The 60,948-nt window shown below is 44.6% G+C and overlaps 1 protein-coding gene across 1 annotated transcript; it reads right to left on the bottom strand.

The window, feature by feature from the left end:
* Nucleotides 1-3,742: 3,742 nt before the first annotated feature.
* On the bottom strand, nt 3,743-60,537 carry GP1BA (glycoprotein Ib platelet subunit alpha). The gene is made up of 5 exons (XM_082256791.1): nt 60,505-60,537; nt 46,637-47,145; nt 38,694-39,273; nt 7,584-8,092; nt 3,743-5,090 (listed from the first exon to the last, which is right to left on the bottom strand). Exons 2-5 carry the CDS (start codon nt 47,126-47,128, stop codon nt 3,828-3,830), a joined length of 2,844 nt encoding a protein of 947 aa, XP_082112917.1. The 5' UTR covers nt 47,129-47,145; nt 60,505-60,537; the 3' UTR covers nt 3,743-3,827.
* Nucleotides 60,538-60,948: the final 411 nt, after the last annotated feature.

Genomic DNA, 60,948 nt, shown 5'->3' on the forward strand with positions numbered 1-60,948 from the left:
ACAGGAGTAAGACACTAGGCAGAAAAAAAGTCTGGCTTTGCCTATGGGCAGTCCCAGGGGATATATGTTCCCTCTCTCTGCTATAGGTACTCATTTTTTTTTCTGCTTAGTCAGGAGTAAGGACATAGTTCCTTGCTGGGATCTCTGGTCCTGGCAACATTTTTTCTTTTAGATAGATTTTTTTTTTTTCTCCTGGTTCTTCCTCTGAAATCTAAACCCAACTGCCGGACTTGGTAATGGGCTGGATAATCTAGATCCAGTAGTCACCCCAGTCTGGCCAGCGAGCGCGCGCAGGCCTCAGCGCCACGCTAGGTCGGCCGCGACATAGCCCCACCGGACAGGAGCTGGCCTGCGAGTTAAAATGCCTCGCGAGGTCACATACAACCAGATCTCAGCCTCAGTCGCAGCGTTACCCCTGGCCGACAGACCCCCCCCCCCATTTAGATGGCAAGGGGTTCTGTCTAGAGCGGTGCCGGCCTGGTTCCTGGTATGGTGAGTAGCTGCCCCCCCCCCCTTTCTCCTGGAGGATTTTGGGGTGGACGCGGGCCCCTCCATGGGATTATTGGACCCCCGGGTTCCCCTCCTTCCCGTTAGGCACCCCCTCACCTGTCCCCCCCCCCATCCTACCCCCCCTCCACTAATGCTAGGGCTGTGTGGGTGGTCTGGTACACCTCCGGGGGTGGGGGCAGGGGGGTGCGCCAACAGTGACTGGACGATCGGCTGTGAAGTGAGGGGGGGGTTTGTACCTGGTGGGGGCTCCTGCCAGGGTCCCCCGTCCTGTCTGTGCCTGTCCTGAGGCCTAGGGATCCCTCCTGGGAGCCTCGTGGGGCTACTATTTTCTTGTAGCCTTTGCGCTGCAATGCACGGCAGCCATGTTTGTGTAGTCTGGTGGCCATTTTGCGATGGTTTGCCATAGAAAACAGCGGCGGCCATGACAGTGGAGCCCTATGGGCAGCGATTTCGGCAATGGGAGCCCCGCCTCATCCCCTGGTGCTGACTCCTGGATCCTTTCCTGATCACCGTATGTGCAGATTCTCCTGGTGGCTGCTGTGCCTGGTTTCTGTGGGATGGTGAGTCTGGTGGGGTCTTCTCCCTCTCTGCTGAGGATTGATTGAGACTCGGTGACTGGTAACCGGGTGTGCTGCCAGAGCAGTGGGGGTGTCCCATAGTAGTGTTTACACCTTTTTGTGGGGTCCCTGTGGTGACTCATGGAGTCTTTTAGAGCACATCTCCCCACCTGATCCCCTCTCTAAGGCCGCTGGGCTTGACAGGAAGCTAAGGCTTGACAGGAAACCGATGGCCGTAGATCACCATACGGGCACCTGGAACTGGAACTCCGTGAAGCTGGATCAGTAGGCAGGAGCATAGCCCTAACACAAGCCTAGGGGTCATCAACAGCCAGGCAATGCGGGTACAAGAATGTGAGGCAAGAGCAGGGTCAGGATACAAGCCGGAGTGGGTACACAGTCGGGTAGCGAGGTACAAGAGCAGGAGACAGGAGCAGGGTCAAAGCACAGGCCGAGGTCACAGGTAGGCAGGCTGAAATCCAGAGGAGAGGCAAGGTAAAGCCAGGTCAAACACAGGTAGGCAGGAAGCAGATCAGGGCACAGGTAAACAGGAACAGGCTGAAAGACCACCCACTGTGTTCCTGTTACTTGTGCAGTTTAAATAGACCGTTTGGTGCCAGTGCATGCGCCCACATGTTCGCGAATGCCATATGTACATTTCTTCTTGTGCACACGCTAGCCTGCCTGCGCATGTACGCCAATGCCTGTTTGGTTCGAACTGAACTTCTCTTACAATACCACTCAAGAGTCTGGGTGAGTGAAATGCCTTCATTTGGCTTTCCAATTATGGTGCCAGACTGCCAGTAGGGTGAAATTTGAAAATACAAGTTGTATGTGGAGCTGACCTTTAAAACCCATGTAAAGGATGTCAGGGCAGCTGTTCTGCTTACAATAACTGTAGTTAGCTCAGTAAAGTACTTTAGGCTAATGATATCTATCCTTTAGGCTTAAAGTAGAAGTCCAGTCCAATCCTAAAAATACTTAAACCTTCTCCCACCCACATTCTAAGCCTGTTTTAACTACCTTCTAAAGGAAAGTTGTCTATAATTACCTATGCTGAGCACCTTCCAGTCCGGTCACATGATTGGCTCTTCATTGTAAAAGAGGAGCCGACAACAGATGTCTCATAGTTGATAGGTGACGTCATCTCTCAGGATCTGCAGCCATTGTGGGCATTCTCTCCTCTTCACTGAGGCTGGCTGCTGGAGGGATCATGTGACCGGACTGGAGTGCCCCCAGCATAGGTAAGTTGAGACATTTTTCCAGTTTACAGGTTAGTTATAATAGGCTTAAAATGGGAGTGGGAGCAGGTTTAAGTATAGTTAGGATTTGACTGGACTATTACTTTAAAGTGACACTAAATACTATTTAAAAAAAACAATTCTATTAAATTATGTATTCTTAACTTCCTAAGGCCCCTTTCACACAGGTGGACTGTTCAGATCTGCCTGTCAGTTTTTTTGGCAGATCTGAATGGTCACCCCATTCATCTGTATGGGGCATCGGATGTCAGCGGAGACATGTCCGCTGACATCCGATCCGATCCATCAAATCTTGACGGATGGAAACCCTATTTTCCATCCGTCCAGCGGATCGGATGGGATCGCATGAGAACAGACAGACGGTCCGTTCCCATCCGATTCCCCCATAGAGATGCATTGGGACCTGACAGCTGTGTCTCTGCACACAATGCGGAGACACAGCTGTCATCCTCCCGCTCAGCGGGGGAAAACGGAGTCCGTCTGACAGACTCGGTGTGTGAAAGGGCCCTAAAAGTCCCTTCTATTGCTACTCCAAGTCCAATTTTTTTTTTTGCTGCTGTGATCCGATATTCATGAGAACTCAGCTTGTCCAATCACTAGAGACCAGTGACATCACCGACACTTCATATTCATGAGAACTCAGCTTGTCCAATCACTAGAGACCAGTGACATCACCGGCACTTCATATTCATGAGAACTCGGCCCATCCAATCACTAGAGACCAGTGACATCACTGGCACTTCATATTCATGAGAACTCTGCCCATCCAATCACTAGAGACCAGTGACATCACCGGCACTTCATATTCATGAGAACTCAGCCCATCCAATCACTAGAGACCAGTGACATCACTGGCACTTCATATTCATGAGAACTCAGCCCATCCAATCACTAGAGACCAGTGACATCACTGGCACTTCATAATCATGAGAACTCAGACCATCCAATCACTAGAGACCAGTGACATCACCGACACTTAATATTCATGAGAACTTGGCCCATCCAATCACTAGAGACCAGTGATATCACCGACACTTCATATTCATGAGAACTTGGCCCATCCAATCACTAGAGACCAGTGACATCACGACACTTCATATTCATGAGAACTTGGCCCATCCAATCACTAGAGACCAGTGACATCACGACACTTCATATTCATGAGAACTTGGCCCATCCAATCACTAGAGACCAGTGACATCACTGGCACTTCATATTCATGAGAACTCTGCCCATCCAATCACTAGAGACCAGTGACATCACCGACACTTCATATTCATGAGAACTTGGCCCATCCAATCACTAGAGACCAGTGACATAACTAGGACATTTCATATTCTTAAATAACAATTAACGATGGAAGCCTTTTTTTATTATTGGTTTCACAGCTCAAGCCACAAAATAAATGCGCTCATGTGAATTAACATTTTTAATGAATAGTTGTGTTTTTAGCATATGTAAACCTTTTGCTATAATACAGCATACTATACTCCATTCACTACAAAATGGCTGAGGTGTATAATCTCTCTGTGTCCCTGGTATTGGCCTCCAGCACCAACATTCTTGTCACCCCAGACAATGACTGATCACTGAAGTTGGATTCCATAGCCTTATCGTGAACAAGTAGCATTGTACCCTCACTCCCTGGGGCCCGCAGGCTGTACCGGATCAGTCGTATGTTTGGTAACTTCTCTATAAGGGCTTGATAATGCCTATAGAGATGTGTATGGGTCCAAACCAACAGGCATGCTGATACGATCATCTGGGCAATAAGAAGGAATATACCAAAAATATAGATGATAAGGTGGAGGAAGCAGCAGTTTTTGAGAATCTTGTACTCCAGCCATGACATGCCATGGGCTTCTGCTCGGGAATTTTCTGCTGGTGGCATGGTGTATGATAACTGATCCTCTGTGGACATCAGCAATGCTTCTGTAAAATGCTTTTGTGTTGACACAATGGAGGTGGTCAGCATCGTACTGGGTTCCACCTTCACTGTGGTGGGAAGAGTAGAAGTTGGGTGCAAAGTGGTTGTTGAAGAAATAATAGATGTCGACACTTCAGTGGTTTGTGGAGTTGTTCTCCTTTGTTCAGTAGTTGTCATTATAGTAGTCTTAAATGTCTTTGTCGTCATTTTTCTTGTTGTCCAGGCTGGCATGGCTGTTGTCTCTGTATGTTTTGTTGAAGCCATGATTGGTGTTGTCAATCTTCTGCTTTTTGTAGTTTTAGCAACTGACGTTGGATGCTCCTCAGTGGTCAGCACAGGTGTCGTTTTTGCGAACGATGGCGTTGTAGTCTTCATTGTTGTTATCCATGCTTCTGTGGTCTTGGCAGTGGTTGGCAGCGCTAGTGTGACTTTACTTTCTGGTGTCATTATATATTGATCCACATCACCAAAGTCCTTTCTATTACATGCATCCATATTATAGTCGATAAGTGGGGACCCATCAGAGCAGAGAACACTTTTCTCTTCATTAACTGGAGATCCATTAGACATAGTATAGATATTATGCCCATTTTCCTCCACCCATTCCTTAAAATAGTGGAGGGCACAGTTGCAGTTCCACGGGTTCTTGTCAAGATACACATAACCAAGAGCATTCAGGCCATCAAAGAAATCGTCTGGAATGTTTGTCAGTTTGTTTTCTGTCAAATAAAATTTTGTGAGATGGACAAGGTTGCGAATGAGATGGTCTGGAAGTTCCCATAGCTGATTGTGCGATAAATCCAGATGGTCCAGGCTTTTCAGGTCACGAAAAACCTGTTCAAGGAAATAGAAACATTACGTTAGAGGACTTTCTTTCTTAGGAATATTTTACAACATATTTCTTCATTCAGTCACTACACCAACATAAGCTGAATCTTCCTAAATATACATCAATTTCTTTTGTTTGGCAACTATTTTGCGATATCTGATTGGATGTCAGTTTGAACTAAAGGTGGAAGGAGATGACACACGGGACATTTATTGGCCTTATAATAATTTTAGACCTTCTTTGCAAATAATTGGCCTCTATGTCCTGATTTGTTACAGATTAGCCACTTGACCCCTGGACATTTAATATCTTGGAACCTATGAGATTGAATCTCCCCATCAGAGTTTAGGCTTAGGCTGGGGTTGTGCTTTAGAGGAGCTAGTTTGGTCTAGGGGTAAACACAGAGCCTATACTCACCCGATCCTTCGAAAACAGGGCTCCCCCACGTCCAGGGATGGACTGTTCCTGCCATCCTCATGTCCAGAGCCAGCGTATGGGTGGCAAAAACAGTCCACCTCACAATACTGCTAGACCGTGGGGGATGGCAGAAGCAACAGGGGACCGGTCTTGAGCTGGAGGGATTGGAGGATTAGGTGAGTAAATCTCGGCAATCCTCTACCCTAGACAAAAACGAGCAGTCAACCAATGCGGTGCAGGCACAACAATACTTTATAAAATTAAAGTTTACTTTCTGTTCCCTCCTGGGCACTTCCCTATACTGGCCCCTGCAAAACACATTAAATATTCATTCAGCAGAAAACTATGCACTTCAGAACAGAAGACTTGTAACGTTTCATAATTGACAGGTTCACTTTACTTTGCCATGTACAGTGCATTGCGAAAGTATTCGGCCCCCTTGAACTTTTCGACCTTTTGCCACATTTCAGGCTTCAAACATAAAGATATAAAACTGTACATTTTTTTGAAGAATCAACAACAAGTGGGACACAATCATGAAGTGGAACGAAATGTATTGGATATTTCAAACTTTTTTAACAAATAAAAAAACTGAAAAATTTGGCGTGCAAAATTATTCAGCCCCCTTAAGTTAATACTTTGTAGCGCCACCTTTTGCTACGATTACAGCTGTAAGTCGCTTGGGGTATGTCTCTATCAGTTTTGCACATCGAGAGACTGAAATTTTTGCCCATTCCTCCTTGCAAAACAGCTCGAGCTCAGTGAGGTTGAATGGATAGCATTTGTGAACAGTAGTTTTCAGTTCTTTCCACAGATTCTCGATTGGATTCAGGTCTGGACTTTGACTTGGCCATTCTAACATCTGGATATGTTTATTTGTGAACCATTCCATTGTAGAATTTGCTTTATGTTTTGGATCATTGTCTTGTTGGAAGACAAATCTCCGTCCCAGTCTCAGGTTTTTTGCAGACTCCATCAGGTTTTCTTCCAGAATGGTCCTGTATTTGGCTCCATCTATCTTCCCATCAATTTTAACCATCTTTCCTGTCCCTGCTGAAGAAATGCAGGCCCAAGCCATGATGCTGACACCACCATGTTTGACAGTGGGGATGGTGTGTTCAGGGTGATGAGCTGTGTTGCTTTTATGCCAAACATAACGTTTTGCATTGTTGCCAAAAAGTTTGATTTTGGTTTCATCTGACCAGAGGAGCTTCTTCCACATGTTTGGTGTGTCTCCCAGGTGGCTTGTGGCAAACTTTAAACTACACTTTTTATGGATATCTTTAAGAAATGGCTTTCTTCTTGCCACTCTTCCATAAAGGCCAGATTTGTGCAGTATACGACTGATTGTTGTCCTATGGACAGAGTCTCCCACCTCCGCTGTAGATCTCTGCAGTTCATCCAGAGTGATCATGGGCCTCTTGGCTGAAAGTTTAGAGGGACGGCCAGGTCTTCGTAGATTTGCAGTGGTCTGATACTCCTTCCATTTCAATATTATTGCTTGCACAGAGCTCCTTTGGATGTTTAAAGCTTGGGCAATCTTTTTGTATGCAAATCCGGCTTTAAACTTCTCCACAACAGTATCTCGGACCTACCTGGTGTGTTCCTTGTTCTTCATGATGCTCTGTGCACTTTAAATGGACCTCTGAGACTATCACAGTGCAGGTGCATTTATACGGAGACTTGATTACACACAGGTGGATTCTATTTATCATCATTGGTCATTTAGGTCAATATTGGATCATTCAGAGATCCACACTGAACTTCTGGAGAGAGTTTGCTGCACTGAAAGTAAAGGGGCTGAATAATTTTGCACACCCATTTTTTTCAGTTTTTTATTTGTTAAAAAAGTTTGAAATATCCAATAAATTTTGTTCCACTTCATGATTGTGTCCCACTTGTTGTTGATTCTTCAAAAAAAAAAATTACAGTTTTATATCTTTATGTTTGAAGCCTGAAATGTGGCAAAAGGTCGAAAAGTTCAAGGGGGCCGAATACTTTCGCAATGCACTGTATGTAATCATGAAGCAAACAAAAAAATAAATGGTAAGGGTCAGCAAATTATAAAAATACGTTAGCACCTCTTCTGAAAGTGAGTTGATGGTATTTTTCTGGAGCTCCAACATCTTCAGGCTATTCAGCCCTTTGAACGCTGAGTCAGGAATGGTGGAAATGTGATTGTTGGACAGGACTAGCATGGTTAAGCTGGACAGTTGGGACAGATCTGGAATACTCTTGAATGAGTTATTGGCCAGATTTAATTCTTGTAACATAATCGGAAGGTCCACCTTAAAGCTAGTTAAAGCATTGTCTGATAAGTCCAGCTCCACCAACTGTTTCATCCCTTTGAATGTGGAGGTAGAGATGGCCTTCAGGTTATTAAAACTCAGGATAAGAATGCCGGTATCTTTGGGTATCTCCTTCATGGGGACGCTGGTTAAAGCAAGTCGAACACAAGACGTCTCTTTCATGCCCTTGCTTTGATTATCCTCTGTGACACAGGAAGAGGAGACTTGGTTGGCAAAAAGGAGGCCAAAGATCCCGAAATAAAACACAGGACTCGTGGAAACCATAGTGAGGCTGAAGCGGGCTAAAAAAGGAAGGGAAAAAATAGACCAAGTTAATGATCATAATAAATATCTTTTTAAATCTAACAACTCTAGCACATAATCTCCAAGGGACCATTTACACTTTTGCACTGTGTTAGCGCACGTCAATGTGTGTTGCGATAAGGCAACCCATTCATTTACAGCCCCAATTCCAAAAAGGTTGGGATGCGGTGACGTGGTTGGCAAAAAGGAGGCCAAAGATCCCGAAAAAAAACACAGGCAACCATGGTGAGGCTGATGTGGGCTAAACAATGAAGGGGAAAAAAATGGACCTTGTTAGTGGTGATCATGACAAATATAATTTTTAAAACGAATAACTCTATCACATACTCTTTAAGGGACCATTTACACCTTGGCACTGCGTTTAGTGTATGCATGTTAAAATCTGCTGCGTTAAGAAATCCCATTCATTTATATGGGCTGCCGAATATACAGTATCTCACAAAAGTGAGTACACCCCTCACATTTTTGTAAATATTTTATTCTATCTTTTCATGTGACAGCACTGAAGAAATGACACTTTGCTACAATGTAAAGTAGTGAGTGTACAGCTTGTATAACAGTGTAAATTTTCTGTCCCCTCAAAATAACTCAACAAACAGCCATTAATGTCTAAACCACTGGCAACAAAAGTGAGTACACCTCTAAGTGAAAATGTCCAAATTGGGCCCAATTAGCCATTTTCCTTCCCCGGTGTCATGTGACTCGTTAGTGTTACAAGGTCTCAGGTGCGAATGGGGAGCAGGTGTGTTAAATTTGGTGTTATCCCTCTCACTCTCTCATACTGGTCACTGGAAGTTCAACATGGCACCTCATGGAAGAGAACTCTCTGAGGATCTGAAAACAAGAATTGTTGCTCTACATAAAGATGGCCTAGGCTATAAGACAATTGCCAGGAGCCGGAAACTGAGCTGCAGCACCGTGGCCAACACCATACAGCAATTTAACAGTGCTGCCAGCGTGCGTTCCACCCGATGCGTGTTTCGTCAGAGCGTGTGACGTCAGGTGGAACGCACGCTGCACGTCCTGGGAGCCTGGTGGTAACCGGTAGTTACCGCTCTCCACTCGCAGGCACCATTTTGGCAGACGTAACCCCCGAGTTTTTATACTTTTATGTACTGTGAATCCAGCAATTACTTTATTAAAGGATATTTTAACAGTACTGCACCATTTGGAGCTTTTTTTATTCTTTGCCCTGACCGGACCCTGAGGATCCAAGCTATCCAGGAGAGGGATTCCGGATCGTATGGGACTAAAAAGCCCAGCAGTTACCTTCCTGGCCTAGGAGGCCATAAGGCTCAATAGGTCTTATTACCGTACGGTATTTAAGGCCCACAACTTCTGGTGAGTGCATACTCCCCATTATTCCACAAGGTTGACACCACAAGTACCAGCATTTGGACTATTGGAGGACCCAACACAAAACACCTGCACTTTCCCTTACTTGGCACCCAAGTTTTATTTATTTATTCACTGAAGTCACTTATGAACTTTATACTTGGACTATATACATATTTCATTTTTTGGCACTACTTTGCACTTTATGGCACGTATATGGTATTTACTATGACCTATTTAATATTATCGTGTTATACAATATTCCTTCAGTCACATTCAGTACGCACATATTTATTTATTTATTTATTGGGTTTATTCATTTAATTATTCTGAACCACTTAACCTTTTTTCTACCCAGGATATTGACAAGCAGTTGTCTATTCCTGGATAGTATTAGCAAGCGCTATATCAAATCCCAAATACTTTGGGATTTTTACCTTTCATCTATCTCATATCCTATAGCAGCTGCTATCATCACTCCCTTCCCCTCATTATTTAATTCATATACTCTTGTCCCCCCCCCCCCCCCCCTCCCAATAGGACATCCATAGGCGCGAGGGATATACACCATTTGGAGTATATTTTCACTTTTCTTCTCCCTTTACCCTATACCTTACTCTCTACCTCCAAATGATTCATTATGTTTCCTTTTTGGGTTTACCTCTTATTCTGTGGTCTCCAGAACTTCAGCCTTCAGCCAACCAATCCTGTATTCTATAGGGTATCACTTCTCTTCTTCCTCAATTCATTCTACTATTTCTAGTTCTTCTTCCTCATTTCTCTGTCTTATAGATTGTAGACCCCTGATAACCACTGCTCTTCTTTCCTCACTGGGCTTTTTTTTTATAAAGTACCTTCTATTAGCTCATATACATTTTCTTTTTGAACAAGACAATGACCTTCTTCTCCCTTTACCCTATATCTTACTCTCTACCTCCAAATTATTGATTATTTTTCTTTTTTTGGGTTTACCACTTATCTATGGTCTCCAGAACTTTAGCCTTCAGCCATACCAATACTGTATTCTATAGGGTATTACTTCTCTTCTTCCTCAACTCATTCTACTATCTCTAGTCCCTCTTCCTCATTTCTCTGTCTTATAGATTGTAGACCCCTGGTACCCAACCATGCGATCCTTTGGCACTTCTTGTGTCAACCTTGGGGCCCCTGTAGGCTCTAATCTGTATGTCCCTATTGTCTAGTAAATAGCAGCGATATGTCATATAGTCTATGACTGTCTCTTAAAGCATATCTCCAGCCTCTAACAACTCCTATAGCGTGTTCACAGCCTTGACAGTATCTTGCAGCATGCTGGCAGTCGCTGACCATCTCTTGTATCATGTCCGCAGTCTCTGACCATCTCTTATATCATGTCCGCAGTCTCTGACCATCTCTTGTACTACGTCCAGTTTCTGACTATCTCTTGTATTACATCCAGTTTCCGACCATCTCTTGTACTACGTGCAGTTTCTGGCCATCTTTTGTACCATGTCCGCAGTCTCTGACCATCTCTTGTATTACGTCCAGTTTCTGACTATCTCTTGTATTCCATCCAGTTTCCGACCATCTCTTGTATTACGTACAGTTTCTGGTCATTTTTTGTACCATGTCCACAGTCTCTGGCCATCTTTTGTACCATGTCCACAGTCTCTGGCCATCTCTTGTACCATGTCCACAGTCTTTGGCCATCTCTTGTACCATGTCCACAGTCTTTGGCCATCTCTTGTACCATGTCCACAGTCTTTGGCCATCTCTTGTACCATGTCCACAGTCTCTGGCCATCTCTTGTACCATGTCCACAGTCTTTGGCCATCTCTTGTACCCAGAGATGTATAGTAACGAAGTAGAACTACTTAAGTACTGTACTTAAGTACCAAAATGCGGTATCTGTACTTTCCTAGAGTAGAATTTTTTTCTCCTACTTCTACTTTTACTTCACTACATTTTTTCGATGATTTCGATACTTCTACTCAAGTATTTTTTTTTGTGCTGCATAGTTACTCGTTACTTTTAAAAAAATTACCACTGCCAGAACAGTAGATGGCAGGTTGCATAAAGCTCAAAAAAATGTGTATAATGTCATTTGTATATCAGCGCATACGAAAATAAAGGCTGTGTATAATAAAAGCTGCTATACCAAATCTTTCCAATAAAAAGAAAATATGAAACAAACAAATAAATGGTGCTACAGCGCTTAAAGTGCATCAAGAAACTACTAACAAACACAGGTTAATCATTTGAATAAATCATTTGAAATAATAAAAAACAATATGATGTTCAAACTTTTGACTTCTTTCTTTAATAACTAAATAACACAGTACTTGTACTTCTACTTTCAGTACTTGAGTAGAAATTTTTTTTCAAAACTACTGGTACTTTTTACTTTTAGTACTTAAGTAGCAATTTTTTTGAAAAAACTACTTGCAATACTTAAGTAAAAAAAATGTTGAATACTTTAGTACTTCTACTTAAGTAACTTTTTCTGTGAGCACTTCCACTTCTACTCAAGTCACTTTTTGATCGAGCACTTGTACTTTTACTCAAGTAGAAATTTCGAGTACTTTATACAAGTCTGCTTGTACCATGTCCACTGTCTCTGGCCATCTCTTGTACCATGTCCACAGTCTCTGGCCATCTCTTGTACCATGTCCACAGTCTCTGGCCATCTCTTGTACCATGTCCACAGTCTCTGGCCATCTCTTGTATCATTTCCACATTCTCTGATCATCTTCTGTACCATGTCTACAGTTCCTAACATCTCCTTTACTATGTCCACAGTCTCTGACCATCCCTTGTACCATGTCTACGGTATCTGACCATCTCTTGTACCATGTCCACAGTCTCTGACCATCTCTTGTACCGTGTCCACAGTCTCTGGCCATCTCTTATATTATGTCCGCAGTCTCTACCTTCTCCTTTACTATGTCCACATTCTCTGACCATTTCTTGTATCATGTCTGCAGTCTATGACCATCTCCTTTACTATGTCCACAGTCTGTGACCATCTCTTATATCATGCCCATAGTCATCTGATAATCTGATAATGATTATTTTTTAATTTTATTTGCGGCCCTTTGGTGATGTGTGGGGGGGGGGGGGGGGGATTTCACACTTGAGGCTCCTATATCAAGAAAATGGACCACCGCTGTTGTAGGCCATTGAGCATTTTTTGCATTTCTTTTTATATTCAGTTTATTTTGGGGATAATGACCAAAAATAAACACACTAAGTAAAATGTTCTTTAAATACGTATCCCATAAATCCTACAAGTTTTGTCAGTTACATGACTGCATCCACAGCTCCCAACTTTTTGAGATGAGAATAAGGGACACCTATTAGCAAAACTATGTAGGCATAGAACACACCTAATCTTATCCAAAAAAAAAAAGATTAGTTAAACCCATAAGTACTTTTTCTCCCCCTAGTATTCCTTTATATTGGCTTTTGACATTTACAAATGCAGCAATTTAGAAATGGGATGAAAGGTTTAGCACTGGGAAACACTTTTTAAAAGATAAATAGGGCATTTTATATACAAATATATAGATCAGACAAAATGAGGAGGAAAGAGGGACAGAGGGATCAGAGACAGTTGGGCGCTATGCTGCATCAGAAGCGTATGTACAAATGCCAATGAAATCCATTGTGCCAACACAAATGACAGCACACTCAGTGTTGCCAATCTCTCGGGTGTCTAAAGTAAATTTGCAGTTCCAGCATTCGGCCACCAGATGTCTCCATTGTACCATATAAATAAATAAAAAAAAAAAACAGTTCATCAAATCTGTCCTTTTTTTTAGCCCCCCCTTTTTTTTTAACTTTTTAAATTCTTTAAAAAGTTTTTTCTGTAAAATAAAACTCAATAAGGTTACCATAGAACTTTCCTCCTGTTATTTTGTGGTCATGTCCCTGTATTCTTGGTTGTAGCTTCATATTGATCATACTGTCCTCCTGAACCTTATTCATACCCTTCACAAATTAATAGATTACAATCATGTCCCTCCTTACCCCTCTTTTCTTGAGGCTGTAGAGTTCCTGAAGTCTCTCTTGATATCTCTTATCCCTCAGACCTTTCACAATTTTTGATGCCTGTCTCTGGACATGTTCTATCTAAGAAATATCTTTTGTAAGTGAGGTCTCCAGAATTGGACACAGTGGGGTTAATTTACTAAAACTGGAGAGAGTAAAAATTGCTGCAGCTCTGCATAGAAACCAATCAACTTCAAAACAGCCTAAAGTTGTTTTAATAAGTCAACCACAGTATTCTAAATTAAGTCTAACCAAAGATCTATATAGAGGAATCAGGACCTCCTTCCTCCTGCTGGTGATCCCTCTAGTGATAACTAAAGATCTATATAGAGGAATCAGGACCTCCTTCCTCCTGCTGGTGATCCCTCCAGTGAAAACTAAAGATCTATATTGGGAAATCAGGACCTCCATCCTCCTGCTGGTGATCCCTCTAGTGATATAAAGATCTATATACAGGAATCAGAACCTCCTTCCTCCTGCTGGTGACCCCTCTAGTGATATAAAGATCTATATAGAGGAATCAGGACCTCCTTCCTCCTGCTGGTGACCCCTCTAGTGATAACTAAAGATCTATATTGGGGAATCAGGACCTTCTTCCTCCTGATGGTGACCCCTCTAGTGATAACTAAAGATCTACACAGAGGAATCAGGACCTCCTTCCTCCTGCTGGTGACCCCTCTAGTGATATAAAGATCTATATACAGGAATCAGAACCTCCTTCCTCCTGCTGGTGACCCCTCTAGTGATATAAAGATCTGTATATAGAGGAATCAGGACCTCCTTCCTCCTGCTGGTGACCCCTCTAGTGATAACTAAAGATCTATATTGGGGAATCAGGACCTTCTTCCTCCTGATGGTGACCCCTCTAGTGATAATTAAAGATCTACACAGAGGAATCAGGACCTCCTTCCTCCTACTGGTGACCCCTCTAGTGAAAACTAAAGATCTATATTGGGAAATCAGGACCTCCATCCTCCTGCTGATAACCCCTCTAGTGATATAAAGATCTATATAGAGGAATTAGGACCTCCGTCCTCCTGCTGGTGACCCCTCTAGTGATATAAAGATCTATATAGAGGAATCAGGACCTCCTCCCTCCTGCTGGTGATCCCTCTAGTGATAAGTAAAGATCTATATAGAGGAATCAGGACCTCCATCCTCCTGCTGGTGACCCCTCTAGTGATAAGTAAAGATCTATATAGAGGAATCAGGACCTCCATCCTCCTGCTGGTGACCCCTCTAGTGATATAAAGATCTATATAGAGGAATCAGGACCTCCTTCCTCCTGCTGGTGATCCCTCTAGTGATATAAAGATCTATATAGAGGAATCAGGACCTCCTCCCTCCTGCTGATAACCCCTCTAGTGATATAAAGATCTATATATAGAGGAATCAGGACCTCCTTCCTCCTGCTGGTGACCCCTCTAGTGATATAAAGATCTATATAGAGGAATCAGGACCTCCTTCCTCCTGCTGGTGACCCCTCTAGTGATAACTAAAGATCTATATAGAGGAATCAGGACCTCCTTCCTCCTGCTGGTGACCCCTCTAGTGATATAAAGATCTATATAGAGGAATCAGGACCTCCTTCCTCCTGCTGGTGATCCCTCTAGTGATATAAAGATCTATATAGAGGAATCAGGACCTCCTTCCTCCTGCTGATAACCCCTCTAGTGATAACTAAAGATCTTGTTCCAGTGTCTATCATCTAAATCTGACTCTTTCTCTCATTTATTATCAAGAGGGAAAAGAGAAGGAGAGAAAGAATACTACAAGCCATTTGCAGCAACCCATATAAAAATAGGTAAAGCTGCCAGACTGAAGTTATTGAAGCCATCAAGGGATTCCAGACATTTTTTTTTTTCTTTCTTGGAGAATCAGTTCAGGTGTTCTCTCTGCCTGACCTACCTATGAGCACCCTCCTTTGTCTTCGCTCCCTATCCACTTCTTAGCACCACTCCTTTTAGAGAATACAGAGCCAAATATTATTTTGTGGTGTTAAATAATTTGTATGGAATTGGTTAATGATAATTTATTTATTTCAGGTTGTTATATAGCGCTGTCAATTTACGCAGCGCTTTACATATACATTACACATTTACATCAGTCCCTGCCCTCAAGGAGCTTACAATCTAAGGTCCCTAACTCACATTCATACATGCATAGTAGGGCCAATTTTATACAGGATCCAATTAACCTACCAGCAAGTCTGGAGTGTGGGAGGAAACTGGAGTACCCGGAGGAAACCCACGCAGGCACAGGGAGAACATGCAAACTTCAGGCAGGTAGTGTCGTGGTTGGGATTCGAACCAGTGACCCTCTTGTTGCTAGGTGAAAGTGCTAACCACTACACCACTGTGCCGCCCCACCAGCAATAACAGACCCCCCCGGCAACAATAGATCCTTTCCAGCAACTATAGACCCTCCCCTCAGACACATAATACACTCCCAGCAACAAACGATCCACACCAGCAACAATAGATCCCTCTATCCCTACTGGAAACAAAAGATCTCCCAGTAGCCTGCATTAATAGCCCTTCCCCCTTAACAGTGTTTAACCCCCCCCCCCAGCAACATAAGACACCAAGAGCAAAATATCCCCTACCAGCAACAATAGATCCCTCCAGCAATAATAGACCCCCACCTAGTAACACTACGTCATCCAACTACAATAGATCCAGAGCAGTCAGGCCACAGCACACCCCAGCCCCCTTTGCCAGTACATACATTCTGTGCTGGAGGTGCCGAAACTGCATTCCCCCTGTTCCCATTGGAAAAAAGCCCTCTCAATAGCACTTTCAATGTGTTCCGAGGGCACCTAGAGATATGATCCCTCCAACTCATGGGACGCATTTGAAACATTGTTCGGTTACCAAACACAGTAGAAAGATATAAAGGTATAACAACATACTTAGTATTTGAGAAAAGGGGGAAACTCATTCAAAAGGGTTTAATGGAGGACACCCATGAAAACTGCAGCCAAAATGTTTTATAAATGCAGCTCACCTTCCAGTTCAGACCTCCAAAGGACCTAAAAGCAGCCCGATGGTGAGACCCCCCTCGTCCCCTTATAATGCAGCAGACGTGCAGACCCAGAATCTCAAATACAAGAAAATCACCAAAATAATCATGCATTATATAGACAAAAGTTTGTGACCACCACACCTACAGTATATGAGCTTCTTGGACATCCTATTTCAAAACCACATCCATTAATATGGAGTCCCCCCCCCTTCCCTGTTATGTCTCCAGTCTTCTGGTCAGCATTGCATGAAGCATCACGCCTTGTTGTATCCAGGGCTTTTTTTCTCAGAGAATAGGAGCAGGAACTCCCCCTTTCGGAGTGACCCCTTTTCTCTGCCCCTACCCACCTCCGAGCCCTATTCCTTGGTTCCACGCCTTACTCACCTCCAAGTACTGCCCTTTTAGAGAATACAGAGCCCAGAATCATTTTGCGGTGTTAAGTCATTTGTATGGAATATGGTAATACCAAGAAAAGCAGTAAAATAGATCCCCGGCAGCCAGTAACAATATGGCCCCCCGTGAGCAACAATAGATACCCCTAACAACAATGGACCACCCCCAACAAAATTTCCCCCCTAGCAACAATAGACTCCCAGCAGCAACAACAGATCTCCCACAGCCAGCATCAATAGATCCCTCCCTCAACAGCAGATCTCCCCCAGCAATATAAGAACCCCCCCCTAGCAACAGTAGGTCCCCCAACAGCAACAACAGACCTTCTCATCAACAATAGATCCCCCTGCAAAAAAAGACCCCTCCAGCTGGAATAAACCCCCTAGCAGCCAGCATCAGCAGACCCTGTAGTGCACCCCTTGCTATTACATACAGTCAGTGCTGGAGGTGCCGGAACTGCGTTCCCCCGCAATCCCGCCGGAAAAAAGGTCCTGGTTGAATATCACATCCCAGTGAGCTGACCCCCCCCTCCTTTTGCAGCTATAATTCCTTCTACTGTTCTAGGAAGGCTTTATTTTTGGAGTGTCTCTGTGAAAATTTGTGCCGATTTGGTCAGGGATCTGTGCAGGACACTCAAGTTCTTCCACACCAAACCATGTCTTTATGGAGCTGGCTTTGTACACAGGTACACAGTCATGGTGGAAAATAAATGGACCTTCTCCAAGCTGTTACCACAAGGTTGGAAGAGCACAAATGGATACACCTGGATTCCAGCATTTATAGGGGTACCCATGTACTTCTGACCATATATAGCATGGTGGGTGTAATGGTCCAGTGTCCATGAAAATGTTGCTATGTAGTGTAGTATATAAGTAAATCCAGGGCTTTTTTTTCTCAGAGAATAGGTGCAGGAACTCCCCTTTCTAAGTTACTTAGTGCCTCCACCCCTAACCACCTCCGAGCATTAACCCTTGGTTCCACCCATACCCACCTCCGAGCACCGACCCTTGGTTCCACCCATACCCACCTCCGAGCACCGACCCTTGGTTCCACCCATACTCATCTCCGAGCACCGTCCCTTGGTTCCACCCATACCCACCTCCGAGCACTAACCCTTGGTTCCACCCATACCCACCTCCGAGCACCGACCCTTGGTTCCACCCATACCCACCTCCGAGCACCGACCCTTGGTTCCACCCATACCCACCTCCGAGCACCGACCCTTGGTTCCACCCATACTCACCTCCGAGCACCGACCCTTGGTTCCACCCATACCCACCTCCGAGCACCGACCCTTGGTTCCACCCATACCCACCTCCGAGCACCGACCCTTGGTTCCACCCCCTACCCAGCTTCTAGTACAGCCCCTTTTAGAAAATATAGAGCCAAGTATAATTTTGTAGTGGAATTTATGGAATTTGGTTATGACAACAAGAAAAGCAATAAAATAGAACCCCCGCAGCCAGCAGCAATAGACCCCCCCACCAGCAGCAATAGACCCCAAGCAGCAGCAAACGATCTCCGAGGAGCCAGCATCAATAGACTCTCTAGCAGCCAGAAACTGCAGACCCCTCACTAAACAGTCGATTCCTTCCAGCAACAATTAACCCCCAGTATCAAAAGATCCTCCACCAGCAACAATAGATTGCCATGCAAAAACATATCCCCTCCAGCAACAATAGATCCCCCAGCAGCCAGCATCAGTAGACCCTCCAGCACCCTTTGCCATGGCATACATTCTGTGCTGGAGGTGCCGGAACTGCGTTCCCGCTGAAAAAAAGCCCTGAGTAAATCTCATTTAGTTTAGCATACCACCATTTACCTAAAATAAAATATCTGTTTTGAATAGACCGACCCCCAAAAAAACCAAACAATTAAATCAATAAAGCGTCCCATGAATCAGCAGTGAATTGCTGGGTACTCACCTCCCAGAGAGAATGTTATGAAGGATCTGATGGTCTTTCTTCCTCCTTCTTATGGTTTTCATATAGCATTGTGTCTTATCTTGACTTCCAACTGTTTCCTGGACCTAATTTCACTTCATATGCAGGGGAAATGGCCTAAAAGTTTAGTCCTGTGGAATAGCTTGAAAAACCACATATCTCTTGTCTTTTCACAGAATATTCTTTATGCCACACATACGAAGATCTATACAGTCATGTGAAAAATGAATTATTCAACACAATGAAAAATGTTGACTTTTTCAACATGTAGCACAATTCCCAGCCGTTTTGCTGGATATGGGTCCCCCTGAGTATTGAGACAATGACCAGTCCAGTATCTTTAGATTTTTGTATTTATTTTGTAACTTGGATAGGAGAAGGGATGAGTGGGATACTCCTTGAACTAAACTATGCACTAATTGGTGGAGACACTGGAAAAAATCCTTGGTGAGGCTGGCTGAATGCCGGTCAACGCCGACTTAACGCTGGTTAACCACTTGCCGACGGTCAGCCCCTCACAGGCAAAGTGACGTACCGGTACGTCACTAGCCTGTGAGGCTCTGGGGAGCGAGCGCGCGCTGCCGGAGGCGCGCTCCCGCTCCCGTGCGGTCACGGACCCCCCCATGCGCGTGTGAGCGGCGGACCCGATGTCCGCCGCTCACTTACGATCGTCCGTGACAGCAGGAGAAAGGCAGGCGGCTGATGTAAACAAGCCACCTGTCATTCTCCCCTGTGTAGGAACAGTGATCATACGGTTCTACTATGTAGGACCGTTGATCATTGTTCCTACACCTCAAGCCACAGCCAATCACAGTTAGAAACACGCCCCTAGGGACACACACCACCCCTCCTTCTCAAAAAAAGTTAACCCCTTCACTACCAGTGACATTTTACAGTAACAGTGCATATGTATAGCACTGATTACTGTAGTAATGTCACTGGTAACCCCAAAAGTGTCAAAAATGTCAGTCAAGGGTCCGATCTGTCCGCCGCAATGTCGCAGTCCCGCAAAAAAAAATCGCAGATCGCGGCCATTACACGTTAAAAAAAAAACAGCAAAAATTACAAAAATCTTTCCCTTTGTTAGTAAACGCAATAACTTTTGCGCAAACCAATAAAAATACGCTTTTTGCGATTTTTTTTTTTTTTTACCAAACATATGTAGCATAAAACAAATTGGCCGAAAATGTTAAAAAATTTTGATTTTTACATTTTTTGGGGGGAATTTCATATAAAAATGTGAAAAATATTGTTATTTTTGCAAAATTAACGCTCTTTTTTTGTTTATAGCGCATGATCAAAAAATCGCACAGGTGATCAAATACCACCAAAAGAAAGCTCTGTTTGTGGGAAAAAAAGGACGTCAAATTCGTTTAGGTACAGCACGACCGCGCAATTGTCCGTTAAAGTCACGCAGTGCCAAATCGCAAATTACCCCCTGGTCAAGAAGGGGGTAAAATCTTCCGGGGCTTAAATGGTTAACGCTGGCCGGATGCCGGTTAACGCTGAACAGTCCTGTGACTGCTTTGTAACTAAAGAAGTCCTCCTTAAGCTCCCTAAGCACTCCTGCTGAGGTAGCTACTTGTATGCACTGCTGAACACTTCAGGGCCCACACCGGAGCCCCCTTTCTCTAAATTATCTTCAGGGTTTTGACACAGGCACCCCCTTTCTAAACCGCAACTACTGGTTAGCTGGCTCTCAGATCCTTTTGACCTTCTGGAGTGGCCCCCTTTCCTAGGCAGACCCCTGGGCAGTTTCGAGTACTCACAACACTGTTTTTCCTGGAAACTTCTGCCCAGCAGCTCCACTTGGTCCACAGCATTCTGGATCCCTTCCTGCAGCCCAGCTCAACCTCCGGTCTTCTAGGCCGACTGCCCAGGACACACTTGCTTCCTCTGACAGGAGGAGAGACAGCCTTTACCCTCCTCCTGGGACTCCTGCCAAAGACCCTCTGACCCGTGCTTCCCTCAGGCTTATACCCCATCCCAGCATGCATTGCGGCAACTCTGCCCACTGAGACAGATATAAGCCCTTGTGTGCTATTGGCCAGGTTTCCTCCACTGTCCAACAAGACCCCTCATTGGATACAGTGGGGAGACTCCCCAGACTCAACAGAACACACCTGGAAACACATGACAGCCTAGCTGAATGATCAGCCCCCCCTGATAAGCAGACAGGGCCACATACCTGTATATAATTTTCCTAGCACCTACTGTACCTAGGACGGTGCTACAAACACATTAACAGGTAAACATTCAAATAGTGTCTACAGATAAAGATGATATACTTAAATAGGAATACAAGATAAATTTGGCTTTTAAATCATTTATTTCAAAAGTTTTTAAAATATCTAATGGTGTACTGAGGATAAAATAAATCCACCCATAGCATCAGAAGCTAGGAAGGCCCCCTACAGCAGGCATTGCTTCTTATAGACATTTTGTATATAACTGCCCACCACTCTCTGACCTTGACATTTTGGCCACTTCTCCATGCAAAATTGCTTCAGTTGCAAGATGTTTGTGGATTTCCTTGCATGAACTTCCTAATTCCAAATCCTCCTGCAATGGGAACAAAATTATGGATGTGACTAGGACAGTCCAGAACCCTCTATTTGTTCAATTTGAGCCATTCCTTGGTGAAACTGCTAATGTGCTTTGGAAACCTATTGTGTTTTAAGATTGTTTCTGGTTCAACCTCAACTTTTGGACAGATGGCCTCACATTCTCATCAAGCATACTTTGATATGATGTAGAATGTATAGTTGACCTGATGACTGCAAGCTGCTCAAACTCTGAGACGCAAAGTCATCAGAAACTATAACATCTCAGTCACCATGTTTCACAGTTGGTATGGGATTCTTCTGAAATTCTATCTTCGCTAGTTTGCAGTAAACATGAATACTTTTACTCTGACCAAACAAACCTATCTTTGTATGATCGGTATTCAGCATATTGTTCTATAACAGGGGTAAGTAATCTTTGGGAGGTTGAAACATGGAACCTTGACAATATGGAACAGATCAAAGATCCCTGGGGTACGGCACCCTGTTTAAAAAAAATAAATTTACTATAAAGCCCCCAATAAAAAGACAACATAAAGAACACATAGTGTATCACAGTAGTTTTCTCCGCTCCCCCTTCACATCACCCTCAACAGCAGTGTCCTCCGCCCACCTTCATAACACTCCCCCCCCCCCCCCCCCAGTATTGTCCTCTGTCTCCTTCACATCACCCTACACAGTAGTGTCCTCTGCTACCGTTAACATGACACCCTACAGCAGGGGTCTTCAAACTACGGCCCTCCAGCTGTTCAGGAACTACAATTCCCATCATGCCTAGTCATGTCTGTGAATGTCAGAGTTTTACAATGCCTCATGGGATGTGTAGTTCTGCAAAAGCTGGAGGGCCGTAGTTTAAGGATCCCTGCCCTACAGTATTTTCTTCTGCCCTCCTTCACATCATCCCCCACAATATTGTCCTCTGCCCCCTTCACATTCCCCCCCCCCCCCACAGTATTGTCCTCTCCCTTCACATCAGCCCCCCGCCCCCAGTTGTGTCCTCTGCCCTCGCAGTCGTGTAATTTGCTGCCCTTCACATCACCCCTCAGAGTGGTGCCCTCTGCCCCCCTTCAAATCATTCCTCCCACAGTAGTGTCTTCTTCCCCTTCACATCAACCCCCCACCCACAGTAGTGTCCTCTGCCTCTCCCCTGCAATAGTGTCCTCTGCCTCACACACAGTGGTGTCCTCTGCCCCCCTTCACATCACCTTCCCACAGTAGTGTCCTTTGCCCCTCTGCCCCCCTCACATCACCCCCCACAATTGTGTCCCCTGCCCCCCACAGTAGAGTAGTCTGCCGCCCTTCACATCACTCCCCAGAGTGCTGTACTCTGCCCCCCTTCAAATCATCCCCCCCACATTAGTGTCTTCCTCCCCCCCTCACAGCAGTGCCCTCTACCTCTCCCCTGCAATAGTGTCATCTGCCCCCCCCCCCCCCACATAGTAGTGTCCTCTGCCCCCCTTCACATCACTCCCCACAGTATTATCCTCTGCCCCCCTTCACATCACTCCCCACAGTATTGTCCTCTGCCTCTTCACATCACCCCAAAGTAGTATCCTCTGCTTCCCTCACATCACCCCCCACAATAGTGTCTTCACATTAGTATAATCTGCCGCCCTTCACATCACCCTCAGAGTGGTGTCCTCTGCCCCCCTTCCAAATCATTCCCCCTACAGTATTGGCTTCTTCCCCCCGCCATAGCAGTGTCCTCAGCCCCGTCAAATCAACCCCCCCACAGTAGTGTTCTCTGCCCCCCTTTACATCACCTTCCCACAAAAGTGTCCTATGCCCCCCCTCCATAGCAGTGTCATGCGCCCCCTTCACGTCACCCCCCCCCCGATGGTATTCTGCATACCTTGGTTGTAATAAATGATTACTTGAGTTAGGCATCCCCGTTACTCTCAATGGCACCCGAATCACGGCACGATTTTGCTGCAATTGTTGCCCTACGAATTGCTGTAAAATCACGCAAACAAAATCATGGGACACCTGTCGCCCAAGGAAAGTTCTGGCAATTCGGAATTGCAGAAAGAATTGCAGCCATTCCGCCCGCGATCTGGCATGCCATGGTGTAAACGGAGCCTTACTGCTTGTCCATTCTCCTCTGACCTCTGACTTCAAAAATGCGTTTTCCTCCACACAACTGCCGCTCACTGGATATTTTCTCTTTTTCGGACCATTCTCTTTAAACCTGAGAGATGGTTGTGTGTGCAAACCCCAGTAGATCAGCAGTTTTTGAAATACCCAGACCAGCCTGTCTGGTACTAACAACCATGCCACGTTTAAAGTCACTCAAATCCCCTTTCTTCCCTATTCTAATGCTTGGTTTGAACTTCAGCAAATCGTCTTCACCACGTCTAGATGCCTAAACGCATTAAGTTGCTGCCATGTGATTGGCTGATTAGCAATTTGTGTTACAATTGAACAGGTGTACCTAATAAAGTGGCCGGTGAGTTTATGTGTTAGTAAGAGAAGTGGGCACATGAAACAGAAGCCACGCTGCTCCCAGGCATTAAAGGTGAACACATCTCTCATTCAGGTTCTCTTTCTGAGTGTACATACGTGTAGATACATGCTCCTTAACCCCAACTGTTGCAAGAGATTCCTGAATGCTCCACAATTACATTTTAAGGTTCTTAGAGACTTCTTTTAGCATCAGTCAGCTCTGGGGGTTGAATTTGCTGGTCAGCCAATCCTGGAGAAATTAGCATTTTTTTTTAAATTGACGCCACTGGCAGATTATTTTCTATACAGTGGAATGATTGATGTCAAATAATCCCTTGCCAGGCTCATAGTGTTCACCAACTTTTCTCAATTGTGTGCGTGATTTGTTCATGTTTATATGTAGACACTATTGGACTCAAGATATAATGTCTGACTGTACAAAAAGTCAACAATTTTCATGGGCTGAACTTACATTTTAACATAACTGTCCATTTACAAGCCCCAGAAATGGGCACAGCAGAGATACAGACTCAGGAACTCAGCACAGGGATGGTTAAAGTCACTCATAATGGGCACAGCAGATGTACAGAACCAGAAACTCAGCACAGGGATGGTGGGAACCCCTCATAATGGGAACAGCAGGTACAGACCCAGGACTTTAGTGCAGGGATCCTGGGAACCCCTCATAATGGGAACAGCAGGTACAGACCAAGGACTTAAGTGCAGGGATCCTGGGAACCCCTCATAATGGGCACAGCAGGTACAGACCCAGGACTTTAGTGCAGGGATCCTGGGAACCCCTCTTAATGGGCACAGCAGGTACAGACCCAGGACTTCAGTGCGGGGATCCTGGGAACCCCTCATAATGGGCATTGCAAGTACAAACCTGTGAACTCAGCACAGGGATGGTGGGAACAGGTGTACAAGAGGGTAGGGAGGGCTCTGAGTGTACTCTTCCTCCCCCATATGAGTTATGCAGAGTGGGTGTATGGGACATTCCAGACTCGCCGGGATTATGATTTGGAAACACTTTTTTAGCCAGTCCAGTAGTCCGTTATGTCACGTGGAGTGCACGGTGCCAGGTATCCTTACGGAGTAAAATCCTCCCTGTCGAGGTGGTGGTGCAGGACATTCTGGGTGAGGTTGGGAAGATTCGGGGTCTTGAGAAAGACAGGTGGCAGCAGGAGGCCTGGATAAAGGCGTGGAGGAATATCAGAACTCTGTAGCTGCTGCCTGTTGATCTCGGGGTGTGCGGCTTTTCTTTCTGTCCTTGCTTCACTCCCCTAGATTTTCAGATAAAATATATTTTTGACAAAAGGCTACATGCATGGTGACGGTGATGTTCCTTAATCTGGCTCTCTCGTAGGGTTTATGCTGTGCACAATTCAGATTATTTATTATGTTCTTGTTTGTTTTTTTTTTTGGTTTTGTATAGTTATATTCAATTATTTTGTAAATTTGTTATTTATTTATTTATTATGGTTTTATTGTATATAAGTTGTTGTTGGTTAGATTTTTCAATAAACAAAACAAACCCCTCATAATGGGCACAGCAGCTGTGTGGATCTAGAAACTGAGAGCAAATATGGTGGTAGTCACTCATAATGGACACAGCAGGTGTACAGACCAGGGGACTTGATGCAGAGATGGTGGAAACCCCCCATAATGGGCACAGCAGGTACAGACCCAGGAACCCAGTACTGGGATGGTGGGAACCCCTCATAATGGCCAAAGCAGGTACAGGCCCAGGAACCCAGTCCTGAGATGGTGAGAACCCCTTATAATGGTCTCAGCAGGTGTAAAGACCTGGGAACTCAGTGGAGGGATGGTGGAAACCCCTCATAATGGGCACAGCAGGAGTACAGACTGGAGCAGTAGGTGCAGGGATGGTGGGAACCCCTCATAATGGGCACAGCAGGTACAGACCCAGCAATTCAGTAGAGGGATGGTGGGAACCCCACATAATGGGCACAGCAGGTACAGACCCAGGAACCCAGTCCTGAGATGGTGAGAACCCCTCATAATGGCCAAAGCAGGTACAGGCCCAGGAACCCAGTCCTGAGATGGTGAGAACCCCTCATAATGGTCCCAGCAGGTGTAAAGACCTGGGAACTCAGTGGAGGGATGGTGGAAACCCCTCATAATGGGCACAGCAGGAGTACAGACTGGAGCAGTAGGTGCAGGGATGGTGGGAACCCCTCATAATGGGCACAGCAGGTACAGACCCAGCAATTCAGTAGAGGGATGGTGGGAACCCCACATAATGGGCACAGCAGGTACAGACGCAGGAACCCAGTACCTGGATGGTGGGAACCCCTTATAATGGGCACAGCACATGTACAGACCAGGGAACTCAATGTAGGGATGGTGGGAACCCCTTGAAATGGGCACAGCAAGTACAGATACTCAAATTCAGTACAGTGATGGTGGGAGCCCCTCATAATAGGCACAGCAGGTGTACAGATCTGGGAACTCGGCACAGAGATGGTGGGAGCCCCTCATTATGGGCACAGCGGGTGTACAGACCCGGGAACTCAGCACAGAGATGGTGGGAGCCCCTCATTATGGGCACAGCGGGTGTACAGACCTCGGAACTCAGCACAGGGATGATGGGAGCCCCTCATAATGGGCACAGCAAGTACAGACACTCAAACTCAGCACAGGGATGGTGGGAGCCCCTTATAATGGACACGGAAGGCATACAGACCTGAGAACTCCGTACACGGAGGGTGGGAACCCCTCACAATGGGCACAGCGGAGGTACAGACCTGGGAATTCAGTGTAGGAATCTAACCAAAAGAATCCCTAAGAAACAGAAGAGATTGTCAGGGAGCCGTTAGATAGTGGACAATTACATGTAAAAGAGTTGAAAAAGAACGAGGCAGGGGCACTTAGAACTTTGAAGGAGTCACAGTTGAGACATGATAAGACTCTCATTTCCCCCCCCCCCCGTCACATTTTATCTTAGACGGCATCCCGCTCGCTGTGCCCGCTGGCAGCTGCCCACATGGTGCTGTCAATCAATGAGTGAAAATAAATTCCACTGGTCACGTTCTGTGTTCTTTGTAAAAGTGAATTGGGAGGAACAGGAATAGTTTGTTCTCTTGAGGATCAAGAGAACAGAGAGCAGTTAAATTAGTCTTCTAACCCAAGCCAAGGCTATTAGTGTCCTTGATACCAGGAGAACACTATATTGCAGAGCATGGTGAGACTGCAGTCAAAGCAATAAAATGTATGTATAACTAAAACTGGTTGAACTCCAGCCGGAAAAAAGGCTAAAATCAAATAGCCCAATAAAACAAGCAATAACAAATCCAGCTTTTGATGTAATATTCACTTTCAATCCAGAGATTTTCACCACAGTACTTTTAGCTGCCATTTGATGTCCTTAGTATGATGGCCAGCATCATTCAACCCACTTCATCTGAGCCCAGGTTGTCCCAGACCTGCCCCCAAATGTGACTAGACGATGAGAAGAAAAGCAGCACAACGATGGGCTCACTCTGCTCTCTCTTCCTATCAACATGCTTCCTGTAAGCACAGAAACTGTTTGACAACTTGTGCTGCTTCTTCCTCAAATAGCGCTTCTGTACAAGGACTGCAAGAGGCTGATACCAGGTCACATTCAGGTACACTTTTTTACACTGCTTGCATTTATTAAATTTAACCACTTAAGCCCCGGAAGATTTTACCCCCTTCCTGACCAGGGCCTATTTTGCGATTCGGCACTGCGTGAATTTAACGGACAATTGCACGGTTGTGCGACGCTGTACCTAAACAAATTTGACGCCTTTTTTTCCCCACAAACAGAGCTTTCTTTTGGTGGTATTTGATCACCTGTGCAATTTTTTGATCATGCGCTATAAACAAAAAAAGAGCGCCAATTTTGCAAAAATAACAATATTTTTCACATTTTTTATATGAAATTCCCCCCAAAAAAATGTAAAAATCAAATTTTTTTAACATTTTAGGACAATTCGTTTTATGCTACATATTTTTGGTAAAAAAAATCACAAAAAGCGTATTTTGATTGGTTTGCGCAAGTTATTGCGTTTACTAACTAAGGGAAAGATTTTTGTCATTTTTGTTATTTTTTTTTTCAACGCGTAATGGTGGCAATCTGCGATTTTTTTTTTGCGGGACTGCGACATTGCGGCAGACGGATCAGACCCTTGACTGACATTTTTGACACTTTTGGGGTTACCAGTGACATTACTACAGTAATCAGTGCTATACATATGCACATCGGGTCCGCCGGGCAGTCCGAGCGGGAGCGGGAGCGCGCCTCCAGCGGCGCGCGCTCGCTCCCCAGAGCCTCACAGGCTAGTGACGTACCCATACGTCACTTTGCCTGTGAGCGGCTGACCGCCGCAGTATATGTACTTGCGGCGGTCGGCAAGTGGTTAACCACTCTCTACTGGCGCATTTTTTTATTATTTTTTGCACACATTAAAATCTGCATTTTTTGCTGGGAATTACCTTTACCGCTGAAACAGATATATATTTTCTGATAGAGGAGACCTTGTAGAATAAAATGGTGGAAGTTGCATTTTTTTTAAGTTGCACAATATTTACAAAACTGTTTATCAAACACATATTTTCAGGTTAGGGTCATGGTCAGGTGAAAAGGTTAGGGTTGAAACGGAACCGCAATCCACACTGTGTTTCCGTCAGAATACCGCTTCCTCCAGGCTAAACATAGATATCAGATGTTCTAATTGCTCCCATACAAAACTAGCCGACAACTTAGCTTGTTTAAATTCTGGAACCTTTATTGAACAAACTCACACCTAATATATACCGCATCAGGTCAGGTAAGTCTGATCACATTATCCTATGCAGATGAAATTGTATACAGAACCATAATTAACCTGAACCAATTACCTAGCCATATGGACAAAAACAATAGGTGAATGGGAATGCAGACCCAGACAATGTTATCATTAGCATGTTAATTAACTCAGCACTGCAACAAGGCTAAAACAAAATACATTACACATTATCCTAAGTATAAACACAGAATCCACAGTAGACAATAGATGAGTAAATCAGCATAATCAACAATGTGTTGAAGACAGGTGGTTGAGCTGATGATATTAGGATCTGCTATGAGTCTGACTATGTGAAGCAGTCTCTTATTGGCAATAGGCAGCTAGGCCTAGAGTCCCAGAGTCTTCATATATTCCTTGAGATATATTGTTAACAAATATTACTGTCCCATTTGAGTAATCCAAACCATATTCTCAGTGTCCATTAAGTAGTTGTCCATAATTGTCTTGGTCACCCTGTGCCCCTAATAGACACAGGATGACTTAGACATAAGAGGGGCCTAGGGAGCTGAGAGACGGATTTCTCAACCTCTCTAAGGTAAGCTGAGTTCCATGGGCCCCCTGCAACCTGTCCAGGGGGTCCAGGCAGAGAAGGGAGAAGGGAGACATTACTCACTGTGTAGGAAGGGTCCATGGCCTGGGCGCCAGGTTCTGAGCAGCTGCTATAGCTGCAGTAGAAGGGCTGGAGTCTGGCTTAGTGTTAGGTGGTTATAGGGAAGCTGCATGATGAGAGCCCTCTCCCTCCCTGTCTGTGCTCCGGAGCTGGGCAAACTGCTCCAGCTTGGCTTCCACTGTCTCCCTCACTGTCTCTCTAGTTGAATGGCCTCTATGAGGAGCCTGCAGTGCACCGACGCCAACCTGTGTTCCTTGCTCAGTGGTGTTTGGAGCAGTCTTTCCCCTGGTCATGGCGGCAGATCTGGAGGCTGCTGAAGGGTAAAGGGAGGAATGCAGGGTAAAGAGAGCCAGGTAGTGGGGCAGAGGAGAGGATTTGTGGTAGAGGCAGGAGAATTTACAGGATGGGTCACCTGAGGTTTGAGGTGCAGTGCTGGCCACATCCTGCCCCACCTATCCAGGTATACAGGGGAGCTGCATGGGCACCCTGGAGCATGGGGCTGGTCAGGGGAGGACTGGGCTAGGGGGCAGGGGGGCAACTGCCCCCGGGCCACTAAAAGGCTGCACTGCTTCTGCCACAGACATGCCTAAAGGATTCCTGGTGAAGAGAAGTAAAAAGCCCCCACCGCTGACCTACTGAGTGCAGGATAAAGACAAGGACAGAGCACAGGCCTTCCCCCCAGCATGGATGGTGTAAGTTGTGTCTGAGCAGAGGCCATTGTCATGCCCCACTGGAGACTCTCCTCCTCCGGCCAGCCCTGAACGAGCTGTCCCAGCTTCCCCCAAACGCCCCTGCTGGCCAGGTCGGGAAACCAGATTCAGCCGGTGAGTAGTGAGTACCTGGAGCGGAGCTTCAGCCTGTAATGGGGGTGAGGAGGAGGCCGGAAAGAGAGAGAGTGGGAGGGGGGTCCAGTCGCTGCACCATGGGCCTCTGGTTTGTACTTGCCCCCTGGGCTGAAAGTTGCCAGTCAGCCCCTGGGGCTGGTTTACAATTGTGACCCCTGTGGATACGCCCCTGGTGCTACTAGAAAAGCTACTGACATTATTCTGTCAGTAGCTTTGTCTAGTTCATCAAGCCTTGGAAAGTGTTAAAACCAAACTTCTGTCTATGTCCAGACTGCATGAGTAAAAACTAACTCTGCTAGCCTCCCCCATATCACCATGAAAGGATGTGCTGTGTTTTGCTCAGTGGTTTTCCTTAATAATTATGAAGAAAAAGGGTGAAGTGGATATTTTTTTATCTTCATGATTTTCGGGAAAACATTTTCAGCTGTTATAATATTATGTAAATAGATGTGTAGAATTAACGAAGACTGAATCACTGTTTATTATGCCAGTAAGATATTCTCCATTAGAGGAAAAGGATATATATATATAAATATATATATATATATATATTCTTTTATTGTGTGGATCCCGATATTATACTACTGTGAGGATTCCACATACAGAATTTGTACTAACATTTGAAAAATAAATATTTAACTTACCAGCACGCATGTCAGCATAGGTAGCTGAATTATATGCACGTAAAGCATCATGTATATCTGTGGTCTCCAAACTGCGGCACGGGGCCCAAATGTGGCCCTTTGCTAGCCTTTATGCGGCCCTTGGGGTACTTTTCCTCCCAAGAATATAAGACATTATACCTTTAACTGACACTATTTCTCTCATTGACACCAACAATTGGACACTACTCCTCAAATTGACACCAACAGTGGGGATCTTTTCTGCCAACTGACACCAATGATGGGACACTATTTCTCCCACTGGCGCCAACAATGGGTCACTATTCCTCCCACCACAAATACCAATGGAGGGGCATCTATTCCTCAAAGGGACACCAAGGTTCGGGATCTATTCTGCCCACTGACACCAATGATGGGACACTATTTCTCCCACTGGTGCCAACAATGGGTCACTATTCCTCCCACCACGAATACCAATGGAGGGGCATCTATTCCTCAAACGGACACCAAGGTTCGGGATCTATTCTGCCCACTGACATCAATGATGGGACACTATTTCTCCCACTGACGCCAACAATGATACACTATTCCTCCAACTAATACCAATGGTGAAGCATCTATTCCTCAAACTGACACCAACAATGGGTCACTATTCCTCCCACCACGAATACCAATGGTGAAGCATCTATTCCTCAAACTGACACCAACGATAGGGATCTATTCTACCCACTGACATCAATGATGGGACAATATTTCTCCCACTGACGCCAACAATGCGACACTATTCCTCCCATTGACACCAAAGATGCCACAGTCCAGCCCCACTAAAGTCTAAAGGACAATAAATTGGCCCTTTGTTCAGAAAGTTTGGAGAACCTTTAAGGAAATGTTTGCACAGAGAGCAGATATGCTTTTGGGATTGCACACAATTTTTGGTTCTGTCTGGAGGGCCTTAAAAACTGTGAGACAAGTGTCGGGACCTAGTCAAGCATTCAGGCCAATATAGAGAGGTTGTTTAAAGCTTTCAATAAGACCCTGGCAGTGGCCATTTTGAAGTTGACACCACAGCAGGTACTAAAAGGCAAAAGGGTGGAGAAAAGCTACCTCTTAGTATCTCATCGGCATTGGCAGTGGTACAGTTAGAGTTACAGGTCTCTGATGTTTTGAGATGGACCTAAGTCTGTCTGTGGATCTATCAAATAAAAAAAAAATAAATAACTAAAATGACTAAAGAGATGTGTAAAACTTGAGTTGAGTGTTTTGCCTTTAGTGTTATAGACTTGTAGCACCACCGCTCAAGGAGCTGCTTGGTAATTTTGAGTTCTCTGTTCTGCGCTTGGACTCCAAGAACAAACTCAGCCCCTCTGACACACCTGCTTGAATAAGAATCACTGCAAACATGAATAAAGACACAAATGTAAAATATCTTTAACCTGACTCTGGGTTACTTCCAATAAATAGACACACACCCATGTAGTGATAAATGTATTTAATCAATGAATATGGGTTAGATCAAATTGTAGTTTGAACATAAATTATCACATAGCAGGTCATGTAAATTAATTCAAATTATGATTAGTCTACTAGACAAAGTAATAACTATGCCAAAGTGGCTAAGATAAGGTTCTATACCTCTAACTGAAATCAACATGTGAATTAGCAAATCAGCAATAAACAATGTAGATATAAGTAGATAAATGCAGTACAAATTATTATAATACTACACTGGTTTAGAGTGCACTCTAAGGGAATGACTAGGGGAAAGTTCAGCATCTAAGAGGTACCTCTTTAACTAAGGAAAGGGACAAAGACCCCAGGACAGCAATTGTTAGGGGCAGTCTTTAGTGCTGACTCCTCAGCCGACTATACGTTGGGGCCTAGAAACCGATGGCGCGCTTTAAGGCAGTCCACAAGGGCAGGAAGTATTTGAGTTATAGGGTAGCTAGTTAGGTAGTTCCTAGTGTCTTAGTCTCTAGTGAGGGCAGCAAGTAGTGGTCGCAAGGCCCTCTCACTATCCTTGTTACACAGTGGTAGTGGTCCCTCTGTGTAGGTGTCTCCTCGCTCTGTGTTGTCTGTAGCAACTCCAGTAGGCAGTACGGCAGGGGCTGTATCCGGGAAATGGCTCCAACTCTCCACACTCAGATCACAGCTCTGCATGGTCTGGCTTCCAGTGGCTCAGTCGCAGTCCTTCCCTCTCTCTTTGGGATAGCAACCCGCAGCACCGTCCTCTTGCTCTATCTGTCTCTATTATACTCTAATCTCTCCTCCTCCTCTGTCCCCTAAGCTTGATGGGGGCTGAAGTCCATGCCACATTAACTTAAATGGACAGTGCTTCTCCAAGGACTATATGTCCCATCATCCTCTGCTGCTCCCTCCTAATTGGCTCCTTGTTCTGCTTGCCAGGTAAAGGTACACAAAGGACTTTCTCTCTATTAAATACTTTTTGAGACAAGACTTAGTTCTGTTCTAACCAATAAGCTTTATTTGTATGTTCAAAGCCTCCACAGGAGATTGGAGGACATGCACAAGCTGATCTACTCTTCTATCCCAGATCCTTCCTCTGCCATAGGAACTCACAGCCTGCAGCCTGGAAACTGTTGCAGAAAAAATTGAATGAACAATTTGGAGTACCCAATCAAGTGCTTCCCTGGACCATTGTTAAGCTTAAGGGAAGTCTACCTGGGTCCATACTAGTCACTGTAAAAAGTTTGCAAAATGATTGCTTTGAATCTTAGGGATGGGTCTTAGAACAAAAGGGGAGTCTTTTATTGTTTTTTGTTATATCCAATTTGGTTGTTCTCACTATCACTGTGTGTGTATGAGAGGTATATTGCAGAATTTTCTAGTATAAAATCCGGTGTGGTGCAGGGCAGTGTAAGGACTCTAACCACTTGCCCACTGGGCACTTTCACCCCCTTCCTGCCCAGGCCAATTTTCAGCTTTCAGTGCTGTCGCACTTTGAATTAAAATATGGCGGTCATGTAACACTGTACCCATATTAAGTTTTTATTTATTTTTTTTCACCCAAATAGTGCTTTCTTTTGGTGGTATTTAATCACCACTGGGTTTTTTTACTTTTTGCTAAAAAAAAATTGAATAAAAACCGAAAATTTTAATAATAAAAAAAAAAAATTTTCATTATTTGTTATCAAATTTTGCAAACAGGTAATTTTTTTCCTTCACCGATGGCACTGATAGGCTCCACTGATAAGGCAGAATTAATGGGCACTGGTAGGCGACACTGATGGGCACTGGTAGGCGGCACTGATAGGTAACATTGATGGGGAGACACTGGTGGCCACTGATTGGCAGCAGTAGTGGGCACTGGCAGCAGTGGGCAATAATTGGCAGCAGTGGTGGGGACTGGCAGCAGTGGTGGGCACTGGCATTAGTGGTGGGCACAGATTCGCAGCAGTAGTAGGACCTGGTATTAGTGGTGGACACTGACTGGCAGCAGTGGTTGGCACTGGCAGCAGTGGGAACTAATTGACAGCAGTGATGGGCACTAATTTGCAGCAGCGGTGGACGAAGATTGTCATAAGCCAATTATCAGCTCTTTTCACCTCTCCTTTACACGCTAACAGCGTGAGAAGGAGCGGTAAATAGAGTCAGTAACCAGCTTCTGTTAACATCGTGATTAGCTGTGATTGGACACAGCTGATCACGTGGTAAAGAGACACTGATCGGCTCTTTATCTCAATCTGTGTTCAGCAGTGTCAGGAGGACACTGCGAACACAGAGCACAGACGCGCGGCGGATGCGATCATGGGAAAACATCATATAACGGCCTCCCAGAACTGGATGAATAAACTGTAGCCATTCAGTTTGAAATAGAGATGAAAGGCGAAAGATTTATTTATAGATCTAAAAAAACATTATAATACCTTTTTCTCCCTTTCTTTTTATAAGTGATCATATTCCCACTGTTCTCAGCTGCATAGGAGCTGGGGAAGGAGAAACAGCAGCACACGGATCTTCCCAGTGAATGGCTGTGCAAAGAGGGTGTGTCAGCGCAAGTCTGAACATTAGAGGGTAGCAGGCTGAGTTCCCAGCACACCTAAAGAACTGACCATGGTGTGTTCTCCTGCTTAGTGTGGTCAGTTTTTTTTTTAACTAGGGAAGCAGAGGTACTACCAGGAACATCAGGGATTTCACATAAAGGAAGCAATACAAAGAAAACAGGAGACTTTTTCATACAAGTATGTAGCACTACCCCGTAGAAGCCAATGGTGAATAGGGATCTCCCACCGTGCTCAGCCAGACACACTGAATTTCCACAGCACACTTGAGTCAAGAAACAATCCTTGCAGCTTTGTTTGGGGATGGGGAAAGGGGTATTATGGGATGCCCACTTGACTTTTCAGCAAATTACTCTTCAGGGATACAACTATATACAGTCCATTTATACACTCCTCTTCTGCCTCCTGCACAAATATTGCTTGCAGAAACACTGAGGCCTAGCTGGAACACTGTTTGGATAGAATCTGACAAGACAGTACGCCAGATTCAGAAGTGCCCATTGCAGGCAGGGACTGTGGGCCACTTTAGTGTGTAGAAAAAGTCTCAGTGTCCAGCTACCTTCCTGTGGCTACTGATCCCAGCACCACCTCTTAAGGCATTGCCAGCCCATCTTGCTGTAGCTGCCCCTTTCCCTAGCCCCCCTGGCTAGTCCCCCACAGTCCTACCCGAATTACTTTGCAACCAACCCAGACTGCTGCCTGACAGCCTCCTCAGCACTCCATCTCCAAACTTCCACCCAAACTCTCTTGCCCCTGCTGGGCTGACCCTGAGTGTTTATGAGGTGCCTGCCCCTTTTCAGTCCTCCTGGGGATTGGCTGGGGCCCTCCACACATGGAAGAGAAATATATTTGAAATATATTTAAAAAACTTTTTTCCCCCCAAATATATTGGAAATATTTTTGAAATGCTACAATTTTGGCCATATTTAATATATTTATTAAAAAATTTCCCTAAATATATTGAAAATATATTTTTCTTCCATATGGGTCATTTCTACTCTGAGCAGCTCCTCCTAGACTCCTCCCAGCTGCTTCTGGAAAGTTCTCCAAGTTTCCAGCAAGCAGGGGGAGTCACCAGAAATGCTGCTAATGAGTCATCCAGCCTTCCTGAGTCACTCACCCTGACCCATAATCAAAACAAAACAAAAAAAAAAACAAATTTACCTTCACTACCAAAAAAAAACTATTTGTGACAGCAATAGGCAGTGACAGGTACTCTTTATGGAGGGATCTGGGGTCTAAAAGACCCTAGACCCCTCCACTGCACTTGAATGTATTCAAATGCAGAAAACTGCATTTTTGAATACATTCACTTTTTAAATCCACCGCCTTTAGCAGTCGAGTAACCTGGACATGACGTCATAGACGCCGCCTCCGGGTAACGTCATCACAGACCCGATCGAAGCCACATCCGGCTTTGATCGGGACTCCATCCAGCCAGTGAACGTGCCGGCTGGTTGCTCGGGTCTCCCGGTGGGACGGGAGACACGGGCAGAGCCGCAGAAGCTGGCGGGAGGGGGGGGCGTCCTCTCCCATTCACTGGGGTAACTATCGAGTGACTACCAAGCTGCATCGCTCATTATTGCCGTAAAGCCGACCGCCGGCTCTAAAAACGGCTAGAGGCATCACCCCGGTACAACCACTTAAAGTCAGTCGACGTAGACCTACGTGGGTGGTCGTTAAGTGGTTAATGAGTAGGGATGCTGATTTTATAGCTTTTTTGCTTATACTTTTTTTTTCTCTTCAGTGAAGTTGCTTATGTGTCTAAGGTCAGAATGTGTAAAGCTAGAGTTCCTGCTGAAAAAAAGTCCATTTTGTGGAGGAAACACCCTCCCGTAGAACAAAGAAAGTTTAAAACTGTTTCATAAATCTTTAAGGGAATGGAGCTTCTGATTTCAATACCAGAAAGTTCCCCGGCCATGGGTGGGCTCGATCAACAGTCCACTACACCGGCAAGCACTTTAAAGTGTTACCCAACCTACAACAGTAAAATCAGTGTGTATATGTAGTAAAGCATGCTTGTTATACTCACTGTGGAACCTAAGGGGTTAATCCTCTCCATTGTGTATAAAGTCTTTGTAATCCTATCTTCTCTGATCCTCCTATCTTCTCTGATCCTCCTTCACTGTCCCCAAAAAATAACCTGATATTTACAGAGCCAGGGGACGGACTGCACATGCTCAGTTTGTTGTGTATTGCTAGAGAGTTTTTTTTTCTTGGGAGGGTGCATGTGATCAGCACGGGGCCAATCAGCACTGTCCAGACATGTCCAGACAGAGGATCAGGGGGAGAATGAAAACTCCTCCTACAAGCTTTACTGGGGACTGATAGAAGTCACAAGACTGCTATATACTGCTGAGGAGAAATGGTATTTAGCAGTTTATATTTACTAACATGATTGCATTTCCATGTTCTGTGGGAGACAAGATATAGTGAATGCAGGCTCCTGGGTTTGGTAACACATTAAAAATGGCCCAAAAGCTTCCAGGATTGGACAAAAGGTGGGAGATTAGTATGTGGGCCTCACTCAGAGTTATGCTTTAAGCCCCTTTCATATTTGTGCGACTTGTCCTGCGACTTGGGACTGCCAAGTCGCACTCCATGATTTCCAATGAGTACAGTTCATATCTGTGCGACTTCAAATCGCAACGGCTTCAAAGTAGCCCCTGCACTACTTTGGTCAGACTTTGATGTGTTTTGAGGTCCATTGACTTCAAGATTACACAGGCACTGCTTCAAGTCCAGTCACAATTGCGGCAAAAAAATTGCATGCCTTTTAGGTGGCACAAGTATGAAAGGGGCCTTAGAGACTTTATTTTATATTTGTTATACATGTAGGGTTCTCCCTTAGGCCTCATGCACACTGGACGCTATAAAAACGCCAGTAGCGTTAACTGTAAAAAGGTGTAGCTGAGTTTTGTAGCGTTTTTGCAGTAGCCTTTTTCTAGCTGTAGCATTTTTAGCTTTTTTCAGCAAAACTATACTCCCACAAAAGCTTACGGCTCAAAGATGCCAATAAAGGCCGAAGTTTTTAAGCTTTTATCAGAGTTACAGCTGAAAAAACCCTAGTAAAACCCAATAGTTCTGGGTTTTTTTTCTCCATCCATGCTAAAAAATGCCGATAACAGCCTATGTAAGCATGGACACATGGGATAGCATGCTGGGGAGTTTACTTGCCGCAGAAAAATCCATCTGAAGACAAAAACAACAGCTGTAGAGTCCAGTGTGCATGAGGCCTGAAAGGTTCCTTTCTTCAGCTGCGTTCTCATGAGAAAATAGAAGATAAAATGTTGTATTTATAGATGTATAGCCAGCTATGACCTTGGTGCTAGGCACAGAGATGCATTGTCTTAACTAGCTATAACGTGATCTATCCTTATCTCTTAGCTGTACTAAAGCCATTGTAAGTTATTGAATAGACTAGAGAACTTTATTGCAGCCGTTCTGGGTGCTTGTGTTCTCTCCCTGTGTACACAGCTTTTTTGGGGAAAATTTTAGATATTTTTCTAAGTTATTATGCACCGCACCGCTTCTGACTTTCAAAGAGTATGCCCAGAATTGAAAATATAAGGTGGAGGAAGCAGAAGTTTTTGAGAAAATCTTGTTCTCCAGCCATGACATGCCATGGGCTTCTGCTTGGACATTTTCTGCTGGTGGCATGGTGTATGATAACTGATCCTCTGTAGACATCAGCAATGTTTCTTTAAGATGCTTTTGTGCTGACGAAACTGAGGCGGTACTGGGTTTCACCTTCACTGTTGTGGGAAGAATAGAAGTTGGGTGCAAAGTGGTTGTTGAAGAAATAATAGATGTTGGCACTTCTGTGGTTTGTGGAGTTGTTCTTCTTTGTTCAGTAGCTGTCATCATAGTAGTCTTAAATGTTTTTGTGGTCATTTTTCTTGTTGTCCAGGCTGGCATGGCTGTTGAAGTTGCCTTTGGCTGTTTTGCTGAAGTCGTGATTGGTGTTGTCGATCTTCTGCTTTTTGTAGTTTTAGCAACTGACGTTGGATGCTCCTCAGTGGTCAGCACAGGTGTCGTTTTTGCGAACGACACCGTTGTAGTCTTCATTGTTGTTATCCATGGTTCTGTGGTCTTGGCAGTGGTTGGCAGCGCCAGTGTGACTTTTTCACCGAGGCCCTTTCTATTACATGCATCCATATTATAGTCGAAAAGTGGGGTCCCGTCAGAGCAGAGTATACTGTACTCATCATTAGCTGGAGATCCATCAGGCAGTTTAATATAGATATTATGCCCATTTTCCTCCACCCATTCCTTAAAATAGTGGAGGGCACAGTTGCAGTTCCACGGGTTCTTGTCAAGATGCACATAACCAAGAGCATTCAGGCCATCAAAGAAATCATCTGGAATGTTTGTTAGTTTGTTTCCCGTCAAGTAAAATTTAGTGAGATGGACAAGGTTGAGAATGAGATGGCTTGGAAGTTCCCATAGCTGATTGTACGATAAATCCAGAAGGTCCAGGCTTTTCAGGTCATGAAAAACCTGTTTAAAGAAATAGAGACATTACGTTTGAGAATTTTTTTTCCAAAAAATTAATTTTACAATCAACATTTAAAAATATTTCTTTTTTTTTTTTCTCTTTTCAAACGGTTTTTATTAACCACTTTACGTCTGCTCACTGTGCAGCACAGTGGCTCGTTATCGTCTGGCGACGTAGACCTACGTCACCAGACATTCCCCTCTCTCTGCGGCGCGCGTGCGCCGCCGGAGGCTCGCTCCCGCTGTATTCAGTTACAGTGGGAGTCGGACCAGGGGAGGAGCGGCGGTGATCACCGCCGCTCTTCCCCGATCGTCGGGGATCTAGTGTGGAAATCCGCCCGCTTGTGTAAACAAAGCGGGCGGATCTCCTAAGTGACAGGCAGGGTCAGATTGCAGGGTTCAGCATAGCTGAACCTGCGATCTGTCCCTGTGTCACTCAGTCACCTCCCCCCACACACGTTAGTAAGCACCAGGCATACATTAACCCCTCCCTCTCCAATAAAAATGAACCCCTTCCCTGCCAGTGTCATTTTTACAGTAACAGTGCATATGCATAGCACTGATTACTTTAGTAATGTCACTGGTAACCCCAAAAGTGTCAAAAATGTCAGTCAAGGGTCCGATCTGTCCGCCGCAATGTCGCAGTCCTGCAAAAAAAATCGCAGATCGCCGCCATTACTCGTTAAAAAAAAAACACCAAAAATGACAGAAATCTTTCCCTTAGTTAGTAAACGCAATAACTTTTGCGCAAACCAATCAAAATACGCTTATTGCGATTTTTTTTTACCAAAAATATGTAGCAGAAAACAAATTGGCCTAAAATGTTAAAAAAAAATTTTGGGGGGGGGGGGGGGGATTTCATATAAAAAAATGTGAAAAATATTGTTATTTTTTCAAAATTGTCGCTCTTTTTTTGTTTATAGCGCAAAAAATAAAAATTGCACAGGTGATCAAATACCACCAAAAGAAAGCTCTATTTGTGGGGAAAAAAAGGACGTCAATTTAATTTGGGTACAGCGTAGCACGACCGCGAAATTGTCCGTTAAATTAACGCAGTGCTGAATCGCAAAATATGGCCGGTTCAGGAATGGGGTAAAACCTTCCGGTCTTAAAGCGGTTAAAAATACGCTCATTGAGAATTTTTTTGTCAAAGACATGTAGCTAAATACATTTTGGCCTAAATATATGACAAAAATTGAATACATTGGATATTTTTTAACTGTCAAAGTAGAAAAATATTGTTATTTTTTCAAAATTGTCGCATTTTTTTATTAATATCGCAAAAAATAAAAATTGCAGAGATGATCAAATACCACCAAAAGAAAGCTCTGTTTGTGGGAAAAAAAAGGACGTAAATTTAGTTTGGGTACGGCATTGCATGACTGCGCAATTGTCCGTTAAAGTCGCACAGTGCCGAATCGCAAAAAGTGGCCCAGACGTAAGACAGCAAAATCCTCCGGTGGTAAAGTGGTTATGAACGCAGTACAAAGCAATACCAATAAACAATAAAGGTACTTAACAGAAGTGTACACGTCAAAATGACATAATTAACATCTAGCAGTAGCATAACAAACAGATTCAGGAATAGGAAAGGGGCAAGCTGGGCGCCCCCCGGCATACAAGTACAAAGGATAGTCACATTGTACAAGGGCGGCTGGGAGTAAGGCAAAAAGGGAGGCAGTAGTACAGCAAAAGTCGGTGGTCCAGCCATAATAGGTAAATAAAGTAGGTAGTGGTAAACTCAAGGCAATATGGGGGAGAAGAAAAAGAAGAGAGTAAGGGGGGCAAGAAGGAAAGTGGGGGGAAAAGAAGGGCAAAACAGTAGAGGGGGGACGTGTTGGGGAGAAAGGGTGCCCGGAGAGGGTCCCGAGCCACTTAAAGCTGAGTTCCGGGCACAGAAACATTTTTTCAATGAACATACCCCCGGGACAGTCAGGGCTAGTACATTCCACAATGGCTAGCCTCTGATCTGTCCCGGTTCTTCGGTACCTGCAAGAAGAAATGCTCACTTATAAAATTTCTTCCACAGCGTTGCCATCTCTGTTGTGGGCAGCTGAAGCCAGCGCCATCCTCTTCCGCGTCTTCTTCTCCCAGAATGCGCCTTCACCGGCCCCTCTCGTCACTTTCGGTGCATCGCCGCATTCCTACACAGCTTCTGGGCATGCCCAGAATCTGTTTAGCAGGGAATGCGGCGTCGCACCGGAAGTGACGATTGGGGCCGGTGCCGTTGCATTGATTCCTGGGAGCGATGACGTTCAGCTCCCAGGAATCATTGCAAACCGGAAGAGATGGCGCAGGCCGTGGCCACAGAGGGAGGAAGTGGAAGAAAGGTGAGTATTTCTTTCTACAATTACAAGGTAAGTAAAAAAAAAAAAAATCCTAACTATCCAATTCCTTTTCAGGTGAAGCAAAGCAAGCGGATGGCCACAAAATCGATTAGGTCGATTTTGTGCCCGGAACTCCGCTTTAAGGAGGCTCAGATTTACAAAACCGGAAGAGTATCGGTGACCAGAGGTCAAGCTAGTACAAGGGATTCGTCAAAGCCTAACGGTAGACAGTTGTTAATCCACGGTTTCCAGAGGTTTTTGTAAGTTTATCCAGCAGGATAGCTTCAGTTTTAGCATGTATCATAGCTTGAATGACTCTACTTTTCTTAAACATATTTCTTAATTCAGTCACTACAGAAACATGGACTGAATCTACCTAAATATAGATCAATTATTTTTGCTTGGCAACTCATTTTGTGATATCTTAGTAGATGCCAGTATTTGAACTAAAGGTGGAAGGAGATGACACATGGGCCAATTATTGGCCTTGTAATAATTTTATACCTTCTCTGCCAATAATTGACTGTATCTTTAATTTATCAGGGTTATCTGGCCTTTATCTGGGTTGTGTTGCAGATAAATGTTCAGATGTGTGATGGTTTCAATTGAAGATTTAGAAATACAAGGCTGCAATGGCACACGGATTCTGTTTTGTTGAATCTACTTCTGCTGGCCCTCACATGCTATGGGAGATCCCGACCTTAGCTAAATGCCTGTATTGATCCAATTTGGCACATTAGTTTAGATGGCAGTTTAGATTACAGCCAAACAGAAGTACGAAACGACCCACTCTAGAAAAGTAGGGCCGGGTTATTCCCACCTAAAACATATTTTATCTTTTGGAACCTATGAGATTAAACCTCCCCATCAAAGCTTGGGCTGGTGTTGGGCTTTATTTGACATTGTTACATTCAGGGCTTTTTTTCCTCAGAAAATAGGTACAGGAACTTAGCCACGAACCCCCAAAACTCCCCTCCTCCCCCCCCACACACCACACACACCCTCCAAACCGCACCAAATAGTGGGTGTGGTCAAATTTCAATAACAGTGGGAGGGGCTTAAAGGGGCATAAAATACAAGGAGTGTATTATGTACAGAATGCAGAGTTCGGGGGGGGGGGTTGCACACAGAGTGCAGAGCAGTGTTGCCAACCCCCGAGAGGGAAATTTACTGGCAGAACGTCCAAAATTTACGGACGGCACCAATTTTTTACTGGCAGTGCAAAAATGTACATAAACAGGCTGTTTTCAGTGCTAAACCGTGCAAATATCAATACTTAAACTATAAACATGTAGATAGAGCTATTAGCAACGTGTTTAGGTTAAACAAAAGTCAAAAACCATATTTCTCCATTAACATGAAGATCAGGTTAATATAACCCAGCCAGCACAGCGTTCCCCCATATATCAGAGTCCACTGCATTCTCCTTTACATCAGAGTTCCCTTTTAAATCAGGGTCCGCAGAGTTCCCTCTTCGCACTGTAAGGGGAGAATCCTGCAGACTCTGATGTAAAGGGGAACGCCAGGAACTCTGATGTGGGGGGCAATCTTGTGACCAGAGACCACCTTACACAGTGGAGTGAATACATTAAGATATGGGGGGGGGGGGTTACTAATATAGAGGGATCTTTATATCAGTGCCCCCTTACATCAGTGACCCCCCCCCCCATCAGACTGGTCTGGCGGCTCTGTCACTGACCTCCTCTCAGGTGCACTGTGCAGGGCTCAGTCAGATGGCCCCTGTCTCCACTCCGCAGGCCCCGCACATCTGACTTCTCCTGTGACCCCCCATCCTGGCAGCGCTCTCACTCTTGACTCCTCTCCAGAGTCCAGACTCCCCTGCAGACATGATAAAAGACAAGAGATGGTCAAAGACTGCGGACATGGTAAAGGAGGTGGTCAGAGACTGCGGACATGGTACAGGAGGTGGTCAGAGACTGCGGACATGGTACAGGAGGTGGTCAGAGACTGCGGACATGGTACAGGAGGTGGTCAGAGACTGCGGACATGGTACAGGAGGTGGTCAGAGACTGCGGACATGGTACAGGAGGTGGTCAGAGACTGCGGACATGGTACAGGAGGTGGTCAGAGACTGCGGACATGGTACAGGGGGTGGTCAGAGACTGCGGACATGGTAAAGGGGGTGGTCAGAGACTGCGGACATGGTAAAGGGGGTGGTCAGAGACTGTGGACATGGTAAAGGGGGTGGTCAGGGACTGAGGACATGGTAAAGGGGGTGGTCAGGGACTGCGGACATGGTACAGAGGGGTGGTCAGGGACTGCGGACATGGTACAGAGGGGTGGTCAGGGACTGCGGACATGGTACAGAGGGGGGGTCAGGGACTGCGGACATGGTACAGAGGGGGGGTCAGGGACTGCGGACATGGTACAGAGGGGGGGTCAGGGACTGCGGACATGGTACAGAGGGGGGGTCAGGGACTGCGGACATGGTACAGAGGGGGGGTCAGGGACTGCGGACATGGTACAGAGGGGGGGTCAGGGACTGCGGACATGGTACAGAGGGGGGGTCAGGGACTGCGGACATGGTACAGAGGGGTGGTCAGGGACTGTGTACATGGTACAGGAGATGGTCAGAGCTCTCCACATGAGTGTCCTCCTCCTAAGTCCCCTTCACCTCTCCACAGCCACAAACATCAGTGACATTACTAGTGCAGAGTGAAGCTGTGACACTGCCTGTGGAGAGGTGAAGGGGGCACAGGAGCAGGACACTGATGTCCTCTGCCCCCTGACTCATCTCTCTACTCCAGTCTGCTCCTGCTAGCTGTCGGAGGCTCGGAGCCCCAGCACTTACCAGTCCTCTGCCTCGGCTGTCAGTCTGTGACTGCTCTGTCCACTCCACCAGGCATCCATTTAGCGGCAGCATCTCCTAGTCCACTCCAGATAGAGTGACTCTGCATGGCCGGTGCGGCGGCGGCGGCGGCGGGAAAACTTAAATTATGGCAGGGGCGGGGGCGGACTTAGGGGCGGGCGCAGGCGGGCAGTGCAGTGACACTCGTCCAACGAACAATGCGAGTCTGGCAGTCTGCATCGCTGCGAGTGCGAGAGTCGAGAGAAGAACTCGGCATCTCCGGAACTGCGCGCCGCGCATGCGCAGTTCTGACAGTGCCGCCACCGCAGTAGATTTACGGGCACTTTTCTCCTGCTACGGGCATTTACGGGCAGGAGAAAAGTGCCCTTTTTTTACGGGCTGTCCGTAAATCTACGGGCGGTTGGCAACACTGGTGCAGAGTTCAGGAGTGCGCTATGTACATAGTGCAGAGTTTAGGGGTGCGCTACACACACAATGCAGAGTTCAGCCTTCTTCCACAGCTGCTTACCTCTGTATTTCCATCCACATCCTGTTTTCACCCCTCTTCAGCTCTGACCTCTGCATGCAACCCCCTCTCCACTTCCCCATCTTCTCCCCACCTCTTTAAAAGCTCCACTATCTTCCACGTGTCTTACATTTGTTGCTGTATTAAGCTGAAGCACCCAGGTGGCTCTAATACTCCCGCACACTGTATTTGGCTCTGCTTCTCTCACACTCAGAGACATCATCCAGTGAGGGTGTTGGCATCTACACTGCACCCGGGCACCTGCATCCCCCTGTCCCCATCCTGCACTCAGTGGGAGACACTCAGTGTATCAGATCTGGGGGAGCCGTTGGGAGACAAGCTCTCACTTGTAAACACTGAAGCCGGACTTCTGTGTTTACAAGTAAAAGTGATGAATAGGGAACAGAGGGCCTGAGCCAGAGGTGGTGGAACCGAGTTCCACCAAGTTCCAGCTGAAAAAAGCCCTGGTTACATTACATTACTTTAACCACTTGCCGACTGCCGCACGACTATTTACGTCGGCAGTCAGCCCCTCACAGGCAGAGCGACGTAGGGCTACGTCGCTAGCCTGTAAGGGTGTGGGGAGCGAGTGCGCGCCACCGGAGGCGCGCTCCCGCTCGGTCACGGACCCCCCCGCGCAGGTGCCCGGCGGACCTGATGTCCGCTGGGCACTCGTGATCGTCCTTGATAGCGGGAGAAAGGCAGGCGGCTAGTGTAAACAAAGCCGCCTGTCAGTTCTCCCTGTGTAAGAATGGTGATCAAACGGTTCTACTATGTAGGACCGTTGATCACTGTTCTTACACACACAGCCACAGCCAATCACAGTTATAAGCACACCCCTAGGACACACTTAACCCCTCTCTCTCCAATACAGTTAACTCCTTCACTGCCAGTGTCATTTTTACAGTAACAGTGCATATGTATAGCACTGATTACTGCAGTAATGTCACTGGTACCCCCAAAAGTGTCAAAAATGTCAGTCAAGGGTCTGATCTGTCCACCCCAATGTCGCAGTCCCGCAAAAAAAAAATCGCAGATCGCCACCATTACGCGTTAAAAAAAAAAAACAACAAAAATGACAAAAATCTTTCCCTTTGTTAGTAAACGCAATAACTTTTGCGCAAACCAATCAAAATACGCTTTTTGCAATTTTTTTTACCAAACATATGGTAAAAAAAAAATTGGCCTAAAATGTTAAAAAATTTTGATTTTTACATTTTTTTTGGGGAATTTCATATAAAAAAATTTGAAAAATATTGTTATTTTTGCAAAATTGACGCTCTTTTTTTGTTTATAGCGCATGATCAAAAAATCGCACAGGTGATCAAATACCACCAAAAGAAAGATCTATTTGTGGGGAAAAAAGGACGCCAAATTCGTTTAGGTACAGCGTCGCACGACCGTGCAATTGTCCGTTAAAATCACGCAGTGCCGAATTGCAAAATACCCCCTGGTCAGGAAGGGGGTAAAATCTTCCGGGGCTTAAGTGGTTAAAGTACAAGTTCACTTTCTGTTCCCTCCTGGGACACTTCCCTATGTTGGCCCCTGCAAAACACATTAAATATTCATTCAGCAGAAAACTATGCACTTCGAAACAGAAGACTTGCAATGTTTCATAATTGACAGGTTCACTTTACTGTGACATGTATGTAATCATGAAAAAACAAAGGTTAGGGTCAGCAAATTATAAAAATACGTTAGCACCTCTTCTGAAAGTGAGTTGATGGTATTTTTCTGGAGCTCCAACACCTTCAGGCTATTCAGCCCTTTGAACGCTGAGTCAGGAATGGTAGAAATTTGATTGTTGGACAGGTCTAGCCTGGTTAAGCTGGACAGTTGGGACAGATCTGGAATACTCTTGAATGAGTTATTGGCCAGATTTAATTCTTTTAACATAATCGGAAGGTCCACCTTAAAACTAGTCAAAGCATTGTGTGATAAGTCCAGATCCACCAACTGTTTCATCCCTTTGAAGGTGGAGGTAGAGATGGCCTTCAGGTTATTAAAACTCAGGATAAGAATGCCGGTATCTTGGGGTATCTCCTTCATGGGGACGCTGGTTAAAGCAAGTCGAACACAAGACGTCTCTTTCATGCTCTTACTTTGATTATCCTCTGTGACACAGGAAGAGGAGACTTGGTTGGCAAAAAGGAGGCCAAAGATCCCAAAATAAAACACAGGACTCGTGGAAACCATAGTGAGGCTGAAGCGGGCTAAAAAAGGAAGGGAAAAATAGACTATGTTAATGATTATAATAAATATCTTTTTAAAGCTAAAAACTCTAGCACACAATCTCCAAGGGACCATTTACGCTTTGGCACTGTGTTAGCGCATGCCAATGTGTGTTGCCTTAACCACTTAAGCCCCGGAGGATTTGGCTGCTAAAAGACCAGGGGGTATTTTGTGATTCGGCACTGCGTGACTTTAACGGACAATTGCGCGGTCGTGCGACGCTGTACCTAAACTAATTTGACGTCCTTTTTTTCCCACAAACAGAGCTTTCTTTTGGTGGTATTTGATCACCTGTGCGATTTTTTGATCATGCGCTATAAACAAAAAAAGAGCGTCAATTTTGCAAAAATAACAATATTTTTCACATTTTTTTATATGAAATTCCCCCCCAAAAAAAGTAAAAATCTAAATTTTTTAACATTTTCGGCCAATTTGTTTTATGCTACATATGTTTGGTAAAAAAAAAAATCGCAAAAAGCGTATTTTGATTGGTTTGCGCAAAAGTTATCGCGTTTACTAACAAAGGGAAAGATTTTTGTCATTTTTGTTGTTTTTTTTTTAACGCATAATGGCGGTGATCTGCGATTTTTTTTGCGGTACTGCGACATTGGGGCGGACAGATCAGACCCTTGACTGACATTTTTGACACTTTTGGGGTTACCAGTGACATTTCTACAGTAATCAGTGCTATATACAGTATATGCACTGTTACTGTAAAATTACACTGGCAGTGAAGGGGCTAACTTTATTTGAGAGGGAGGGGCTGTGTGTGTCCCTAGGGGCGTGATTCTAACTGTGATTGGCTGTGGCTTGAGCTGTAGGAACAATGATCAACAGTCCTACATAGTAGAACCGTATGATCAGTGTTTCTACACAGGGGAGAATGACAGGCGGCTTGTTTACACTAGACGCCTGCCTTTCTCCCTCTCCCCGACGATCGCAGAGTGACATGCGCGGGGAGGACCGTGACCGTGCGGGAGCGGGAGCGCGCCGCCGGCGGCGCGTGCTCGCTCCCCAGAGCCTCACAGGCCAGTGACGTACCGATACGTCACTCTGCCTGTGAGGGGCTGACCGCCGCAGTATATGTACTTGCGGCGGTCAGCAAGCGGTTAAAGCAACCCATTCATTTACAACCCCAATTCCAAAAAGGTTGGGACGCGGTGTAAAATCTATATAAAAACAGAATGCAATGTTTTGCAAAGATTGGAGATAGAGCTGCCATTAATCAAAGGAGTGCCAACCCCATCCACATCCATAAATTGAATAGTAAGAAAAAATGGGAATCTCACTGTGAATGGGACAAAAACCACAGTGGATTAGGGACCGTAGGACTTTATAGGATTGGGTATGGCAAAAGTAAGCACATATGAATGTAAAAACATTCAAATATTTATTAATATATAAAAACATGAAGAAATAGTCACATTAACTGGTTTGGCATTGATGGATAATACATTAAATCAGGATACAATCATGAAAGATCATATAAGAATACATAGTCATAACAAATCATATGGTTTGACGCGTTTCGCCAATTTATTATGAGGTGGCTTCCTCAGGAACCAATATGGTTGATTGATGTATCCTTTAGTCACAAAAGAAAAAAACATGTAAAGAGATATTCAAATAAATAGTATATATTTAAATTTAAAGTAATATGTGCTTTATATCTAGCAAGACACAAGCACTACTAAGATTTGCATGCTCACCCAACGAATCAAAAATAGTTAGCGTTGAGATCTATGGTGTCAAATCGACCAATGCATAAGAGGCAGAAATCCCCCCTGGAATGACCCTTGAGGGGGTCAAAGATGCCTGTAAGGCATTGTGGATATGACCAACTCCATATCGTTCCTAAGGTTATAGTGATATCGGCAAATTAGAAGAGATTTGCAAATCTCAATAACCCATATTTTATTCACAATAGAAAATAAAAAACACGTCAAAACATAAACTGAGAAAATTGACTATTTTAACCACTTCCGGACCGTCCACCGTGTATTTACGTCAGTATTTTGACGGTAAATACCAGGTTATGGCAGCAGTCATAACCCCGGTATTTTTTTATACAGCTGTCGATCCAGAATCTAATAAAAGTGGTCCCGAACTTGCCACGGGATGACTTTTATGAACAGCACAAAAGGTGCCCCCCCCGCTTCCTGGTCGTTTTCCGGAGCCGTTGGTAGCAGCAAAAATAATCCGATCCTGTGCAGTGATGGGCAGGAAGTCGGATGAGGGCAAGTTTGCGCCACTCAACTCTATGCCCCTGGAGGACCGGAGCGACGTCAAACGTTACTTCCGCCTAACGGCCTTATTTATTTATTTTTGCTTTTAAGTGTAAAATGAGAGATCTGAGGTCTTTTTGACCCCAGATCTCACATTAAAGAGGACCTCTCATGCTTATTTATTTTACAAGAGATGTTTACATTCCTTGTAATAGAAATAAAAGTGGTCAAAAAATGTTTTTTTAAAGGGACAGTGTAAAAATAAAATATAAAAAGGAAAATAAATGAGAAAAATTTTTTTAAAGCGCCCCGTCCCTCAGAGATTACGCGCAGAAGCGAACGCATGCGCAAGTCACACCCACATATGTAAACGGTGTAAAAACCACACATGTTAGGTATCGCCCAGATCATTACAGCGAGAGCAATAATTCTAGAACAAGACCTCCTCTGTAACTCTAAACAGGTAACCTGCAAAAATTTTTTAAAGCGTCGCCTATGGAGATTTTTATCCTATGTCAGAAATAGGCTTGGTCCTTAACCAGTTCTGGACCGGAAGGATTTGCCCTCTTAATGACCAGGCCATTTTTTGCGATTCGGCACTGCATTACTTTAACTGACAATTGCGCGGTCGTGCAGCACTGTATCAAAATAAAATTGATGTCCTTTTTTCCCCACAAATAGAGCTTTCTTTTGGTGGTATTTGATCCCCTGTGCTGTTTTTATTTTTTTGCGCTATAAACAAAAAAAGCGACAATTCTGAAAAAAAAATAAAAATAAAATAATTTTCACATTCTGCTATATAACATTCCCCCCCCCCCCCAAAAAAAAAAAAAAAAATTAAAAATCCAATTTTTTCATCATTTTAGGTTAATTTGTATTCTGCTACATATTTTTGGTTTGTGCAAAAATAATCGCGTCTACAAACTAGGGGAAAGATTTATGTCATTTTTATTTATTTATTTATTTTTACTAGTAATGGCGGCGATCAGTGATTTTTTAGCGGGACTGCGACATTGTGGTAGACAGATCGGACCCCCACTTGACCTTTTTGACACTTTTGGAGGGACCTGTGACATTACTACAGTAATCAGTGCTAAAAATATGCACTGTTACTGTAATAATGACACTGGCAGGGAAGGGGTTAACTCAGGGGTGATCAAGGGGTTAAATGTGAGCCTAGGGGAGTGGTTACTAACTGTGGGGGGAGGGGCTTGTGAAATTATCATAGAGATCTGTGATCCTTTATAGAAGGATCACAGGCGCTCTGTGATCATGTGATCCAGATCTCTCACAGCCGGACACGATCGCGGGTGGCCGCCGGCAATCGCGGCCGCTGGCCCCATGCATCGGCAACCCTGCTGAATAGTGGGGGGCACGCTCGCCCCTCAGCACCACGAGCGGGCGGGCGGCAAGTGGTTAAATGGTTAAGAAAAAAATAAGGTCATTTTGAAATTGATGGCAGCAACACATTTTAGAATAGTTTGGACAGGGCAACAAAAAGTTAGCAACGTGCAGGAGTTTTGGTGTGCTTTCAGAAGGTGCACCACACCCGCTAGATATAATAGTCAAACGTGCAGCGCTATACAGGTGATAGATAAAAATAATCATTCAAATAGAAAATTAATAGAAATAATGAAAGTCCATATACAAGAGTCCCAGGTGAAAAGCATGAAGATTTCCAAGGCGGTGTATGCAATCCGAATGGACACCAAATCCCAACACCGACAGAGGAAGAAATGCTAATATGCGCTCACCAGAAAAGGTGGACCCAAAATATCATACGACAAATGGGACAGATGGGCTCATACAGATGGATCTTCCACTAGATACTGAAGTTCCAGTTGTTCCAGTTTGCAATCACCGGATGAGAGTAACAAGATGGAAATAAACTCATTCCCTAAGTGACAAGTAAGGAATAATCCAAAACAGAGCAAACATAGTGTAAAACCGCTTTAAAATTGATTAAAAAACAAAAAGGGGTACACTTACAAAGGACCAGGAACTTAGGCAGCATGTACAAGACAAACAAAGCAGGCAGTCTTTGGCACGGTCCTAGCTGTTTGCCCCAGACAGCACCCACAGACCCCCACAACCACAGCCCAGGGTTGTCAGGAGGAGACCCTTGTCCCCATCAACATGAGGACAAGGTGCTTTGAGTGGCACCCCAAAGCACCCTCCCCATGTTAAGGGCAAGCGGCATTGTATGGTTCAAGAGGGGGGCTGCTCGCTCAACCCCCCCCTTTCCTGGCCTGCCAGGCTGCATTCTCGGATAAGGGTCTGGTTTGGTTTTTTGGTTGGACCCCAAGCCGTTTTTTTTTTTAAGTTTTGGCTTGGAGTTCCCCTTAAAATCTTTACCAGACCCAAAGGGCCTGGTATATATTTTTTGGGGGGGTTCCCCTTCGCCACTTAAATACAGGGCACTTTCACCCCCTTCCTGCCTGTACCAATTTTCAGCTTTCACTGCTCATTGCCGTCTATAGGAAATCTTGGTCAGTTTGACAAGGCATTGCTCCCGAATTAAAAGTGACAGGGACACCAAACTTGGGGAGCACCGAGAGGGGGCCCAGGACTACAATATATCCATACATTTTAAAAGTGGTGTGAGCCTGTACACTACACTGACTACACTATCCACTAACTACCTGCCTAATCTCCATTGTCACACACTACACACAGCTGCCATATAAGCAGCTTTAGATAGTGTGGGGTGTGGAATTACCCCCGAGCCATGATTGGCTAAAGGCACCCTGCCTTTGGCCAATCATGGCTCTGACAGGACATTGGGCTGTGATTGGCCAAAGCATGCAGGTCAGGTGCATGCTTTGGCCAATCACCAGCATTTAATGCACTGCGATCTCACAGTGCATTAAGGGGCGCTTGTCGGCAGGTGAACTTCCCACCGAGCCCGGGTGTTCGTGTCTTCAGCTTACATTCGACTCAAACATCCAGCCCATCACTAGCAGGGACAGGGAAGCTGTTCCGAGTTGATAGGAAGATGGATAGAGCAAAATACAGGGAAATCTTAGAAGAAAACTAGTTAGAGTCTGCAAAAGACTTGAGACTGAGGCGGAGGTTCACCTTCCAGCAGGACAACGACCCTAAACATACAGCCAGAGCTACAATAGAATGGTTTAGATCAAAGCATTTTCATGTGTTAGAATGGCCCAGTCAAAGTCCAGACCTAAATCACATTGAGAATCTGTGGCAAGACTTGAAAATTGCTGTTCACAGATGTTCTCCATCCAATCTGACAGAGCTTGAGATATTTTGCAAAGAAGAATGGGCAAAAATGTCACTCTCTGGATGTGCAAAGCTGGTAGAGACATCCCCAAAAACACTTGCAGCTGTAATTGCAGGGAAAGGCGGTTCAACAAAGTATTGACTAAGAGGGGCTGAATACAAATGCACGCCACACTTTTCACATATTTGTAGCACCCTCCTAGGTAGGTGCTGGTGAGAGAGTATAGTTTTGAGCTCTGTCTGCTTACCAGAGGAGCTGCAGGTAAATCTATATTGTATATTCCGTCATCCGCAGCCTTCCTGTCCTCCTCTGTCCTCTCTCCCTGCCTGTCTGCCCTTGTGTCAGTGCCCCCCCCCCCTTCCTCTCTTGTTGCTGTAGTTTCATTTAAAGTTTTATATCCTGTCTACAGTCTGTTTAATAATCCTGTGTGCCCCTGTGTATCTGTTTTATAAAAATAAGCTATTCTTCAAGTTTTTAGAGCGCCACTCGCCGCTAACGTGACCCGCTGCCTCTCTCCTCCTCTCCCCCTCCCCTCCTGACTGACATCAGTGAGGAATCCTCGACCCCGCCCACTGTAAGCAGCTGTCAGACGGGGAGAAGAGAGAGTCGACGGGTCACATGAGTGGCACTCGGCCCTCTGAAAACTGGTAAAGAACGGCTTATTTTTTTCAGACACAGACACAGGGGTACACAGGATTGTTAACCTCCCTGGCGGTATGATTATGTCAGGAATTACATACCAAAAGCGGTACAATTCTTTTCATGGAAATTTGGCGTTATGTATTATAGGCCTACAATTCTTAGTAATTACTGACTTAAACCTGACCAAAACAAGAGTCTAGTAGACATCCCAGATGTGATAAATTTGAAACACAAACACGTGAATTATAATCGAATCAATAATATTATTTTATTATTTAATATATAATATATATAATAAAATTATATTATTGATTAGATTATAATTCATGCATTATATATTATATATAGATATATGTGTGTGTGCATATATATATATATATATATATATATATATATACATATATATATATATATATGCATACATATATATATATATATATATATATATATATATATATATATATGCATATATATATATATACCGGTGTGTGTGTGTGTGTGTGTATATATATATATATATATATATATATATATATATATATATATATGCATGCATATATATATATATATATATATATGCATGCATATATATATATATATATATATATATATATATATATATATACATATATATACAGTGGGTACGGAAAGTATTCAGACCCCCTTAAATTTTTCACTCTTTGTTATATTGCAGCCATTTGCTAAAATCATTTAGGTTCATTCTTCTTCCTCATGAATGTACACATAGCACCCCATACTGACAGAAAAACACAGAATTGTTGACATTGTTGCAGATTTATTAAAAAAGAAAAACTGAAATATCACATGGTCCTAAGTATTCAGACCCTTTGCTGTGACACTCATATATTTAACTCAGGTGCTTTCCATTTCTTCTGATCATCCTTGAGATGGTTCTACACCTTCATTTGAGTCCAGCTGTGTTTGATTATACTGATTGGACTTGATTAGGAAAGCCACACACCTGTCTATATAAGACCTTCCAGATCACAATGCATGTCAGAGCAAATGAGAATCATGAGGTCAAAGGAACTGCCTGAAGAGCTCAGAGACAGAATTGTGGCAAGGCACAGATCTGGCCAAGGTTACAAAAAGATTTCTGCTGCACTTAAGGTTCCTAAGAGCACAGTGGCCTCCATAATCCTCAAATGGAAGACGTTTGGGACGACCAGAATCCTACCTAGAGCTGGCCGTCCGGCCAAACTGAGCTATCGGGGGAGAAGAGCCTTGGTGAGAGAGGTAAAGAAGAACCCAAAGATCACTGTGGCTGAGCTCCAGAGATGCAGTCAGGAGATGGGAGAAAGTTGTAGAAAGTCAACCATCACTGCAGCCCTCCACCAGTCGGGGCTTTATGGCAGAGTGGCCCGACGGAAGCCTCTCCTCAGTGTAAGACACATGAAAGCCCGCATGGAGTTTGCTAAAAAACACCTGAAGGACTCCAAGATGGTGAGAAATAAGATTCTCTGGTCTGATGAGACCAAAATAGAACTTTCTGGCCTTAATTCTAAGCGGTATGTGTGGAGAAAACCAGGCACTGCTCATCACCTGTCCAATACAGTCCCAACAGTGAAGCATGGTGGTGGCAGCATCATGCTGTGGGGGTGTTTTTCAGCTGCAGGGACAGGACGACTGGTTGCAATCGAGGGAAAGATGAATGCGGCCAAGTACAGGGATATCCTGGACAAAAACCTTCTCCAGAGTGCTCTGGACCTCAGACTGGGCCGAAGGTTTACCTTCCAACAAGACAATGACCCTAAGCACACAGCTAAAATAACGAAGGAGTGGCTTCACAACAACTCCGTGACTGTTCTTGAATGGCCCAGCCAGAGCCCTGACTTAAACCCAATTGAGCATCTCTGGAGAGACCTAAAAATGGCTGTCCACCAACGTTTACCATCCAACCTGACAGAACTGGAGAGGATCTGCAAGGAGGAATGGCAGAGGATCCCCAAATCCAGGTGTGAAAGACTTGTTGCATCTTTCCCAAAAAGACTCCTGGCTGTATTAGATCAAAAGGGGGCTTCTACTAAATACTGAGCAAAGGGTCTGAATACTTAGGACCATGTGATATTTCAGTTTTTCTTTTTTAATAAATCTGCAACAATGTCAACAATTCTGTGTTTTTCTGTCAGTATGGGGTGCTATGTTTACATTCATGAGGAAGAAGAATGAACTTAAATGATTTTAGCAAATGGCTGCAATATAACAAAGAGTGAAAAATTTAAGGGGGTCTGAATACTTTCCGTACCCACTGTATATGCATATATATATATATATATATATATATATATATATATAATATAAAATGTGTTTTGTGCAACGTTTTTTTTTTTTTTAATTTCCCTCCCTAGTTCCGCTCCCATGCAGCATTGCTGCTGCAGGGAACGGAACTAGGAAGTGATCAGAGCGACGGAGACCGACAGACGAGCGGCGGGACTCTCGGCTGGCGGTCACAGCAATGAGAGATCATCGCTGGATCGCCAGGATAAGGTAAGAGAACACCGCTGCGCTCTCTGCAATCCACCCCGAGCGTGACTCGGGGTTACCGCTCCTGATATGAAAAACCAACCCCGAGCTCGGGATTACCGCTAAGGAGGTTAAACAGACCAGACAAGATGCTATAAAGTGGCTTAACAACCACTTGAAAGGGGAAGTTGAGATTCCAGGGGGGGCATTTGCCCCCTCCTTGCCCCTACCTGTGGATGCCCATGTTTATCATCAATGCATTAACTTGCATATATTCATTTTGATGGCCTTTATTTAATATTATGTTACCTAAGGGGATAGCACGCCTAATTTCATATTGTATAGAGAGAAAATAGTCTAGTAACATGATTTTGCCCCCCATTTGCACAGCACGGATGTATTTGCTGTTTCTTAGTACAAATAGTTCTGCAATTAGAGTATTTGATAAACACAACCCTAAGTTTATCCAAAGCCAAAAACAGAAATGTAATATATTGCAGCTTACCAGTCCACAGATGTGTTGGCTAGATCCGTTTTCTCCCTTTTTTTTTTTAAATGTGGCAGTCCAAAAAATACACCTCCTGTCTTAGAAAAAAGCGGTGCAGCAGGAAAAAGCTCAAGTATCTTTTTTCTTTTTTAGCACATCTTACTTTCTGCATTTTGAAAGCCATTACCAGCAAATGGCGCTGAAAGTGCTGCACGTGTTTTTTGCACATTTGGTGAATGTATGTGGAATCGTAGGGTTCTGAGTATGTTCACGCGCTACACAAGTGTGTAGCCTCAGAAATTCCATCTTTATTTGATAATTTTTTGATGGAGCGTGTAAATTGGGTGTCATGCTTCACCAAATCCGCTCCTTTTTCCTCACTGGACTTTGTTATAAAGTACCTAGCCCTATATATTGTAGACCCCTGGTGTCCCTCCTTATTCCTCTTTTCTTGAGGACGCAGGGTTCCTGACGGCTTTCTTCATATTTCTTATCCCTCAGACCTTTCACTTATTTTGTTGCCTGTTTCCGGACTTGTCGATCTTAGCAATATCTTATGTAAGTGAGGTCTCCAGAACTGGACACATAATTCTAAATGAGGTCTAACTAAAGATCTATAAAGAAAAATCTGGACCTCCTTCCTCCTGCTGGTGACCCCTCTAGTGATAACTAAAGATCTATATAGAGGAATCAGGACCTCCTTCCTCCTGCTGGTGATCCCTCTAGTGATAACTAAAGATCTATATAGAGGAATCAGGACCTCCTTCCTCCTGCTGGTGATCCCTCTAGTAATAATTAAGGATCTTTATAGAGGAATCAGGACCTCCTTCCTCCTGCTGGTGATCCCTCTAGTGATAACTAAAGATCTATATAGAGAAATCAGGACCTCCTTCCTCCTGCTGGTGACCCCTCTAGTGATATAAAGATCTATATAGAGGAATCAGGACCTCCTCCCTCCTGCTGGTGACCCCTCTAGTGATATAAAGATCTATATAGAGGAATCAGGACCTCCTTCCTCCTGCTGGTGACCCCTGTAATGATAACTAAAGATCTATATAGAGGAATCAGGACCTCCTTCCTCCTGCTGGTGATCCCTCTAGTGATATAAAGATCTATATAGAGAAATCAGGACCTCCTTCCTCCTGCTGGTGAAGGGCCGGCAGCAGCAGATTCTGTATTTCCCTCAGCACAAGTTTCCCTTTGGATTCTACTTTTACTGACCTCTTTTTCTGAGAAAGCTTTTTGCATCTGCGACGAGCCAGAACCACAGGGGCGACACGTGAGGTGCACGGTGGGCCGATGAGAGACAGCAATGATACAGTTCATCGGTTTACTCACGGTTAGCAGAAAGCCTCCCTGGGCTGGTCGCACAGTGAAGAGGAAGACAGCACGAAATCCTCCGGGGCACGCTCTGTGATAGGGAAATGCCAGCCAAGATGGTGGTTGAGGTGCCCGTGATGACAGGGGTGTTTAGAGTGCTTGTGGTGGCTGGGTCCCTTGATGGTATTTGTCGTGACGCCAGTACCGTTAATGGTGGTACAACCAGTTGTGATAGCAATAGTGAAGAATGAGGTAGACAGTGGTAGGATACAACTCACAACTTTTACTGTGACTGGTTTTGATTGCAGCATAAACATCCAGATAGAATACAGTCTCTGGGTAAATAGAGGAATTCTGCTTATCCACTGTTAATAGGTTTTAGTAATGCTGGACTCAGGCTGTGGTTCAGTATAATGCTCACTTGTTTCTGATCCCTTTAGAATCCAGTGAAATTTGGTGAGGTTGCCAGTGGCTAAGGAATCCTTCACCTTTATTCTCAAAGGTCAGTTGCTGCCGTTTGGTGGCTTTTACCCTTTGATTTTAGCAGTTCCAATTTGTCCCTTCTTAGGACTGACCTTCACTAACCTCTACATTCTGCATTCTTCTCTGTACACTCACTTCCTGAACTGAACACTGACCACAGATAAACCTGAGCTGGGATAGATATCCCGGAGTGGTGCTATCCCCATCTTGTGGTGGGAAGTATGAAGCACACTTGACCAGCCTATGAACAGGGATTAAACAGGTGTAGCAATGCACATGCAAAATATAGCAATGACAAAGAAATAATACATTTGCAGTTCCCACGTGTCCTGAGTGGGACGCTGCACATCCACTATATCTCTTCCAGCACAAGGCTCCTCTAATAAATTTAAAGGGGGCCTGTCAGGTTAGAAATATGTGAGCTTCTACTGCTAACTTGCCCCAGTGTCTATCATCCAAATCTGTCTCCTTCAGCCATTTAAAATCAAGAGGGGAATGAGAGAAAGAAAGACCACTACAAGCCATTTGCATCAGCCCATTTTAACAATAGTTAAAGCTGCCAGACTGAAGTTATTGAAGCCATCAAGGGAACTCCAAACTCCCCGGCCTTGCATCAGCTATTTCACGGAACATTCCATGTGTTCCCAAGGCACCTGGATATGATCCCTACAAACCTGCACATTTGAGACTTTGTTTGTCTCCACCAAGCACAGTAGAAAGATGCAAAGATAAAACAACATACTTAGTATTTGGGAAAAGGGGAAGCTAATTCAAAAGAATTTAAGGTGGGACACACTTGAAAATTGTAGCCAAAATATTTTATAAATGCAGCCCAACTTCCAAAGGACTCAAAGCAGTCCCATGGCAGGACCCCCTCACCCCTTTATTATGGCTGCAACCAGGGCTTTTTTTCAGCGGGAACGCGGGGAATGCAGTTCCGGCACCTTCAGCACAGACAGTATCTTATGGCAAGGATTGCTGGGGTGTGCTGGAGGGTCTATTGATGCTGGCTCCTGGGAATCTATTGTCACTTGGGGGCATCTATTTTTGTGTGGGGTCTATTGTTGCTGGGTAGGTCTATTGTTGCTGGCAGGGGTTTTATGTTGCCTGAAGGATCTATTGTTAAGGGAGAGGTCTGTTGTTGCTTGCTGCTGGAGGATCTATTGATGATGGCTGCTAGGAGATCTGTTGTTGCTGGTGGGGTCTATTTTTGCTGGGAAGGGTATTTTGTTGCGGGGAGTACATTGTTGCTGGGTGGCAGGTCTTTTGTTGTGTGGGGGAATCTATTGTTGCTGGGGTCTATTGTTGCTGGCTGCTAGAGGATCTATTAATGCTGGCTGCTAGGAGATGTGTTGTTGCTGGCGGGATCTGTTTTTGCTGGGGTACATCATTGCTGGGGGGCAGGTCTGTTATTGTGTGGGGGATCTATGGTTGCTGGGGTGGGGTCTATCAAATTCCATACAAATTACTTAGTAGCAAAAAACGATACCTGGTTCTGTATTCTCTAAAAAGGGTGATACTGGGAAGGTGGGTAGGGGGCGGAGCCAAGAGACAGTGCTCAGAGGTGGGTAGGGAGCAGAGGTGAAGGGTGACTCAGAAGGGGGGAGTTCTTGCACCTATTCTCTGAGAAAAAAAGCCCTGGCTGCAACAGATGTGCAGACCCAGGAACATAACGCGAATACAAGTATCTCACCAAAGGAATCCCCAAAGGATGCATTAAATAGGTGAAAGTTTGTGAACACCTGACCACCACACCTATACGAGCTTGTTGGATGTCCTATTCCAAAACCATGACCATAAATATGGAGTTGGCAGCCCTTTATGCCTCCAATCTTCTGGTTAGCTTTACACACCTGGCAATTAGGATAAATGGGTACTGGACCATTACAGCTTGTTGGACATCACATTCCAAAATCCTGGGTCAAATTATCAAGCTGACCTCTCCCCCCTTTGCAGCTATAATTGCCTCCACTCTTCTGGGAAGGCTTTCAACAGGATTTTCGAGTGTGTCTGTGAGAATTTGTGCCCATTCAGCCAAAAGAACATCTGAGATATCCGTACAGCAAACTTATCAAGCCGTGTCTTTATGGAGCTGGCTTTGTACACAGGGACATAGTCATGGTGGAAGAGAAAGGGACCTTCCCTAAACTGTAACCACGAGGTTGGAAGAGCACAATTGGATACACCTGGATTCAATCATTTTGAGGCGTGCCCAAGTACTTTTGACCTTAAAGTGTAGTAGGTGTGATGGTCCGGTGTCCATGAAAATTTGGCCGTATAGTTTAGGAATTTTCTTTATTTTTAATATTTAATTTTTAATATTTAAATTTATCATTCTAACATTTACCTAAAATGAAATATCACTTTTGAGTGGTTGACGCTTAAAAACAATAAATAAATAAATAAATCAATAAAGCAATTTACAATTCAAATGAGTAGTGCATCGATAGGTACTCACCTCCCTGAGAGAATGCTATGAAGTATCTGATGGTCCTTCCTCTACTCCTCTATGGTTTTCATATATGGCGTCGTGTCTTATTTTGACTTCCATCTGTTTCCTGAACCTAGTTTCACTTCATACATAGTGGGGGGGGGGGTAAAAGTTTAGTCCTGTGGCATTGCTTAATAGCTTAACAAAAACACATATCTCTGGCCTTATCACAGAAATGTTATTATACTGCACATACTAAGTATTTACTGCTACTCTAGTACAGTGGTCCTCAACTCCGGTCCTCGGGGCCCACTAAGAGGCCAGATTTTAAGTATTACCTTGGGGAGATGCAGACTAGAATACTGCAATCACTGAGCAGCAAATGAGATCTCCTGTGACGTATTTCAGTTTTCTTGCAAACCTGGCCTGGTAGTGGGCCCTGAGGACCAGGATTGAGGACCGCTGCTCTAG

The sequence above is a fragment of the Pelophylax lessonae genome, assembly GCF_965119305.1.
Source record: "Pelophylax lessonae genome assembly, chromosome: 4".
Lineage (NCBI taxonomy): Eukaryota > Metazoa > Chordata > Amphibia > Anura > Ranidae > Pelophylax > Pelophylax lessonae.

Excerpts from the sequence above, each read along its gene's own strand:
- GP1BA (XM_082256791.1), bottom strand. The coding sequence starts at position 47,128 with ATGGTTTCCACGAGTCCTGTGTTTTATTTTGGGATCTTTGGCCTCCTT. Across the intron at positions 8,093-38,693 it reads GCCAAAGGCAACTTCAACAG|CCCGCTTCAGCCTCACTATG; the intron begins CCATGCCAGCCT and ends TTCCTTTTTTAG. Across the intron at positions 5,091-7,583 it reads TCAACTCACTTTCAGAAGAG|GTTTTTCGTGACCTGAAAAG; the intron begins GTGCTAACGTAT and ends TTCCTTGAACAG.